The sequence below is a fragment of the Leguminivora glycinivorella genome, chromosome 24, assembly GCF_023078275.1.
Source record: "Leguminivora glycinivorella isolate SPB_JAAS2020 chromosome 24, LegGlyc_1.1, whole genome shotgun sequence".
NCBI lineage: Eukaryota > Metazoa > Arthropoda > Insecta > Lepidoptera > Tortricidae > Leguminivora > Leguminivora glycinivorella.
The window spans coordinates 10,481,177-10,542,124 of NC_062994.1; the positions used below are offsets into that span (position 1 = coordinate 10,481,177).

The 60,948-nt window shown below is 39.3% G+C and overlaps 2 protein-coding genes across 3 annotated transcripts; one reads left to right on the forward strand and one right to left on the reverse strand.

Annotated features, from left to right (window-relative positions):
* Positions 1–27,754: 27,754 nt before the first annotated feature.
* Positions 27,755–49,603, forward strand: LOC125238857. 2 transcript variants are annotated; one of them, XM_048146320.1, is made up of 10 exons: positions 27,755–28,032; positions 28,632–28,756; positions 30,477–30,624; positions 31,707–31,942; positions 32,280–32,363; positions 32,918–33,142; positions 35,240–35,474; positions 39,155–39,288; positions 47,593–47,709; positions 49,228–49,603. In XM_048146320.1, exons 2-10 carry the CDS (start codon positions 28,739–28,741, stop codon positions 49,264–49,266), a joined length of 1,236 nt encoding a protein of 411 aa, XP_048002277.1. In that variant the 5' UTR covers positions 27,755–28,032; positions 28,632–28,738; the 3' UTR covers positions 49,267–49,603. The 2 variants fall into 2 exon arrangements, with proteins under 2 accessions (XP_048002277.1, XP_048002278.1); XM_048146321.1 differs by having other exon boundaries at positions 31,725–31,942.
* Positions 49,604–54,179: 4,576 nt separating this feature from the next.
* On the reverse strand, positions 54,180–57,162 carry LOC125238874 (zinc finger protein 492-like). The gene is made up of 3 exons (XM_048146348.1): positions 57,030–57,162; positions 55,586–55,692; positions 54,180–54,961 (listed from the first exon to the last, which is right to left on the reverse strand). Exons 2-3 carry the CDS (start codon positions 55,677–55,679, stop codon positions 54,459–54,461), a joined length of 597 nt encoding a protein of 198 aa, XP_048002305.1. The 5' UTR covers positions 55,680–55,692; positions 57,030–57,162; the 3' UTR covers positions 54,180–54,458.
* Between the last annotated feature and the right edge of the window lie 3,786 nt (positions 57,163–60,948).

The window sequence follows — 60,948 nt, forward strand, 5'->3', positions numbered from 1 at the left end:
ACAATACGGATTACAGATTTTATAAATCTGGCGGGTTTTACCGCAAGCAAAAATAGTATTACGTATGTTGCCATTTTATCCTGCTGGGATAACATTGTTTCAAGTTCATAATATCATTAGGTAAATCGTAACTCGTGTCGATTTGAAACACTCCCTTCGGTCGTGTTTTAATTTTATCGCCACTGCTTTAGAATTTCCTCTTTTTCACACTTATAATGTACAATTTTAAGTATAAGCCTAATTTAGTGTGCTTTGCCTTTTGGCCTTTTCCCAGTAGTGGTCCTCCTTCTTCCAATCAACCCTGTTATTTGTATTGTACATACTCTGGACCTAGCCGAAATCCAAAAAAAAAAGAAAATAAATAACTAAATAATAAATAAATATTGGGGACACCTTACACAGATCAACTTAGCCCCAAACTAAGCAAAGCTTGTACTATGGGTGCTAGGCGACGATATAAATACTTATATAGATAAATACATATGTAATAAGCTGACATTCTGATACCTAAATAAAGTATTTTCATTTTCATATACATAGAAAACATCCATGACTCAGGAACAAATATCTGTCATCACACAAAATAAATGCCCTTAACGGGATTCGAACCAGGACCACGGCTTAGCAGGCAGGGCCACTACCGACTGAGCCAGACCGGAATATGAACGTAAGTATAAGTTTATAGGATCTTGTCTCTTGGAGACCGTATACATCTCTAAGGATAAATACCTATTTAGAATTTATTATGTAATTTTTTGACGATCATGATGAGAAGATAAACATAGTTTTGACATGTAGCAAATTTATAGTGTAATTTTTATCATGATATAAAAAAAAATATTTATTTATTGCACAAAAATACACAATAATGTACAAATGGCGAACTTAATGCCAAAAGCCATTCTCTACCAGTCAAACATAGGGCCAAACAGAGATTCAATACAAATGGTGCAGAGAGAAAACAAAAAGGTGATGTACTAAGAAGAAAAGCAAACTATATGTATAGACTACACATACTTTTACACAAATAGATATTTATAATAATAATAATAATAAATAACTTTATTTCGAACCATCAAGTCCATAGGGTTAGTAAATACAACAACCTATACATCTATTGTTAGTAACAAGAAAAGATACAATCATTAAACAAAACAGATACAAGGACGGAAACAAACAAAAACCTAATATATTTACAAGTTTCGCGGCAGCACAGCTACAGGTGAGTGTAGCTGCACATACCGCTTGACTAGGGGCGAGTCACACCGCTGCGCCAATGTACTTAGGATGCCGTTTGTGCTGCCTCGACTGCGTGTGAGAAGTGCCGCGATACGCTTCCTCATGATTGCGTAAAAACAGTCTGTTCTAGCCTCTGCAAACATTGCTGAGGCGCTACAATACCGCGGCAGCCTAAACAGCATCCTAAATGCATTGTTGTATTGGACTCTTAGAGCGCTATATGCCCGCTGCGTAAAGTTAGCCCACAGACCGCACGTGTAGAAAGTTTGACAAAAAGCTTTAAACAGCACGAGCTTCACTTCTTTACTAGCACGTGCAAACCTGCGGGCCAACATGTTACAGCGGACACAAAGGGCCCTGCGTTCCCTCTCGATGTCCTCGACGTCAGACAGTGTGTCTGTGACCCAGTGGCCCAGGTACTTAAATTTATCCACTCTCTTTAATGGAGTTCCACACAGCTTAACCTCCTGCATAATGTAGCTTTTGTTACCTGCTTTAAATTGCAGGAGCTCGCTCTTCGAGGCATTGTACCTGAGCCCATGGGCCCCAGCATACGTTTCGCAAATGCTTAACAATTTCATTAGACCACCCATCGAGGGGCTCAGCAACACCATGTCATCAGCATAGCTTAAATTATTAACACATATGTTTTCTACGTGACAGCCGACATAAGCGCTGCTGAGCTCCTCGATGAGGCCGTTCATATAAACATTAAACAATAACGGAGAGCTCAAACCACCCTGTCTGACCCCGCACTGCATCACGTATTCCTCGGACAAGGCGCCCGCCCACTTGACACAATTTTTTTGGTTCCCATACCAATGCCGAAGCAATGAGATGATAACACGGGGGACCGTCGTGTCCTTAAGTAGTTTCCGCCATAGTAGGTCGTACGACACCGTGTCAAACGCTTTTGACAGATCCAGAAAACAGGCAAATATCGGCGTCTCACGTGACGTATAGTAATGGACGGTCTGCTTAAGACATAGGATTGCGCTTTCAGTTGATAAACCCGGCCTAAATCCGAATTGAGCGTCATTTAGTTTTGTATTTTGAACCAAAATGTCGTCCAGCAAACCGTCCAATACCTTTGCCACAACAGTGGCGAGCGATATAGGCCTGTAATTGGAAATGTCAGAAGCATCCCCGGTTTTATTTTTTATGACAGGCACAACTATTGTTTTCATGAGTTCATCAGGTAAGTAATTGTGACTAATACATAAATTATAAAACATTGACAAAACTATTGGAAGATGCTCACCTGCATACTTGAGATGCTCAATACTGAGGCCGTCATATCCCGGCGATTTACCCTTATGCCTCTTACTAATTTTAGAAGCAACTTGCTTATAAATATTTTAAATATTACACATAATACATACAATGAAATACGTATAATTAGATTAAGTAAATCCTGGTAAGGGCATTTATTTGTGTGATGAGCACAGATATTTTGTTCCTGAGTCATGGATGTTTTCTATGTATATAAGTACGTATTTATCTATTTAAGTATGTATATCGTCGCTTAGCACCCAGCTTTGCTTAGTTTGGGGCTAAGTTGATCTGTGTAAGGTGTAGGTACTTTACTGTAAATGACCATTTGCCAGGTCAGTCTGTCGCAACATCGTACGCATCCCCGTGATCGCACGCAATCGGCTGTGACGTCATAATTGGTATTGTAACAAATGAGAGAAAACGTGTGAGACTACTTGATACTTTGTTCTTTTTAACCCCCGACGCAAAAACGACGGGGTGTTATAAGTTTGACGTGTCTGTCTGTCTGTCTGTCTGTGTGTGGGTCTGTCTGTGGCATCGTAGCTCCCGAATTAATGAACCGATTTAGATTTTTTTTTGTCTGAAAGCTGAGTTAGTCGGGAATGTTCTTAGCCATGTTTCATGAAAATCGGTCTACTATATGTCACTTTCGGGGGTTTTTCAAAATTTTAATTCTGTGGTTAGGTTAGTTTATTTCACTAGTAAAACTGTCCTGAATTATAACAATCAAGAATAACATTCATCGCGATCCGATCACAAACTCTCGACTCTTGGGAGCCATTGCGAAACGGGGCGTCAAGATAAATTGATAAATATTATAGGACATTCTTACACAGATTGACTGAGTTCCACGGTAAATCCAAGAAGGTTTGTGTCGTGGGTACAGACAACGATATATAGTTTATTATTATACATAGAAGATGTCCATGAATCAAGAACAAATATCTGTGCTCATAAACACTAATAAATGCCCTTACCGGCATTTGAACCCAGGACCACGGCTTAGCAAGCAGATTCACTTAACACTAGGCCGGTCCCAAAAAAGTGGAGCAACGATCAAGACTATCTCATCGCGCTACTTTTCGCATCTTGTGGGAACTTTTGCGCTTGCGCAGTGACCTTGACGCTCCATACCGCATAGCTTTTACTGCAAGGACAGAAGGGCTATTTTGGCTCATCCATACTAATCCATACTAATATTATAAATGGGAAAGTGTGTGTCTGTTTGTCCGTCTTTCACGGCAAAACGGAGCGACGAATTGACGTGATTTTTTTAGGTGGAGATAGTTGAAGGGATGGACACATAAGCTACTTTTCGTCTCTTTCTAACGCGAGCGGAGCCGTGGGCAAAAGCTTGTATTATAAAATTGAAACTGTGTGTGTCTGTTTGTCCGTCTTTCATGGCAAAACAGAGCGACGAATTGACGTGATATTTTAAGTGGAGATAGTTAAAGTGATGGAGAGTGACATAGGCTGCTTTTTGTCTCTTTCTGACCCCCCCATTTCCCTAAAATGGGGGGGGGTGGAAGTTTGTATGGAACATTGCGTAATTTTCGAATTTAGAAATTGATTTAAACTGTACAAAATGAATTTTAGACTGTATTTTAAAAGAGTTAGAAGCCGCGGGCTAAAGCTAGTTACCTATCTCATATTTTAATCTCAATTTAGGTGTCTAGAAGTTAAGAAATTGATTTAAACTGTACAAAATGAATTTTAGACTGTATTTTAAAAGAGTTAGAGATGATATTTGGTTGATTTTTTCTGTCTTTTTCTTTTTAGAACTTGTTCAATTTTTTTTTCATTTGTACAAAATGACTTAAGTTCCTACTAAAAAGGAGGCGCTTAAGACCGTTTATAAATTGACTGAGCAAAATTTTATTCAAATCGGTCCAAAAAAAGGTGTCTGTTGACGAAAACATAGAATTTGTGCCACCGAAGGCCCAAATCTGAAGTCCATTTTGCTCTATCTCTTATCGTTTCCGAGATATATACGTAAAGTCTTGAAAGTGCGAAACGTTAACTTTGCCATTATAGTCGTTCAGGCGCTCATGAGTTCTTTGTATGGAAAAGTCGAAAACCGACTCGCACTTGACCAATGTTCATAGAACGTTGTGGTTTTTTTTTATTAGCATAAATGACTTAAGCGCCTTCAGAAGTGCAGGTGCTTAAGACCGTTTGTAAGTTAAAGTTAGCTGTGATGGCTCAACGAAGAAAGAAGATTTCAATATCCTACTTATACATATTTTATTAATTTAACTATACAGTTTTTATTACTCAAGCCAAGCGTTACGTTAGCTATTGCTATTGAAAGGAAAACTTGTGTATAAAGCTTGAAACAAATTATGGGACGCGTCTGACGACCGCGACTGATAAGCCGATGGCTTGCGTGGGCGACGGTCGCGCGACGGCGATGCGACGCATACGAAATCAAACCTTATCGATATGGAAGTAGACGATGCGATGAGACGTGACGGCGACGGTCGCGCGACCGTCGCCCACGCAAGACACGGCGTAAGTGTGCACGCCAATTGCTTGCATTTGAAATTGAACTTTAATTACTAAGAAATAACGTTGTTTTTGTAAAAAAATGAAAGTAGTTTTTACTACATTGCGAAGTTTTCGTTTGTCAACTAGACGCACACATTTGCAACTAAGCGATCGGACTGTAGGTGACAGTGTAGATATCTACTCTAGCCTCGTGGCGCCGAATGTACTTTCTAAAGTACATAATGGTTTCAATGGAATTTTAACTCTCATGTAAACAAATAAAATATAATTTCTTTTGTTTCTAAAATGTTTCGAATAACTGAAATTGAATTCAATCTCAAGTACAATAAGAATCAAAATTCCCTAGCAAAAATTTTGTATGGTGGGCGCCACGAGGCTAGGGAAGTTTAAATCGATGTTATCGCATCGATCTACTGAGGGGGGCGGTGCCTACAGCAGGCCCCGTAGCCGAATGGCATTTCTCCGACGCCAAACGAAAGCGATACGCCGCTGGCTCTGTCGCGCCAATACGCAAGCGCGATAGAGATAGATATCTACTAGCGCCAGGGGCGGCTCACTCCGCGATCCTTTCGCCGCGCTACAAGTACATGCCGGCGGCCGCGAGTTCGCGGCCCATTCAGTGGCGACGACCTTCGCGCGGCGCAATAGAATTCAATGTCGTCTGCACACGTGCGGTCTGTTTGTTAATGTAGGTAAGAATTTAGAATGGCGGCGTTTTGTGAACATCAAAGGAGTGAGCCTTCTGTACTTGTACTATTATATATTCTGTGCTAGCGCTTCGTTTCGTGAGCGTTTCGTGAGCGTTTGTGCCATTCGGCTAGCCACCCAGTTGTAGTTGTATGCATACCTAGCTCACGCACACGCTACGTGAAGTAACATGGTAAATTAAAAATTATCATTAGATACTTATTTGCGGAGGTGTAAACAATTTCCTTCGTTTTGCCATATATCAATAATTACTTATCTATATTAAATTCATTAATCCGTATACATTACATTTTTACAATTAAGTGTATTAATTATACTCATAGCTGGGCACCGTTAATCAAATAGTTAACTTCGATAATCGCTAATCCGTTACTATAAAAGTTAACTTCGTTAATCGTTAAAGCGATACATTTCAACAAATTTAACGGAAGTTAAAGTTAATCGATAATCCGTTAATCATGATAAAAAATAATTTTACTGTAGCTAGTTGCATCAGTTATCAACTATTAATTTTTTGGGTAAGTTTATTATGTTACTGTAAAAGACCGAAGTTCGCCAAAATCTCTTGAAAAATCCCAGCTGCCAATTGGTAATAGCGAAATGTTAATAAATATTGTTCTCTTTGGACTTACACCGACGCTGGTTCGGTAAATCCTAAATACAACAATAGATAATGTATTTACTAAATAATATTTATTTAGTAATTTCCCGCTAGAAACTTGCGTTATACTATTCTGTATACTTTTTCAGCTACCATAAACCAAATTTGGATTAGATTAAAAAAACCTTTAAGTAAAACTTAGAACCTTTCAGATTGTTTTACTCACCCTTTCTGATGTTTACCATACTTACTTACCCCGTTATTCATAAACGTACACTAAAGTTATCAAGCCGATAAATTTCGTTTGTCCCTTTCCGACGTATTGGTGTGATAGAAAGGGACAATAGTTATTTGTTATACAAGGGGGCAAAGTTGTATTTTAACTCCGAGTGTGGAATTGAAAAACGAGCAAGTGAAAGGATTCTATAGTTGAACCACGAGCGAAGCGAGTGGTTCGAGAATAGAATCCTGAACTTGCGAGTGTTTTTAATACACGAGAAGTAAAATACATTTGCACCCGAGTGTAACACAAAACTTTTCCCCTCACTATAGCGAGGAAACTACAACGCAAAAAATGCGTTTATCACTACTTCCAGTAGTTCCACAGGTGGTAAATCATCTTTATTACTAGATTCACCTACTTTTATCAATTTTAATGCAGTTAATTTGACTTTATTCAAGGTCAAATTACTTTACTCACTAGTGGATAAAATGCGTTTTTACCCGCTGGTATTAAAGGACAAAACATGTGTTTCCGAACTAGTGAGGGGAAAACGAACTTTATCGGCTGGATACTTTAGTGTACGTTTATGAATAAGGGTGTTGAAATTTATAGCTACGAAATTTTACATAAAACACCTACTTTAAAATAAAATAAAAATGTTGAATTTGGTTAACATTATAAAAGACCTCACGCAAGCTGTGCTAATTAGTTCGCGAATTCGTCGAGAGGTGGCGCTAAACACAATTATGCTCATTAGAGAACCTATACTTCTAGCCTAGCCCAGTCTTTAGAATTATGTGAGTAACATAAAAGTTTTGTAGGTACGGAACCCTCTGTGGGCGAGTCCGACTCGCACTTGGCCGGTTTTTCTGTGTAGTTGTGGTAATTATTTTGATTGTTTGTAAGTCACGAGTTGTTGGTCCATTTTTCTTAATTTGTGGAAAATACAATTGATGGGTGGTCTAAGATTTACCTTACGTTTATCTTTCATAATGTTTAAGTACCTACATAATTATACTCTGTCAAACAAGTCTGCCAGTAAATAAGAACAAAGAAAACTATAGGTATCCTTTTCTCTGACACCCTAAAGAAAAGGATGCATATAGTTTTCTTTGTTCTTATTTACTGACAGACTTGTTTGACAGAGTACAACAATCACAATCATATGGACGTAGTTACGCAATAACGTTCAATCCACATGAAATTGTCATTAAGTTTTAGACCTTGTATGAAAAACAAAAGTCTTTCATTTCAATGACAATTTCAGATGGATTGGAACGTTATTGCGTAACTACGTCCAATATGTATAGGACTAGCTTTTCCCCGCGGCTTCGCTCGCATTGGAAAGAGACAAAAAGTAGCCTATGTCACTCTCCATCCCTTCTACTATCTCTACTTAAAAAATCACGTCAATTCATCGCTCCATTTTGCCGTGAAAGACGGACAAACAAACAGACACTCATTTCCCATTTATAATATTAGTATGTATTTACAATCTTCATACGCGGAATTGAATGAACGAGATCCGCGGCGCCCCACCCCGCACCCCACGCCCCGCGCCCCGCGACCACGGCGCCGCGCGCCGGCGACCTTGAGTTGAGAGGCCCCAGCCCCCGACCAAAGGATGCATTGATTTGTTAAAATTTAAAGCACTCGAAAGCAGGCGCGTAGTTACTTAGAAATATAGAAATGAATATTATTACATTTCATCCTTAAGACGATACAGGAGGAGTTAATTCTCCATACAAACGCTCTTGACTATTTATAAGTACCTAGGTAGTACTTAGTTGCTGACGGCGTCGCGTCGAGGTCTTGGCCCACTCCGCCGCAGATCGGCGACCGAGCGCGCATTCGTGTGCGTTCGGAAATCCTAGCCAGTCGGCAATCGTCGCGTCTCATACTTCCATATCGATAAGGTTTGATTTCGCATGCATCGCATCGGTCGTGCATGTGGCAAATGTCGGAAGGATTTCAAAGGCAAAAATCAAAGATGGCGGCTTCAGTGTATGGGATATCGGTCCTACATCCGATATCGGATCGGATAATGTGAAAACGCACTAACGGTGAATGCTTAGGCCGTTTTCACATTATCCGATCCGATATCGGGTGTCAGATCGACATCCTACATCCGATAAACGCTTCCGATAGTGTCGGATGTAGGTCCGATAAAAAGCGTTGTTCCAAATCAATGAAGTATGATTTTGTATCAAAAAGTATTTAAAAAATGTTTTATATTTAATAATTATAAAGCACTATATTCCAAATATTATATTGTAAAATTAAAATAACGGCATAAAAAAATACTCAAGAGTGTCAGGCAAAATAAATAATTTTACATTCAATTATATCTACTAAAAGATGATAAAACTAGTATCCGCAATTCGGACCGATGCATTACAAACTTTTTTTTCAATGGAAATTGTTCAACTAATTTGAATTTCGATCATTGGCAGCTGTTTAATAGACGACATTTTTGTCACGCACACTACTACAAACGTATACCTACATTATTAACGCACACAAACAAATATTATCGGCCGACACGACAGCTGAATATTCTACGAACACGCGAGCGGGAGCGAGGCTTCCGCGATTTTGGTGACGCAATCATAGACTAAAAAGTTAACCACGCAGATGTGCCATTTTCATTGTTCCTACTAATGTGTTTCACCTCTAATAGATTTGCGAAATATATTTATTTCAATTTGGAAAATTATTAGGTAACTACTTACTACTTTATGAATTATGTTACTATAATATAAAAAAAAGTTAATTTGTTTATTGATTGTTAATAGTTATTGAGTAAAATTGTATTTTTAGCACGCTCACTTTTTGCTGTTTTCTTTGGCCTGGTCATGAAAAAAGAGAACAATGGATACGCTTTGTCCAAAAAAACTGACCGCACTATATATATATTATCTATATAATATAAAGCTACAACCCGACTGACATTTTTCCAAAAATGGGCAGAAGGGGGATTTGAAGGTGGCAGTGTTTGGTGTGGTCGTATAGAGTTTGGTCCTGCGACCCCGGATAGATCAGACCGTCGGTCTACCGGTTCCGGGTAAAAAAATGTTGGACGGCCTGGCCAAACGGCTGGAGTTAGCCGGGGAGTGTTCGACCAAATGTCATAGAGGACCCTGGGCAGTTTTTGACGCCACCATTTTTTTTTTCAAAATGGCCGACTTTTTTTTTTGACGATTTTTCAAGTTTGTCGTAGAGAGCTCAAATTTTGGTCATAGAATCTCCAAGTGGCCTCGATTCGAATGAAATAAAAAAAAATTGAAAAGTGCTACAAATGTGGGAAAACTGGCCACTTTTATTTTGTATGGCAACTTTTAAACCGTAAGAGATAGCCGGGGGTGCTCGACCAAATGTCATACAGGTATCCGAGTAGAAAAAAGTTGCATTAAAAAAAATTCAAAATGGCCGACCTTTTTTTTTTGAAAAATTTCAAAATGGGCCTAGCGCGCTGAGATTTGGCATACGGCTGGAAGGTCGCCCCAAGATTTATAATCAAAAAGAAAATTTTGAAAAATTCAAAATGGCGGCCTTTGAGGGCCAATTGAAATTTGAGTGGAGGTTTTTCTTTTAATTACCATAGCTCCGTAACGGTACAAAGAAGTGAAAAGTGCTCAAACAAATGTTATACAGTCACCCGAGGTCCATCGAATGGCATTAAAAAAAAATCAAAATGGCCGACTTTTTTTTTTTGAAAAATTTCAAAATGGTCCGAGCGCGCTGAAATTTTGCACACGGGTAGACAGCCACCCCAAGATTAGTATACAAAAAGAAAATTTTGAAAAATTCAAAATGGCGCCCTTTGAAGGCCAATTGAAATTTGTATGGAGGTCCTTTTTTTAAATCCCCATAGCTCCGTAACGGTAGGGAAAAGGTTAATAGTGCTTGAACTAATGTTGTACAGTTATCTGAGGTTCATCGAATGGCATTTACAAAATTTCAAAATGGCCGACTTTGAAATTTTTTTTTTTATTTTCGGTCCGAGCGCGTTCAAATTTGGCACGTGGTAAGAACGGGGGCCAAAAATAGAAATGAGAAAAAAAAAATTTGGAAAAGTCTAAAACGGTGGCGAGAGGGGACAAAGTCAAATTTCCCTACCAGTTTGTATGGAGGTCCTTTTTTTTAATCCCCATAGCTCCGTAACGGTAGGATAAAGGTTAAATGTGCTTGAACTAATGTTGTACAGTTATCTGAGGTCCATCGAATGGCATTTACAAAATTTCAAAATGGCGGACTTTGAAATTTTTTTTTTTTTATTTTCGGTCCGAGCGCGTTCAAATTTGGCACGTGGAAAGAACGGGGGCCAAAAATAGAAATGAGAAAAAAAATATTTTGGAAAAGTCAAAAACGGCGGCGAGAGGGGACAAAGTCAAATTTCCCTACCAGACTGAGGGAGCGTTCCACAGCCCAACGGTCATTGTTCCGGTCCAAGTTCCGAGCTGCGTACAGACAGTGCTCCCAAGCAAGAAAATATAAGTAAAAGTGTCTAAAAAGCGACGCGGCGGGCCGGAGGCCGCAGGCCGATCATCCTACAATCCCCACAGTAACTACGCGGAGGGCCGAAGGCCCGGAGCGTGTCTGACAGGCTCCCAAGTACGCGAAGGCCGCAGGCCGAGCTGCGGGCAGAGTGCTCCCAAGCACGCGAAGGCCGCAGGCCGAGCTGCGTGCAGACTGTGCTCCCAAGAAAACAATAACAAAAAGTATCTAAATAAGCGAAGCGGCGGGCCAAAGGCCCGACGCGTAGCTTCGAAACCCAGCGAAGGCCGAAGGCCGAGCTCCGCGTAGGGCCGAAGGCCCGGAGCGTCCCTGATCGACTCGCCGGCGGACCGGGAAGTTGGAGCTTAAACACGACCCAATAGTAAAAGTGTCTTAGAGAAGCGAAACGACGGGCCGGAGGCCGCAGGCCGTAGGCCCGTCGTGAGCTTCTCAAGACACTTTTACTATTGGGTCGTGTTTAAGCTCCAACTTCCCTACAACCCCCACAGTAACTACGCGGAGGGCCGAAGGCCCGGAGCGTGTCTGAGAGGCTCCCAAGGACGCGAAGGCCGCAGGCCGAGCCGCGGGTCGAGTGCTCCCAAGCACGCGAAGGCCGCAGGCCGAGCTGCGTACAGACTGTGCTCCCAAGCAAAACAATGACAAAAAGAATCTTAACAAGCGAAGCGGCGGGCCGAAGGCCCGACGCGGAGCTTCGAAACCCAGCGAAGGCCGAAGGCCGAGCTCCGCGTAGGGCCGAAGGCCCGGAGCGTCCCTGATCGACTCGCCGGCGGACCGGGAAGTTGGAGCTTAAACACGACCCAATAGTAAAAGTGTCTTAGAGAAGCGAAACGACGGGCCGGAGGCCGCAGGCCGTAGGCCCGTCGTGAGCTTCTCAAGACACTTTTACTATTGGGTCGTGTTTAAGCTCCAACTTCCCTACAATCCCCACAGTAACTACGCGGAGGGCCGAAGGCCGGAGCGTGTCTGAGAGGCTCCCAAGGACGCGAAGGCCGCAGGCCGAGCCGCGGGTCGAGTGCTCCCAAGCACGCGAAGGCCGCAGGCCGAGCTGCGTACAGACTGTGCTCCCAAGCAAAACAATGACAAAAAGAATCTTAACAAGCGAAGCGGCGGGCCGAAGGCCCGACGCGGAGCTTCGAAACCCAGCGAAGGCCGAAGGCCGAGCTCCGCGTAGGGCCGAAGGCCCGGAGCGTCCCTGATCGGCTCGCCGGCGGACCGGGAAGTTGGAGCTTAAACACGACCCAATAGTAAAAGTGCGCTGAGATTAGGCACACGGGTGGACGGTCGCGCTAAGATTAGTATTCAAAAAGAAAATTTTGAAAAATTCAAAATGGCGGCCTTTGAGGGCCAATTGAAATTTGAATGGAGGTTTTTTTTTAATTACCATAGCTCCGTAACGGTACAAAGAAGTGAAAAGTGCTCAAACAAATGTTATACAGTCACCCGAGGTCCATCGAATGGCATTAAAAAAAAATCAAAATGGCCGACTTTTTTTTTTGAAAAATTTCAAAATGGTCCGAGCGCGCTGAAATTTTGCACACAGGTAGACAGCCACCCCAAGATTAGTATACAAAAAGAAAATTTTGAAAAATTCAAAATGGCGCCCTTTGAAGGCCAATTGAAATTTGTATGGAGGTCCTTTTTTTAAATCCCCATAGCTCCGTAACGGTAGGGAAAAGGTTAATAGTGCTTGAACTAATGTTGTACAGTTATCTGAGGTCCATCGAATGGCATTTACAAAATTTCAAAATGGCCGACTTTGAAAATTTTTTTTTTTTATTTTCGGTCCGAGCGCGTTCAAATTTGGCACGTGGTAAGAACGGGGGCCAAAAATAGAAATGAGAAAAAAAAATTTGGAAAAGTCAAAAACGGTGGCGAGAGGGGACAAAGTCAAATTTCCCTACCAGTTTGTATGGAGGTTTTTTTTTAAATCCCCATAGCTCCGTAACGGTAGAAAAAAGGTTAATAGTGCTTAAACTAATGTTGTACAGTTATCTGAGGTCCATCGAATGGCATTTACAAAATTTCAAAATGGCCGACTTTGAAATTTTTTTTTTTATTTTCGGTCCGAGCGCGTTCAAATTTGGCACGTGGTAAGAGCGGGGGCCAAAAATAGAAATGAGAAAAAAAAATTTTGGAAAAGTCAAAAACGGCGGCGAGAGGGGACAAAGTCAAATTTCCCTACCAGCCTGAGGGAGCGTTCTACAGCCCGACGGTCATTGCTCCGGTCCAAGTTCCGAGCTGCGTACAGACAGTGCTCCCAAGCAAGAAAATATAAGTAAAAGTGTCTAAAAAGCGACGCGGCGGGCCGGAGGCCGCAGGCCGGAGGTCCAACTTCCCTACCAATCCTACAATCCCCACAGTAACTACGCGGAGGGCCGAAGGCCCGGAGCGTGTCTGACAGGCTCCCAAGTATGCGAAGGCCGCAGGCCGAGCTGCGGGCAGAGTGCTCCCAAGCACGCGAAGGCCGCAGGCCGAGCTGCGTGCAGACTGTGCTCCCAAGAAAACAATAACAAAAAGTATCTAAATAAGCGAAGCGGCGGGCCAAAGGCCCGACGCGGAGCTTCGAAACCCAGCGAAGGCCGAAGGCCGAGCTCCGCGTAGGGCCGAAGGCCCGGAGCGTCCCTGATCGGCTCGCCGGCGGTCCGGGAAGTTGGAGCTTAAACACGACCCAATAGTAAAAGTGTCGTAGAGAAGCGAAACGACGGGCCGGAGGCCGCAGGCCGCAGGCCCGTCGTGAGCTTCTCAAGACACTTTTACTGTTGGGTCGTGTTTAAGCTCCAACTTCCCTACAACCCCCACAGTAACTACGCGGAGGGCCGAAGGCCCGGAGCGTGTCTGACAGGCTCCCAAGCACGCGAGGCCGCAGGCCGAGCTGCGGGCAGAGAGTGCTCCCAAGCACGCAAAGGCTAAAGCAAAAAAGCAAACAAGCAAAGCAATAAATCAAACAAGCAAAGCACAAAAACAAAAAGCAAAAGCATAAGCAAAGCACAAAAACAAAAAGCAAAAGCATAAGCAAAGCACAAAAAGCAAAGCACAAAAGAACACCGCGGGGCCCTCGGGCCCCGCGCACCTTTAAAAAACTAGTCTATCTATCTATATAATATAAAGCTACAACCCGACTGACATTTTTCAAAAAATAGCCAGAAGGGGGATTTGAAGGTGGCAGTGTTTGGTGTGGTCGTATAGAGTTTGGTCCTGCGACTCCGGATAGATCAGACCGTCGGTCTACCGGTTCCGGGTAAAAAAATGTTGGACGGCCTGGCCAAACGGCTGGAGTTAGCCGGGGAGTGTTCGACCAAATGTCATAGAGGACCCTGGGTAGTTTTTGACGCCGCCATTTTTTTTTCAAAATGGCCGACTTTTTTTTTTGACGATTTTTCAAGTTTGTCGTAGAGAGCTCAAATTTTGGTCATAGAATCTCCAAGCGGCCTCGATTCGAATGAAATAAAAAAAAAATTGAAAAGTGCTACAAATGTGGGAAAACTGGCCACTTTTATTTTGTATGGCAACTTTTAAACCGTAAGAGATAGCCGGGGGGTGCTCGACCAAATGTCATACAGGTATCCGAGTAGAAAAAAGTTGCATTAAAAAAAATTCAAAATGGCCGACTTTTTTTTTTGAAAAATTTCAAAATGGTCCTAGCGCGCTGAGATTTGGCACACGGGTGGAAGGTGGCCCCAAGATTTATATTCAAAAAGAAAATTTTGAAAAATTCAAAATGGCGGCCTTTGAGGGCCAATTGAAATTTGCATGGAGATTTTTTTTTTAATCGCCATGGCTCCGTAACGGTACAAGGAAGTGAAAAGTGCTCAAACAAATGTTATAGAGTCACCCGAGCTCCATCGAATGGCGTTAAAAAAAATTCAAAATGGCCGACTTTTTTTTTTGAAAAATTTCAAAATGGTCCGAGCGCGCTGAAATTTTGCACACGGGTGGACAGCCACCCTAAGATTAGTATACAAAAAGAAAATTTTGAAAAATTCAAAATGGCGCCCTTTGAAGGCCAATTGAAATTTGTATGGAGGTCTTTTTTTTAAATCCCCCTAGCTCCGTAACGGTAGGGAAAAGGTTAAAAGTGCTTGAACTAATGTTGTACAGTTATCTGAGGTCCATCGAATGGCATTTACAAAATTTCAAAATGGCCGACTTTGAAATTTTTTTTTTTATTTTCGGTCCGAGCGCGTTCAAATTTGGCACGTGGTAAGAACGGGGGCCAAAAATAGAAATGAAAAAAAAATTTGGAAAAGTCAAAAACGGTGGCGAGAGGGGACAAAGTCAAATTTCCCTACCAGTTTGTATGGAGGTTTTTTTTAAATCCCCATAGCTCCGTAACGGTAGGAGAAAGGTTAATAGTGCTTAAACTAATGTTGTACAGTTATTTGTAGTCCATCGAATGGCATTTACAAAATTTCAAAATGGCCGACTTTGAAATTTTTTTTTTTTATTTTCGGTCCGAGCGCGTTCCAATTTGGGACTTGGTAAGAACGGGGGCCAAAAATAGAAATGAGAAAAAAATTTTTTTGGAAAAGTCAAAAACGGCGGCGAGAGGGGACAAAGTCAAATTTCCCTATCAGCCTGAGGGAGCGTTCCACAGCCCAACGGTCATTGCTCCGGTCCAAGTTCCGAGCTGCGTACAGACAGTGCTCCCAAGCAAGAAAATATAAGTAAAAGTGTCTAAAAAGCGACGCGGCGGGCCGGAGGTCCAACTTCCCTACAAATCCTACAATCCCCACAGTAACTACGCGGAGGGCCGAAGGCCCGGAGCGTGTCTGACAGGCTCCCAAGTACGCGAAGGCCGCAGGCCGAGCTGCGGGCAGAGTGCTCCCAAGCACGCGAAGGCCGCAGGCCGAGCTGCGTGCAGACTGTGCTCCCAAGAAAACAATAACAAAAAGTATCTAAATAAGCGAAGCGGCGGGCCAAAGGCCCGACGCGGAGCTTCGAAACCCAGCGAAGGCCGAAGGCCGAGCTCCGCGTAGGGCCGAAGGCCCGGAGCGTCCCTGATCGGCTCGCCGGCGGACCGGGAAGTTGGAGCTTAAACACGACCCAATAGTAAAAGTGTCTTAGAGAAGCGAAACGACGGGCCGGAGGCCGCAGGCCTTAGGCCCGTCGTGAGCTTCTCAAGACACTTTTACTATTGGGTCGTGTTTAAGCTCCAACTTCCCTACAACCCCCACAGTAACTACGCGGAGGGCCGAAGGCCCGGAGCGTGTCTGAGAGGCTCCCAAGCACGCGAAGGCCGCAGGCCGAGCTGCGGGCAGAGTGCTCCCAAGCACGCGAAGGCCGCAGGCCGAGCTGCGTACAGACTGTGCTCCCAAGCAAAACAATAAAAAAAGTATCTTAACAAGCGAAGCGGCGGGCCGAAGGCCCGACGCGGAGCTTCGAAACCCAGCGAAGGCCGAAGGCCGAGCTCCGCGTAGGGCCGAAGGCCCGGAGCGTCCCTGATCGGCTCGCCGGCGGACCGGGAAGTTGGAGCTTAAACACGACCCAATAGTAAAAGTGTCTTAGAGAAGCGAAACGACGGGCCGGAGGCCGCAGGCCGCAGGCCCGTCGTGAGCTTCTCAAGACACTTTTACTATTGGGTCGTGTTTAAGCTCCAACTTCCCTACAACCCCCACAGTAACTACGCGGAGGGCCGAAGGCCCGGAGCGTGTCTGACAGGCTCCCAAGCACGCGAGGCTGCAGGCCGAGCTGCGGGCAGAGAGTGCTCCCAAGCACGCAAAGGCTAAAGCAAAAAAGCAAACAAGCAAAGCAATAAATCAAACAAGCAAAGCACAAAAACAAAAAGCAAAAGCATAAGCAAAGCACAAAAACAAAAAGCAAAAGCATAAGCAAAGCACAAAATCCCAAAAAGAACACCGCGGGGCCCTCGGGCCCCGCGCACCTTTAAAAAACTAGTTATATATATATAAGTATATATTTGTATTTTAAAGAAGAAGATAAATCTTCAAGAAAAGAGCGTACACCCATCTTAAAGGCCGGCAACGCACCTCCAACACCCCTGGTGTTTCGGGTGTCCATGGGCGGCAGTGATCGCTTACTTTGTATTTTTTAAGTTGTAAATAAATAAATAAATAATTTTGACAGGCGGAATATAATAATGTGTCACATCTGATGGTGGACTTACTACTCTACGCGTAAATTACCGCTTCGCGCACTCCGCGCATCTGTCAGCTTGTGCAGAGTTTCCGTCTGGCAACGTCGCCTATAGTACGTAGTACATATAACTCAATGAACGGAACGCACACAATCGCACCGTTTCGTTGGCAGTATACTGTAGATAGTGGCAGCTCCATCTAGTGACAATATGCAATAAAATTTAGGTAGCTCGATACTGTCGCGCGCAGGTTGTTCACGTTGTTGCGTCATAGTCAGTAGCAATATATTACGTGATATTATTTCTTTGAAAATTTCTAAAATAATGCATTAAATTTGTGTTGTCATCGATGTTTGTATTTAATTTATAATGTACTTAATTTATGACGCTTCAAATACCTTTAAATCTAGTTGATAAAAAAATAATAATCGTCAATCGTGACACTTAGCGCCATCTATGACTTCTATTTGGAAATAATTTTGCACTGTTCCGGATGAGACCCCATGCTTCATACTAAGAATCGTACCTCGATTTTTTAGCGCCACCTATTAAATACTATCATAACTACACTGATGATGCCTACAATTTTTTTTTTTTCAAAATCTGTATTGACGTGATATCATGTAATTAAAATAAAGAAATATGTCATTTGATCTTATAAAAAACAAAAACACGCAAAAATATTTCGGGAAAATATGATTTTGGCCACTTCCAGGCTGCGAACAGCGCCATCTCGCCGTGTCTTGCGTGGGCGACGGTCGCGCGACCGTCGCCGTCGCGTCTCATACTTCCATATCGATAAGGTTTGATTTCGTATGCGTCGCATCGCCGTCGCGCGACCATCGCGCGACCGTCGCCCACGCAAGCCACGGCGTTAAAATCGAGGTTCCGCTCGCGACTGTTTCCTCCTTCAAAACTTAACCAATCGTAACTAAATTTGAGAATCTGAACAACAATAGATAATCTGTTTAGTTTTTGTGGCTAATTGTTACCAATTTTGAATACCACACTTTTTTTACGCCATAATCAATAAGGCCGTTTTTGGAAATTTTTGATGGGCTCTAGCGTCTTTAAAAATATGAATATCAAAAAAATCAAAACTTTCCAACACAGATAAACATTATAATAATCTGTGTTGAAAAAATCATTGCTCTGTCTTCAAAAACCAGGGAGGAAATAGTCTAGAGCGTTTGTATGGAGAATTGACACCTCCTGTATCGTCTTAAAGATGATGCTGTTAATATTATACTTAGGCTTTAGAAACTATTATTATAGGCCTTAGATACTATTGTAATACCAATGGATTCAAATCAAAGGTCATCGGCGTAGGGAATCCCCTTAAGTGCATTTTCTTTCTCATTATCCGATCCGGTATCGGATGTAGGAAGGATATCAAAGGTAATAATCAGACATGACGGCTTGTATGTATGGGATATCGGTACTACATCCGATATCGGATCGGATAATGTGAAAACGCACTAAGACTTTCAGAAACTATGCTTTTTTAACCTACTACGCCTTAAGATGCTGACCTATTGTCTAATGATCAGTTCATATAAAGAAATTAACTAATCAATGATTCGATTTAATGATTCAATGATTATATTTCTTTTCCCACGATGTTATCCTAGATGTACTATCAGTAATTATGGTTATTAATTACTTTTTGTTGTAGTTCAAACGGATTTGACTTATCTGCCAAGGATAGAGTTGAAAGAATAGAAATAGGCTAGTTGACTCTTTTTTAAAGTTCGTCTTTTATTATTACTTAGGTACTGTCCAATCAACCGAAAAAAATATCACTAATTATATTTTATTATGACTTACAAACAGCAAAAAATATTTTTAAACAATACTTTTAAGTAATCAGGCAAAAACAGCATCAGCCATGTCATCTACATAGGGGGCGTCCATTAATCGCGTCATACGTTTTTGGCTTATTTTAGACCCCCCCCTCCCCCATGGTGATCTTTGGTGATATTTTCAGGACCCCCTCCCCCCCTGGCCAATATGACGTGTAATTTTTTGGCAACTTAAGTAAATTTTTTTCCAACCCACGAATCAACCAAATCTTGGCGCGAAATTCAAATTTTCTATGAGAATTAAACCTTTAAGGTTCCGTACCTCAAAAAGGAAACCACTGAACCGAAACAACTGAACCGATTAACTTGTTTGGCACACATATGTAAACTTGTGACCCAAAGACGGGCATGTAATTTAAATAAAATAAAAAAACAACTATATGTATTAGGGACCACTTTTGGGGGGTAAAAGTGAAAATTAGAAATCAAAGTTTTTTGAAATAGTTTTTTAGCGTGTTACATATCAAATGAAAGAGCGTTAATTGGGCCATTTTTTTAGGGTTCCGTACCTCAAAAGGAAAAAACGGAACCCTTATAGGATCACTTTGTTGTCCGTCTGTCCGTCCGTCCGTCCGTCTGTCAAGACCCTTTTTCCCAGGAACGCGTGGAGGTATGAAGCTGAAATTTATATCAATTACTCAGGTCTACTGTCCCTTGAAGCTGTGAAAAAATCAAACTTCTAAGCCAACGCAATCAAAAGATACAGCCGTTTATGCCGCAAATTTTCGACACTTGCAAGGGAATCAAAACCTACAGGGTGCTTCCCGTGAACTCAGAATCTTGAAATTTGGTACGAAGCAACGTCTTATAGCATAGATAAAGGAAAAATTACGAAAAACCATAAATTTTTAGTTACATCACATAATATATTTTTTTTTAATAATTTTAACCTTACTACCCATTTCCTCATAAACGCGTAGAGGTATTAAATTGAAATTCATACCAAATACTCAGGTCTATAATACCTTTAAGCTGTAACAAAATCAAACTTCTATGTCAACGCAATCAAAAGAAACAGCAATATAAGCTGCATATTTTGAAACTCGCAAGTACTCGCAAGGGAATCAAAACCTAAAGGGTACTTCCAGTCGACCTAGAATCTTGAAATTTGGCATGAAGCAACGTTTTATAGCACACATAAAGGAAAAATTCCGAAAACTTTAAATTTTTAGTTACATTACAAAATATATATTTTTAGGGTTTTTAATAAATATAAACTTATTACTTTTTTCCTCATGAACGCGTAGAGCTATCAAGTTGAAATTCATACGTTTGTACGGAACCCTCGGTGCGCGAGTCCGACTCGCACTTGGCCGGTTTTTTCAAAGTTGTCTACCCCACTTTTTTTTATTTGGAATTTTTTATGTGCTTTCCACTCAGAATCGCGAGCTCTTTCAATCCTAATAGGAGTAAAAAAGTGTCCCAAGGTTTTTCTCTATTCCGTTACCATATTTTCATACATTTTGTATGGCGGTAACGGAATGGAAGGTCTAAAAAAAATATGGAAATCTTGGGACATTTTTTTCTCCTATCATGATCAAAAGACCTCGCGATTCTGAATATGAATCGCGTAAAAAATACCCATGTTCCAAAAAAAGTGGGGTGGACAACTTTGAAAAAAATGGCCCTTATACGTATTTCAAAGATATATGTTTTTAATAATTTTCAGTCAAGTAATTTTCAAGTAATTTAAGAAAACAGGCAAAAATGACCATTCCCTTATCTCGTAAACTAATTAGCATAAAATTTTCAAAAAAATACCCGAGATAGCCTTTAATGTATAGATTACAATAAAACCTATTAGAAATATATAGTCAAGACTAAATTGGACTTAAAAGAAAAAACTCAAATTACGAATTTCTATGATTCCGCCAACGTCAAGGTTTAGGAAGGCACGCGTTTTTTGAAGACAGTTGGCCGGTGAGCTCTACATTTGTCAAATTTGCCGCCTTTTTTCAGTGCGATTATTAGGTTGACCGTCTATAACAGACTGTCCGTGTACACGTGATGAGGGCAAACTAAAAAAATCTTTGAGAATTAAACATAACTGACTGCACACAGCTCTTTTTTTCTCACTTGATGGTCTCATCGGATGATCAGCGCTGGAAGTCACCAGCAACACGCTGAGATGAGGCCATTTCGTGGCACTTCATTCCTTTCTGTTTGTGTTGTAATGTGTAATTAATCTTGACTGTTCACGAATAAATTATATTCTATTCTATTCTGTTCTCTTTGCACTGCACAACGCAAGTTCTGACTGTAAAAGTTGATATAAAATAGCTCAGAAATATGATTTTTTCTTTACGTTAGTGTAACAAAAAAAATACACGTGATATGTTCCTAACCCCCCCAACCCCCATGGTGATATTTGGTGATTTTTTCATGACCCCCTCCCCCCCCTATGCAGTATGACGCGATTAATGGACGCCCCCATACCTATATTCTGTGAATGAAGTCATTCAGTGCGAAAACAACTGTTTCTGACACTTTAAGTACGAGGCATAAAGGTCATTATGGTAGTGAATCTTTTGACATGAATTCTATGACGACCGACAGCGTTTTCGGTGGCCAAAATTTAAAAAAATTATTCACATTTTTTGATTAAAAATACGTAGTCATCGTACACATTTAATACCCAAAATCATTAAATATTGGTTTCTTATGTAAAATATTACTGAAGACTATCATTTATTGTGCCAAATTATATTATATGAGTCTAGTGGCCTATTGACTGCTTGTATGTATGTACAGTCAGAATCAATTGTAGGTAATGCATGAAACAATGCACTAAAAGTATCAGTGTGCGAAACCGAATGCACAAACGATCACGAAACGTTTACGATGATAATATACAGAGTGTAACAAAAATGGTGGTGATCCGTTTAAGGGCGTACTCAGTATCGTATTCTTATCAGGATGGCTAGCCGAATGGCACAATCGCTCACGAAACGCTCACGAAACGAAGCGCTAGTAGATATCTATCTCTATCGCGCTTGCGTATTGGCGCGACAGAGCCAGCGGCGTATCGCTTTCGTTTGGCGTCGGAGAAATGCCATTCGGCTACGGGGCCAGGAAAAAGTAGAAGAAAATTTTTTTTTCGCTAAAAAAATTTTCACTTTTGTATGAGCCGAGCCGCGCGAATCGGTCGAATCTCCATACAAAGATAAAAAATTTTTTTGCAAAAAAAAAATTATTATCCTACTTTTTCCTGATGAGAATACGATACTGAATACGCCCTTAAACGGATCACCACCATTTTTGTTACACCCTGTATCTCTAATATCGTAGCCATCTATCTCTATCGCTCTTGCGTATTGGCGCGACAGAGCCAGACTACCTTTCTGTGGCATTTCGATTTCGTTTCTCGTCGCAGAAATACCATTCGACATCCAGAACTTTCCTAAATATAGATACCTACCTAAACTAGCTTACGCCCGCGGTTTCACTCGCGTTAAATATCGAAAATTCCGGAATGCTCCATACAAACTTCCACCCCCATTTTAGGGAAGTGGGGGGTTAGAAAGAGATAAAAAGTAGCCTATGTCACTCTCCATCCCTTCAACTATCTCCACTTAAAAAATCACGTCAATTCGTCTGCGAAAGACGGACAAACTTGCAGACACACTTACTTTCCCATTTATAATATTAAGTAAGTATGGCTTTGACATACATACATACATATAATCACGCCTGTATCCCACATCTCAAATCTTTAACTGTGTACAAATAAATGTAATTGAGAACTGAGGAAGAGCGGGGCTTCCTGTCACAGGTATTATACCTCTATAAATACTTATTTACTAGGAAGTCTCAACCTGCGAGTGTTATGTTGTAAATTAGTTTATGAAATAAATGCTTTTTGATTTTTTGATTTTTGATTTTGATCCCATAAAGGGGTAGGCCGAGCACATGAACTACTAAGTTTTAGTGCCACTCTTGGCAAAAAGGGGTTGAAAGAAATCCAAATTGTGACATTGCAGTGACAGGTTGCCAGCCTCTCGCCTACGCCACAATTTAACCCATATCCCACAGTCGACTTCTACGACACCCACGGAAAGAAAGGGGGTGGTGAAATTCTTAACCCGTCACCACACGGGCACACCTCGGACACTGGCGATAAAATATATGAAAGAGGCGCGTTCCTATCACACAGTCTAAGCTCGTGTAGGTGAACGCGTACCATGCTTGTATGAGTGACATATGACAGGTCGACTGTTCGCGTTTCTGACAGGCGGTAACTGTGAGGTAACCGAGAGGGGGTAGGCGGCACTTTCAGCGGGGAGCGGGAGTGGCCATACTGTACGATAGTACTCTTTATTATACTGTGACACGGGTAATGGATTTAACGCAGTAATAAAAGACACTAGTGCGGATAATAAGTGAACTAACAGGAAAGCAATCCATACTTAATCGGCAGCCACTGAACTAATTAATTTGTACTATTGACTATTGTTTCTGAACACGCGAACCATACCAAGAAAAAATGTCACGTTTGTCTATAAGCATTATGCGTGGTCGTAGATCGTTTAATAGATGTAGCATTTTTATACCAAGGAGAATAGGCTACTTGCCTCCTAGTCAAATCAGCTTTTTTTTAAGAAATGTCAAAACGAATTTGAACGACTTGCTAATATGGAATTAATATGAAATCGAATTGAGTGACGTCACGGTCAATTCAGTTACTTTATATATTTCTACCTGACTTATTAAATAGAAATTTGATTTAAAAATAACTTCTGTCCATGTTTTCTTATTATTATCTGATGCTTTATTTCGTGCATGATATAAAATATTTTATTTTAAGAATAGTCAAGTTCTAAGTGTTTTTATGGAATTCCGTTAACTTCGGCATATAGTTAGGTCTATTATAGGAAACAGAATGGCATTGTTAGTTTTCTTAAATTCGTATTTTTTTTCTAAAAAAAACCATACACCTGCGATAGATGTACATTACATCAATTGCTGTTGAGAAACGGGCTTTACAATTAACTCACACTAAGTGTCAAAATTATGACATGTCAATCGCATATCGAACACACAAAGCCCGTTTCTTAACAGCAATTGATATACACATACATTTATCGCAGGTGTATGGTGTTTTTCAGAAAAAAGTTATGAATTAAAAAACTAACTATGCTATTCTGTTTCCTGTAACGGACCTAACTATATGCCGAAGTTAACAGAATTCAATAAAACACAGTGTATAGAAAATTGCTTATTTTTTATTAAGCAGCAACAGCAAAGCAACGTCTGGGAACGCTATAGCGAAGAATGCACCTTATAGGTAAATGTCGCTAATGTCGCTATACGCCACCATAGGCGTTTATCAATGAGGAGGCACGGCACACTGACATTTTATCCCACCAGGCGGCGCCTGTGCAAGTGTCTAGGCATGTCACTGTCATTCATATGTGAGAGAGAGAAAAAAAACCATATTGTCGCTCTCACGTGTGAAATTCTTTATCTGTGCAATGGATTAATAGGGTGGCGCCATGTGTCATAACCTTTTGCAAGGCATGGAAAAGTTTTCACACATTACAATCACACATCCAGCATGAATCTGTGGCTAAGCTGGTCATATCGACCATATAGGGACTGGAGGGCGATTTTTGAATCTCGCATACGGGATTTTGACACTAAAATACCGGTTGAAAACGGTGACTTGCTTATTATTTTCAGTGACAATTTTCTGAATTCGAACGCGTGAGACTCAAAAATCGGCCCGCTGCTCCGAGAAAACAGACTACATAACGCCACGTGGGATTTTTTTTAATTTATTTAAATAAATGAAAAAATGAAATAACTGAAAAAATGAAATAAATGAAAAAATGAAATAAATGAAAAAGATTAAATAAATGAAAAAATAAATAAATATTATAGGCCATTATTACACAGGTTGACTGAGCCACACGGTAAGCTCAAGAAGGCTTGTGTTATGGGTACTCAGAAAACGATATATATTACAAGAAAGAAACAACCCGGCAAACTTCAAATCAAGAGTGAACAGGCATCTTCTGGGCGAGCTCACTCCATCGTAGGCCACGTCTTTGACTTGGGCTAGCCTGTGGCCAAGAGTAAGCCCATTTATAAAAATAAAAAAAGAATTACGGTCTTTTACAAAAATATATAAGTAAGTACATAGTATTTTTAAATCTAAACCTGGAGTTTCATTTATGTTTTAAATATAATGGAGTACAAAACAGTGAGTAACAAATTTTACCTTATAAATCTATTACACTAAGATAACAATAACTTTAGTGATGCTTATGCAATTCATTTATCTAGAATAAATGTGCTTAAAGGAAAATCAGTAGCTTGAAGGAATCCGTACTAATATTATAAATGGGAAAGTGTGTGTGTCTGTTTGTTTATCCGTCTTTCACGGCAAAATGGAGCGACGAATTGACGTGATTTTTTTAAGTGGAGATAGTTGAAGGGATGGAGAGCGACATAGGCTACTTTTTTGTCTCTTTCTAACACGAGCGAAGTCGCAGGTAAACAGCTAGTAGCATATAAGTAAATTAATTTAAATAATATCATCTGAAAGCACGTTTAATGGAGACAACATTACAATTGAATACTTATATCAATTGCTTGAAGTTTTACATTATTGTTAAATAGTCATCAATTTTGTTTTATAAGGTGTGATATTGGTAGTGTCTATCGGAGGAAATCTATGTACCCGGCTATTTTCATGTTTGCCCTTGTCACAAAACTCAGCTCTAACAGTTTGTAAATAAGGCTTTTATTACTATTTTTTTCATTTAGATTGTATTACGTGTTTATTACACACAAATTGAAATAATGTACAATGTATAGTACCTAATGATCGGAACCGCCGAATGAAGCATTTCAGTATAACTGTCGGTTGACGAGTTATTGAATAATTAATATTTATTGGATATCTGCACGATTGGTGTATTGCCGCCCAATGTACAATCGGAGGGCGATTGTTGAATCTCGCATACGGGATTTTGTCACAAAAATACCGGTTGAAAACGGTGACTTGCCTATTATTTTCAGTGACAATTTTCTGAATTCGAACGCGTGAAACTCAAAAATCGACCCGCAGATGTACATTTGGTTGCAATGTAATTTCTACTTTCATGTAAACAAATAAATTAAAATTTCTTTTGTTTCTTCAATTTTTCGAACAAATGAAACTCAACTTAATTTCAAGTAGGTTTTAATACCTAGAATAAATGAATGAATGAATGAGACTTGAATGAATGAATGAGACTTTATTCGAAACACATTTAAAACAACATCAAAGTAGGCTTAAATCTAGGAAAATGAATGAAGTTACAGTGCTGAGGATGGTTTCGGAAAAGGATAACATTCAGCATTTGTCGCGGCACATTGATAGTGTTACGACGCTGATTTTCAGTGTACCCAGTGAAACTTAGAACAAACACATAACAACAACACAAAACGTAAAAAGCAGAGCAAAACAGAATCAAAAACCCTTAGCAAAAATTTTGTATGGCGGGCGTTACGAGGTTACATAGTGTCTATCACAAAGACGTGTGTCTTTATTCGTATGGTCATGTTAGTGAAGGCGTTTTGCGCGTCAACGCGAATGACACACTTACGTACGTAATATTGTGAAGAATGTGTGCTGTGTTGCCGGAATTATGTCATTTTTCACAATTTTTAGCGGTTGATAGAATTCGTCTCACATTTATTAAAGTAAATAAGGTAATCTGTCGATTTAAGCAACTAGCTTTTGCCCGCGGCTTCGCTCGCGTTAAATTCGAAAATTGCTGAGTGCTCCATACAAATCCCCCCCCCCCCCATTTAAGGAAAGTGGGGGGTTAGAAAAAAAACAAAAAGTAGCCTATGTCACTCTCCATCCCTTTAACTATCTCCACCTACAAAATCACGATCATCATCATCATACAATCATACAATCACGCCTGTATCCCATATAGGGGTAGGCAGAACACATGAAACTACTTAAGTTTCAGTGCCACTCTTGGCAAATAAGGGGTTGAAAGAAAACGAAACTGTGACATTGCAGTGACAGGTTACCAGCTTCTCGGCTACGCCACAATTTAACCCATATCCCATAGTCGCCTTCTACGACACCCACGGGAAGAAAGGGGGTGGTGAAATTCTTAACCCGTCACCACACAGGCAAAATCACGATGTAGTGAAAAATGCTGTGTTTCACTCAATGGCAAAATGTGTTTAACTTTCGTGCCTTGAAATCTATGTAGGTACGCGGTAAATTCCACTTTATGAACCACTCGCTACGCACCTTATTGGAATCTTTCGCTTGCTTGGGCATTAACGAGTACAACGAATATAAACAGTAACTTTGCAACTACAAGGCTTTACAAAAAACAATAAATTTTCGGCATTTTTTTCCGCCCTTTTCTTCAAATGCAAAAACTAGCAATAGCGCCATCTACAATAATACTGTGGAAACAGATGGAGGTTATTGACCTCTTTGACAATGTCAGTTTTGACATTAGTATAGTACGTTCGAAACTTATCGTCTGGACACTAAATCTCCCCCATTAAAAAATAAGTATTGTAATTAAATATCCAAAAAGAACAATTTTAATGTACAAAACAGAGTTTTTATCTTATAGAATTACAATTTAGGTAAAAAATTCTAATTGTAAGTTTATTTAAAATATTAAATCGTTGTGTAGCGCGATTATGTTTATGGTTTCTGAACGTACCGTAATCGAATATTTTGCTTTTACTAAACATTGTGATGTTTTCGCCGTTTAGATAATCAAAACTCAGTAATTCAATTGTTTTTATTAGTAGTAATTATTTGTGTACAGTGTTTCATGAGTTGTGTTATAAGTCAGAACCAAGCCGCTCCATACGAAATGCAGGATTTTATTGACTACATTACTCGTATACTTAATATTTTTGTATAGAGGACATCGGTGTATGTCATAATCATACAAAGTTAAACGCAATATTAAGGTCATATTAAGATAAACAATATGTAAAGAAGATTGAATAATAAGTAAGAGTCAAGTAGGTAAGTACCAGGGTATTTTTCTTAGTTATAGAAAACATCTAGCGTAAAATAATTTTATTAACATGTCGAATACTTTCTTAGAACTTTCGTGAGTTATATTTATAATATTTGTTAAGCGCTGCTCAGTACTCACAATTTATTTTGATCTTTTATTGACTAAACAAAAGGTTCAAAAGCAAAACAAATACTTAATAAAATATACTAAAGATGCTTACTTTTTTTGAGTTGCAATGGAAGGTCAAATTGGCAGTGACAGTCAGCTGTTTACATAGTTGTTTTTTGACGACCACTCTGGCATAGTTGGTAGTGCACTGCAAGCCGATGGTCCTGGGTTCGAATCCCAGTAAGGGTAAAACAAATATCTGTGTTCATCATACAAAGGGTGTGTATGATGAACACAGATATTTGTTTTCGAATCATGGATGTTTTCTATGTATTTAAATATTTGTATATTATGTATAAGTTTAGGTATATCATTGTCTGGGCATCCATAACAAGCCTTGAGCTTACCGTGGGGCTCAGTCAATCTATGTAAGAATGTCCTATAATGTTTATTTATTTATAATTTAATTTAAAAACTTAACTTTTTTAAATAACAGGTTTTCCGAGAAACCTATACTCAGAAAGCATGGTGACATAAAGAAGTAAAACACTCGGAAAAACACATACATACATAACAATAAATTGATAATAATTGCAGAAGAAAATGGCAGCAACTCAAGATGTAAGTAAATTAAAAGGTCCTCTGTAGCATAAACTAATTATAGTTATTTGTTTTACACGGGGGCAAAGTTGTTGTTTAACAGCACATGCCAATATTGATACCCGAGCAAGCTAAAGATTCCAATATTATCTAGCATAGTGAGGGGGTCTGAATTTGGAATCTTGAGCGATACAAGGGCTTCAAGGCACATAGGTTAACCGAATTTTGCCACCGAGAGAAACACAAAATTAATCACCGCACCAAAACAAGGAAAATAAAACATGAATCTAAATCAAATTCATCAATTTATTTAACATTTATATTTAAAATTCAATTCTAAAATAGCCAGCTTTGGGCTATCAAGTTGAAATTTGTATAAAATTACTTTGCACTCTTGTGGAAAAAAATATTTACCAGTTTGTGTGATGAAAAATATTTAAGTAAATACTCTCTTGCTCTTAGCATTAATAGCATGCTCATACCAATGAGTTTTTCGGAACATACGTGCGAAATGTCATTTGATATTTGCAAGTTAAACACTATAAGTTCCCACATTTATTTAGTTAAAACAAGAATACATGTACAAAAATTACACTTCCAACCTTAAAATAAAACAGTACTTAACACTACTCCCATGCGAAAATTCATCCGCAACGCAGGCTTCGTCATGTGGCCACAAATCCAAATCAACAACATGCTTCGTCAAACAAACCAATGATGAAATCCGCAACAGGCTTCGTCACACATAAAATAATAACTTTAAGCTAAATGAAACCGTCCCGAATCGTACCCGGTTCAAATGTCCCCATCACACCGGCAGCGTTACCACGCTGAATAGCCAATGAGATCTGTTGGACCAGGTACGATCCGGACCGAGGGTCACATCCATTGCCCCTTAGCCGCCGGCCCAAATCCCTTATGAACTCCTTCGCCTCCAGAGCCCAAGGTCCCGCAGTTTCGACTGCGACTGGCACAAAGTCGTACATTGGTTCCAGGGCAGAGTATTTGGCATGCTTCATTTTGGCCGCATACTCCGCGGCTGACCCTGCAGACCTAACCGTAAGGTTCAAGTGGGACGGCGCAAACGTGCTGACGCACGTCGCGTCCCATAAGAGACACCGACCCGTATTTGCAAGTCGCTTTTCGGTAAAGGAAAACATCGTGAGGAAATCGGACCAATTCCAATAACCCTTCGGGTTGGAAGGTCAGATGGCAGTCGCTTTCGTAAAAACTAGTGCCTATGCCAAATCTTGGGATTAGTTGTCAAAGCGGACCCCAGGCTACCATGAGCCGTAGCAAATGCCGGGATAACGCAAGGAGGATGATTACTTGCTCTTCCTATTTTTGTGCTATTACATAAAAAACCCTACTCATAGTGTTGTGTTCCTGCTGGTGAGGAGTAAGGCTGCCAGAGCTCAACGAGAGTGCGGAGTGCTGATGACGGGAGGACTTACGGAACTAAATTGTTCCGTCTATTGTCCTTTGAGTCGTCGGCAACCCGAACCCTCCTTAGAACTTGTACATTCCGTTTTGCTGTGTACTTAACACAGCAAAAGGGAGTGTACAAGTATCTAATAGGGTGGCAACGCGCATGTGACACTGTTTGAGTTGCAGGCGTCCATAGGTTACGGTGACCGCTTTACATCACCAGGCCGTATGCTTGTTTGCCACCGACGTAGTATAAAAAAAAAACACTTTGCTTTGAAAGTAGCTTATTTATTTTAACAATACGTTTTTTCAGGTTTCAACCGACTACCAATACACAATAGTAGACATGCTCAACGCAGACTGTTGGCGCGAAATCCTTGGCTACATACCGGTTGAAGAAATAATCAGATCTGAGCGCGTTAGTCGAAGATGGCGGGATCGAATGATTGAGTATATGCAAGGTATCTTGATTTTGATGTTGAATATGTGTATAATTATGTATATAGAACAATATGGGATAACAACTTAAACAAAGGATACTATAGACTAGACAGCCAAATAATAATACCACTACCGAACGAGATGGTCACATACAAATTATAATAAGAGTGACAGAGAGCAAAATGTTATTGTTTGTCTTTGTCATAGTTTCACTTTTCCGCCGCTGCCACAAACGAGTTTGTGGCAAACAATAACCCTTTACCGCATATTGTTCCACATTTGGCCGTTATAAATTCTACTCTACTGACAACTGTTATAGTTCAAATTTGAACAAATATTGTATACGTCACATGCGGTAAGGGATATGTACGTGACGTCAAGCTTATTATCCGCCCATATTACGTAGGTTGTTTATGGTAAACTGTCAGCCATTTTTAAAGTAGTTCTTAATTTCGCTCCATTATTCTATATCTGTCCCTTACGGGTGTACGCTTACGTCAAATCTATAGTATTCTTCATCTGAGGATAACAATTATGGGATATGGGTTAAATTGTGGCGTAGGCAAGAGGCTGGCAACCTGTCACTGCAATGTCACAGTTTCGTTTTCTTTCAACCCCTTATATGCCAAGAGTGGCACTGAAGCTTAAGTAGTTTTATGTACTCTGCCTACCCCTTTATGGGATACAGGCGTGATCGTATGTATGTATAGAACAATATTTTGCCCGTGGCTTTGCTCACGTTATATTCAAAAATTGCGGAATACAAATTTCCAACCCCATTTTAGGGAAGTGGGGGGTTAGAAAGACACAGAAAGCGTATGTCACTCTCCATCCTACTATCTCTACTTAAAAAAAAAATCACGCTCCATTTTGCCGTGAAAGACAGACAAACAGACACACACACTCTCTCATTTATAATATTAGTAATATCATCATCATCATTGGCCTTAACGTCTGTTGCAAACGATTTATAGTGTAATATTAGTAATATAAACTTGAGTAGTTTCATGTGCTCTGCCTACCCCTTCATGGGATACAGGCGTGATTGTATGTATGTATGTATGTATAAGACTACACTAAATCTCTAAAATTAAACTTTCAGGTGTGAATCTCTCCGTAGAATACCTAAGACCCTGCATCATCAACATCCTAAGCTGGGACCGGCACCCGAACAGCAGGCACCTAACCCTGGACCGGGAAGACCAAGCCGGGAAGACCTGGTTCGAAGCGATGCTGAGCAAACTCGGTGCAAATATCGTTTTCATTGGTTCGGACAGGCTTGTGGACTATGACATAGCTAGCATTGTGTGGCACTGCCCTAATTTGGAGATACTTTTGGTAAGTTTTTGTAATTTAAAAATCTGAGTTTGCAATATTCTTACGCCCCGAGTTACACACAATGGTATTTTTCTCAAAAACTACTGAACCTTCAAGTTCAAAATAATTTTCCTAGAAACAATGTTTTTCATCACACTTGCAAAATGTATTATGAAACATAAAATATATGTAGAAAGATAAAAAAGTTGATTATAGTACTAGATATATTTCATAAGTCCCTAAGGAGATCTTGTACAACTTCTGCTCCGCCTGCTTATTTACTGTGGAAGTGTGCTGAAAAGTAAATGTATTCCTCCAGTTTAAGTAGCACTTATAATAAAGTAATCTTTTTTTTCAGCTATGCAGCATAGAATACTATCTTCCCTTGGACCAGTTGAGATGTTGCAAACGGCTAAAACGGATATCATTGCACACATGCACGGTAAATCAACAAACAAATATACTATTACTATCTATAGCCTGTGTGGTGACGGGTTAAGAATTTCACCACCCCCTTTCTTCCCGTGGGTATCGTAGAAGGCGACTGTGGGATATGGGTTAAATTGTGGCGTAGGCGAGAGGCTGGCAACCTGTCACTGCAATGTCACAGTTTCGTTTTCTTTCAACCCCTTATTTGCCAAGAGTGGCACTGAAGCTTTAGTAGTTTCATGTGTTCTGCTTACCCCTTTATGGGATACAGGCGTGATTGTATATAAATATACTATCTATTTAATTTTAACTAAGTCTGCGGGCCGATTTTTGAGTCTCACGCGTTCGAATTCAGAAAATTGTCACTGAAAATAATAAGCAAGTCACCGTTTTCAACCGGTATTTTAGTGACAAAATCCCGTATGCGAGATTCAAAAACCGCCCTCCTGAACTTAAAATCTAGGATATATCTAAAATAGGCCTGTTGTTGTCTCAGTTTCTATATGTAAAGTTCATGTAAATAAATGATTTTTTTTTATTTAACTGTCACTAAAAACTTATTTTCAGATACCAGACGAATATATATGCCAGCTATTAAGCGTTGTCCCCATCGAGGAATTAGTGATAAACAATGCTAGTTATGTATCTGGTATGTTCCTATCTGAGCCCAAAACGACTAAACTGAAGTCTCTGACCATATCGGCTTGCTATCTGCTGATGACGGATTTCTTTAGGACCGCTGTAGATTTGGAGGAATTGACGAAGTTAGAGTTGACTCTTAATAGTGTTGAGGTGAGTATTAAAATTGGAAAATTTAATGTTTTTTAAAGACACACCTTCACCACACCTCGGACACTGGTGATCAAATATATGAAAGAGGCGCGTTCCTAGCACACAGTCTAAGCTCATGTACGTGAACGCGTACTATGCTTGTATGAGTGAAATATGACAGGTCGACTGTTCGCGTTTTTGACAGGCGGTAACTGAGGTAACTGAGAGGGGGTGGGTGGCACTATCAGCGGGGAGCGGGAGTGGCCATACTGTACGATAGTACTCTTTATTATACTGTGCCTTCACCTTTTATCAAAGAGGATCGAGTATTATAGAGAGTTACTGTCAAAGTAAAATGTGTAATCACAGTTCATAGACTGCCATCTCTCGACACAGGCTTATAACTTTTGAACCTCAGTTTTGACAATTTGGCCAAAATCCAAACCAAAGCGTTCCCTAAAGGTGTATCGCCATCTTGGTTACCGTACCTTTCTCTTTATGGTTTTGAGGCACGTTTTTTTCTTAGACTTTATCTGTCTATACGGAGTTACATAATTATGTCTTTGCCTTTTATACAACGTTTCGGCCAGGTTGCACTAGCCACATCTCGGTCACTGGCGATCAAATATATGAAAGAGGCGCGTTCCTAGCACACATTCTAAGCTCGTGTAGGTGAACGCGTACCATGCTTGTGTGAGTGAGATATTACAGGTTGACTGTTCGCGTTTTTGACATGCGGTAACTGTGAGGTAACCGAGAGGGGGTGGGCGGCACTTTCAACGGGGAGCGGTAGTGGCCATACTGTACGATAGTACTCTTTATTATACTGTGCACTAGCCGTGGTCGTGGAACACTGACGCCCCAGCGAAATGTCAATCTAAGCGCACGGCAGTGCGTAGGCCAAGTTCCAGCAACAGGCCGCGCGCATTCCGTACACTATTTACACGAACCGGTTAGACCCACTTTTGACCCCCCTGTTTTTTTACAAGCTTTTATTCAACTTGCCTTGTTAGTATGTTAGTGTGCGTCAAAACGTAGAAGCAAACGTTGAAATTTTGCACACATATGTAAATCACATGACAAATTGACAATGCAATATTATGGTATCATGGAGCTGATCTGATGATGGAGCAGAAAGGTGGTCATAGGAACTTTGTTACGAAACGTCGTATCCCCATCGAGTGAGGGGTTTTTAGAAACGTCTCGGAGAGCAGTAGATGACTGTTGAAAGAAAGGTACAGTCGGCGATAAAAGCTTGTGCCAAAAATGAAATTTTTGCAAAAAACTTATTTCTTAGAAATAAAACTATGGAAACGGATTAAATCGCGTATAATGAATTTAAAATACATCCCGACGTTGAGATCAAGAAATATCCAAACATTAATAAAGAAGATGGCTTTACTTTACCACCGGCTTGGGATCCAGTAGTACATCTGATAATGGAACAAGCACGACGAAGGCTGTGAGGCATTTGTGTTGTATGGTGTTGGACATTTGCAGTTTGTTCTTTGTCAATTTTGTGTAGATTAATTGGTTACCTAATTATTATTTTTTTTTTTAAACATAGTAATGGTAAATTTTTTGAATATTGTATTTAACTAGCTTTATTAATAGTGTGTAAACCTGCCTTAAAAATCTATATTATTTGTGGTCATGGTTCGTTAATATTTCTTGTATGTGGGTAGCTTTTGCACATTGTAATTTTTTCCTCAGTCGCCCGTTGACCACGAACGCTGTAAAATCGCCGTCAATAGAAATTGTCAACAATGTAAATAAACTATTGTATAAAATATCAATATTTTAGCACAATTTTATTATTTTAAAGGTTGAAAATCATAATGTGAGATGAATTGATTAAATAACACATGGATTAAGCCAGTATCTGATGAGTTAGAATGGAAATTAAAGACATTTTGACTACAAGGTCTATTGACGGCGACTTTAAAGAGTTTGAAACGTCGGGATGTATTTTAAATTCATTATACGCGATTTAATCCGTTTCCATAGTTTTATTTCATGAGTAACTATCGCGGTAACCGAAGACAATATTATTAGACTTCTGCCTAAGGAGCTCGGTGTTACATACCTATCTTTGCTACTACTAAATTCCTTTTCCAGGTATACAGAAACGTCCATCTCCTTCTCCGGAACACGCCAAACTTAGAAAATCTAAAACTAGTGTCTTTCGACAAAAAAATCAACGTAGGCAGTGAGTTTTCAAACGCCCTCAGTGGTTTGAGTAAATTGAAGCATTTCTATGGGAGGTATATAAATAACTCGCACGAAGGTTGGCTGGAAGATGTCGCTGTTGGTTGCAAGGAGTTAATAAGTTTGGATGTTGGGAACTGTACAGGTAAGAACAAGCACAAGCAAAATACTTTTTGACGTCCGGTCTGGCCTAGCGCGTAGTGACCCTGCCTGCTAAGCCGCGGTCCTGGGTTCGAATCCCGTTAAGGGCATTATTTGTGTGATGAGCACAGATATTTGTTCCTGACTGTTCCTGACTCATGGATGTTTTCTATGTATATATGTAAGTATGTGTATCGTCGCTTAGCACCCATTGTACAAGCATTGCTTAGCTAATAAGCGACTTAACTAACACATTTCTTGGACCATTTGATGTCTGAATTAAATAAATTAATTAATTAGCTTGGGGCTAAGTTGGTCTGTGTAAGGTGTCCCCAATATTTACTTTTAAAATGAAAAAAAAAACCGCAGTCTAGAACTTTGAGATGTATATTATACCTAAAGTAGGTATTAGAGATGGGCGCTGACGGGTAAATACCGGGAAAATACCCATATCTACCCAATCTACCCGGTATTTACCCGTATCTACCCAAATGAGCGGGTATAAAAAATATTCTATGAAATTAAAGATTATTCTTAATTTACATGACTGAAATATATTTTTCTATTAAAATAAATATATATATTTGACTAACTAATATTAAAATGTTAACAGAGATTCCAAATATTCCATATATCATGTGTTATTTACCACATTCAATTAAAAAGTTGTATTCCCCAGATGTTTTAGGCCCACTAAGTATTCAAATAACTTACTTAACTTAAACACGGTGGACAGACAAATTCAAATTCATTAGCCAATGAGGTCACAGCTTTGCAAAACGCCAGGTAGTTGCATCCGTATTTAAAGGGTGCAATAAGTCACTTGACCGGTCAGTTACTTTTTTTTATTTTTATTTATGGGATACTTATACTTTAGTTTGTACTTAGTTAAACAAGCGCCACGTCCATGTGTGATTTTAATTAACACTTGCTTTGAATTCGGACTGTAATAATGCCTTCTATGTGACTTCGGCTAGATAGTAGGCTTTACCAAACAAACAGCAAGTAACATTTTAGTGCTATAATTCTGGTTTTCGACGCTAAAAGCTACTATAGATGTCGTATAAAGGTTTTCGCGTGACCGCCTGTCGTATAAAAGCCTCCAGTAACACCTTTTAGCTATATAAGCTTGTACCGCTAAAAGGTGTTATTAGGAAGTGATGTAAACGTTTATATCACCATTTTATAGAGCCGCTATAGGCCTGGTCTATAACAGGATCAAATATGACTACTATAGGTCTATATTATTGTATAATAGTGTTAGGAATCACTGCTATGCAAGCAATTTGCGCTACTAAGGTTCCCGACAAGCCGCTATAGTTGTTGCGTTATACAGCTAAAAGGTGTTATTAGGAAGTGATGTAAACGTTTATATCACCATTTTATAGAGCCGCTATAGGCCTGGTCTATAACAGGATCAAATATGACTATTATAGAACAATATTACTGTATAATGGTGTTAGAAATCACTGTTATGCAATCAATTTGCGCTATTAAGGTTACCAACAAGCCGCTTATAGTATTTTTAGTAGTTGTGTTTTAACAGATTTAAAACCTAACTATACCACTATTTTGGGATATAGTGGCTTTGGAAAACACTGCTATAGTATTTAACACTGTATAGTAGTGATATGAATACCATTATAGAGCTATTTTTATAATGAAGTTTTCAGGATACGTTTATATAGCTTTGAAAAGGTTATAGTCGTTTTCTAATGCCTTTTATATCTCATCGCCGTATACGCCACAATGACTCTTTAAATATCACAGACCTGTTGAATAATGATTTCGGTATCTCTTTTAAAACACAATAGCGTTATAGCTGAGTTTACTATATGTTTTATAAACCAAATCAGATATATAAGAGTAGAAAACGATTACTTTTAAATGACAATTTTGACCTTAAAAGGCTGCTTTATGGTGTTTATACATCGTAATTATGAAATCAGGCCAAAGATGCGGTATCTGGTTCCGTACAGTGTTTTTCTAGAAATTAACTTTAAAAATAGGTACACATAGCGACCAATTGTAGTTTAGATTTGTCATACTAAAAAGAAAACAACATTTATTATTACTGTTTAAAAGATCTTTCTATAGTAAAACATTGAAAACAAGTATTGTTTTCTATATAAAGAACTTATAAGTTAAACTGGATCATAGTTAAATTCTCATGCAACCCTAATTGAATCCACAATGGCAGGCTTATGGCAGTGAATGCGTATGATAAGTGATATAGTCGAACTATAAAAGCGTATGTTTTACTTCTTGGATCCATAGTAGAAACTATGGTGCCAATAATTTTATTGTATTAAATTATATTTATTTATTTTATTCAAAACATGTATAAATCGAGGGCGCATTTAAAATACTCCATTAAACTAATATTCTTTTAACGGTAAAATTTCCATCGCATACCTTTTTGCAGTAATGATGGAAGTATATGAAATCCAAATTATGTTAATTGACACTAAACTTCACAAGTTCACACGCCACTTTTCGTTAAGTTCCTCGTTTAGAACAGTTTTTGTTAAATATTACACACATTAAATTATTTTAGAAATTTCGCATTAAAAGGGACGGCAACTGCTATTATAGAACAAAATAACCTGTATAACGGAATCTCAAATGCTACTATAGCATACATTGATACTATAATAGCGTTACTGTGTCCTCTATGTCAACAAATTAGCACAATAGTCATCATTACATCACCATTATAGACCTTAAACGTCACGGATGATACTGCTATAGGCCTATTATATCACTAAATGGCTGCATAATTGCGCCAAATCGGCTCTACAGTACCAATATAGACTATTTATAGGACCATTTAGTGTGATTTAATTTGGTGTCCTCGACCACTATAGGACCAGAAATTGTTACTTGAGAGGAACTATAATAAGCACACAAAATTTCATCCCCATCGGTTCAGCCGTTTAGGAGGAGGAGGTAACAAACACACAAGCATGTCAATGATATTTAACAAATTCCTTATTCAATACAAATACTTCGATATATGTTTATAGAACTATATTAATAAAATATAAATATATTATACAATACCAAGAAAACATTTTTTCACGATTAAATTCAATTTATGACCCATTTTATTACAATATTTATTTATACCCACCTATTAGGGTAGAAAAGGTAAATATCGGGTAGATTGGGTAAATACCCGGTAAATACCCGATATCTACCCCGGGTATTTTCCCGCCGCCCATCTCTAGTAGGTATAGAAAACATCCATGAGTCCAACATTTTATCAGTGACCAACTCTCCATCAGGCATTTTTTGTGACGCTATCTTTCTGTGGTGTAGTGTATGCGCATTCTTAGGCGGTCACATTTTAATGTATGGGAATGGTATGATCTTATATTTCATCAATCATACAATCACGCCTGTATCCCATAAAGGGGTAGCTGGGGTAGGCAGAACACATGAAACTACTAAAGCTTCAGTGCCACTCTTGGCAAATAAGGGGTTGAAAGAAAACGAAACTGTGACATTGCAGTGACAGGTTGTCAGCCTCTCGCCTACGCCACAATTTAACCCATATCCCACAGTCGCCTTCTATGACACCCACGGGAAGAAAGGGGGTGGTGAAATTCTTAACCTGTCACCACACAGGGACTTCTTGTATTTAATCTATGGTATTGGTTTATTCTGCTATATTTTTGACAGGTGTCACGGCAAGCAGCGTGATCGCTCTGTGCCGGTCCGCGGGGCCAAATCTAACAGAGCTCGGGGTCGCTTGGAACACTGAGCTTACTGACAGCGATCTGGCGACTTGTTTAAAATACTGCCCTAATTTAGAGGTAAGAAAAACAAGGCTTACTTTGCTATTCGAAAACAGATAGCAAAATTGCAATTTATCCACAAGAAGGCAAAGTAATTTCATGCAAATTTTAACTTGATGTCTTAAGCTCAGCGGATAGAATTTCCTTATAAATGATGATTTTGAATCATAAATATTGAATAAATCGGTATATTTCATTTAGTTTGATGTTTTATAGTCAGTATTTTGTTCATGTTGGTGTGGTGAAAAAGTTTGTTTCACTCGGTGGCAAAGTTTGTTTAACCTTCGTGCGTTGAAACCCTCGCAACGCTCAAGATTCCACTTTTTGAACTTTCGCTTGCTCGGGTATCAATATTGGCACGTGCGGTTAAACAACTACTTTGCCCCCTTGTAAAAAAAATAACTATTTAGATACTAAGATTAATAAGAGAACATAAATCTAAAATAAAACAGAAATGTCATGTTAATCTTAAGGCTTTAACGGACTTAAATTTTTAACCATTTGTATTTTTTTTAAATTGCGCAATAAAGTTTAAATAAATAAATAAATCTTAGACACATTCAATCAATCTGACCAAAAAAAGTAGAAATTAAAAAATGGCAACGTCGTACTGTCGTCCCGTTTTCTCACACATATTGATTTGAAAGGGAGGACAATAATGTTGTCACTTTTTAATTTCTAATCTTTTTGGTCAGACTGTAGGTAAGCACAATACATATCCATTCATACTAATATTATAAATGGGAAAGTGTGTGTGTCTGTTTGTTTGTCCGTCGTTCACAAAACGGAGCGACGAATTGACGTGATTTTTAACACGCTTTTATTAGGTCGTCGTGTATGTAACTAACTATGTAATGGAATCTGCGGAGGCTAATTTAACCATCTTCCAAGGATCGTAGCGTAATGAAAATTGGCAGCTATATGTAGTTCCGATGACAATACAATAATATGGTACTGTTGAGCTGATCTGATGATGGAGTCGGAAGATATGAACTGGAACTACATGATGGAACATCGTATCATAGCCGTTTTTGGGTTTCTTAGAAAAGTCTTGTTATGAACTTTGACTACAATTAGGTTTCAAGGTCTGATGATGAAGCCGAAAGATATGAACTGGAACTACATGATGGAACATCGTATCATAACTGTTTTTGGGCTTCTTAGAAAAGTCTTGTAATGAACTTTGACTACGATAAGGTTTCGAGGTCTGATGATGGAGCCGGAAGATATGAACTGGAACTACATGATGGAACATCGTATCATAGCTGTTTTTGGGCTTCTTAGGAAAGTCTTGTAATGAACTTTGACTACGATAAGGTTTCAAGGTCTGATGATGGAGCCGGAGGATATGAACTGGAACTACATGATGGAACATCGTATCATAGCTGTTTTTGGGCTTCTTAGAAAAGTCTTGTAATGAACTTTGACTACGATAAGGTTTCAAGGTCTGATGATGGAGCCAGAAGATATGAACTGGAACTACATGATGGAACATAAAGCTTAAAGCCCCCCGCATAAAAGAAAGATTAACGTAGTATTTAAAATAAGTTGAGTTAGCGTTTTCTTGTGACCTTTCAGAGCAAACAAAGGGGGGCTCGGGGGGGGAAGCCCCCCGCATAAAACAAAGAATAACGTAGTATTTAAAATAAGTTGGGTTAGCGTTTTCTTGTGACCTTTCAGAGCAAACAAAGGGGGGCTCAGCCCCCCGCATAAAAGAAAGATCAACGTTGTATTTAAAATAAGTTGGGTTAAGGTTTTCTTGTGATCCTTAAGAGTAACGAAAAGGGGGGCTCGGGGGGCGAAGCCCCCGCATGAAAGAAAGATCAACGTAGTATTTAAGATAAGTTGGGTTAGCGTTTTCTTGTGACCTTTAAGAGCAAACAAAGGGGGGCTCGGGGGGCGAAGCCCCCGCATAAAAGAAAGATAAACGTTGTATTTAAAATAAGTTGGGTTAAGGTTTTCTTGTGATCCTTAAGAGTAAAGAAAAGGGGGGCTCGGGGGGCGAAGCCCCCGCATGAAAGAAAGGTCAACGTTGTATTTAGAATAAGTTGGGTTAGCGTTTTCTTGTGACCTTTAAGAACAAAGGGGGGCTCGGGGGGCGAAGCCCCCCGCATGAAAGAAAGATCAACGTAATATTTAAGATAAGTTGGGTTAGCGTTTTCTTGTGACCTTTAAGAGCAAACAAAGGGGGACTCGGGGGGCGAAGCCCCCCGCATAAAAGAAAGATCAACGTAGTATTAAAAATAAGTTTGGTTAGGGTTTTCTTGTGACCCTTAAGAGTAACGAAAACCCCCGCATAAAAGAAAGATTAACGTAGTATTTAAAATAAGTTGGGTTAGCGTTTTCTTATGACCTTTCAGAGCAAACAAAGGGGGCTCGGGGGCGAAGCCCCCGCATAAAAGAAAGATCAACGTAGTATTTAAGATAAGTTGGGTTAGCGTTTTCTTGTGACCTTTCAGAGCAAACAAAGGGGGGCTCGGGGGGCGAAGCCCCCCGCATGAAAGAAAGATCAACGTAGTATTTAAGATAAGTTGGGTAAGCGTTTTCTTGTGACCTTTAAGGGCAAACAAAGGGGGGCTCGGGGGGCGAAGCCCCCGCATAAAAGAAAGATAAACGTTGTATTTAAAATAAGTTGGGTTAAGGTTTTCTTGTGATCCTTAAGAGTAAAGAAAAGGGGGCTCGGGGGCGAAGCCCCCCGCATGAAAGAAAGGTCAACGTAGTATTTAGAATAAGTTGGGTTAGCGTTTTCTTGTGACCATTAAGAGCAAACAAAGGGGGGCTCGGGGGGCGAAGCCCCCCGCATGAAAGGAAGATCAACGTAGTATTTAAGATAAGTTGGGTTAGCGTTTTCTTGTGACCTTTAAGAGCAAACAAGGGGGGCTCGGGGGGCGAAGCCCCCCGCATAAAAGAAAGATAAACGTTGCATTTAAAATAAGTTGGGTTAAGGTTTTCTTGTGATCCTTAAGAGTAAAGAAAAGGGGGGCTCGGGGGCGAAGCCCCCGCATGGAAGAAAGATCAACGTAGTATTTAGAATAAGTTGGGTTAGCGTTTTCTTGTGACCTTTAAGGGCAAACAAAGGGGGCTCGGGGGCGAAGCCCCCGCATAAAAGAAAGATAAACGTTGTATTTAAAATAAGTTTGGTTAAGGTTTTCTTGTGATCCTTAAGAGTAAAGAAAAGGGGGCTCGGGGGCGAAGCCCCCCGCATGAAAGAAAGGTCAACGTAGTTTTTAGAATAAGTTGGGTTAGCGTTTTCTGTGACCTTTAAGATCAAACAAGGGGGGGCTCGGGGGGCGAAGCCCCCCGCATAAAAGAAAGATAAACGTTGTATTTAAAATAAGTTGGGTTAAGGTTTTCTTGTGATCCTTAAGAGTCAAGAAAAGGGGGGCTCGGGGGGCGAAGCCCTCCGCATGAAAGAAAGATCAACGTAGTATTTAGAATAAGTTGGGTTAGCGTTTTCTTGTGACCTTTAAGAGCAAACAAAGGGGGCTCGGGGGGCGAAGCCCCCCGCATAAAAGAAAGATAAACGTTGTATTTAAAATAAGTTGGGTTAAGGTTTTCTTGTGATCCTTAAGAGTAAAGAAAAGGGGGGCTCGGGGGCGAAGCCCCCCGCATGAAAGAAAGATCAACTTAGTATATAAGATAAGTTGGGTTAGCGTTTTCTTGTGACCTTTAAGAGCACACAAAGGGGGGCGAAGCCCCCTGCATAAAAGAAAGATCAACGTAGTATTTAAAATAAGTTTGGTTAGGGTTTTCTTGTGACCCTTAAGAGTAACGAAAAGGGGGCTCGGGGGGCGAAGCCCCCCGCATAAAAGAAAGATTAACGTAGTATTTAAAATAAGTTGGGTTAGCGTTTTCTTGTGACCTTTCAGAGCAAACAGAGGGGGTTCGGGGGGCGAAGCCCCCGGCATAAAAGAAAGATGAACGTTGTATTTAAAATAAGTTGGGTAATGGTTTTCCTGTGACCCTTAAGAGCAAATAAAGGGGGCTCGGCAAAAAAGAAATACTTAAATTTTGTTTGAATTAGTTGAAATGTGACAATATTTTCTAATCGAGTCAAACAAAATCCCACTAGCTGAGAGCTTCAAAACAATGTATGGCGAAAGTATGTCTCTCTAATGTCTTCAAAAAGTCCGCGATGGCACATATCTATATTGTCTATCTTTTACGGATAACTTACTAGGTATAAACATTTTTATGATAATACCGTAATAAGAAGGTAGACTCTACTTATTATTAAGTAGCAATTAGCAATAAGTACACGTTAAGCCACAAATGACATGTAAAATCCGCCTACTTGAAATAAATTTATGTATAAATGTTAAAAGTATTATTTGATTATTAATGACTAAAAAGTATAAAATAAATTAATAGTTTAAAAAACTATAAAACACGCTTTTATAAATGCACGTAAAAGCCAAAAATAAATTATGGATCGTTCAAGTTGTCTCTATTTGTGAGCTGAAGTTTAAAAACTATGTGCTTTTAATTATAATATTTGATTGTAAAAGCGTGGGGCGCTGGAACAGGAAAGACTTTCTTGTAAACAAATACTAATCCGAACTTCCTAGCGAATGAAGTTGCATAAGAACATAACGTTTACATATGCCGCCTAAGGGTTACCAAAGAGAACCAAAGATATCTCGTCCACGAACAAGAACTCTGCATCCTGTCACTGTAGACACTTTCCCCTTTTGTACTTTGATTACCGGGAAAAAGCGGCGTTCTAAGTGTCGGTGACTGTCGACTCTCCTCGCTACTAGCGCATATTTTGTCTGAGTTCGACAAACTGGTACCTACTTTGAACACTGACTTTTAATTGATTTGACTGTTTAATGTAGAACCTACTAGTAATGCTGCAACTCCAGTTAGCGCGTCAATCTGTGTAACCTCCTTCCCGTAACATAGCATAATTTGATTTATCAGCAAGTTATACAAATATTCTTTCCTGTTCCAGCGCCCCACGCTTTTACAATCAAATATTATAATTAAAAGCACATAGTTTTTAAACTTCAGCTCACAAATAGAGACAACTTGAACGATCCATAATTTATTTTTGGCTTTTACGTGCATTTATAAAAGCGTGTTTTATAGTTTTTTAAACTATTAATTTATTTAAGTGGAGATAGTTGAAGGGATGGAGAGTGACATAGGCTACTTTTTGTTTCGTTCTAACGCGAGCGAAGCCGCGGGCAAAAGCTAGTCTTTAATAAAATTAACATATTTTTTTTATTTTTTATTTATTCTATATTAAAAATCTTACATTTGTTCATATACCAGAATGCCATGAAACCCTATCAGGTTTGTGTTGACACTCGATTCGTGGATACATTTTACACTTAATTTATTGTGATACATAGGATAAATTAAAATTACAAATCAATAACTTACACCACAAAATTAGCGGGTAAAAATGAAATAGCACCCACTCAAGTAGATACACAACCGACCGTGCATTGCACAGAGATGGGCAAAATGTAATCGACTAACGATTAACGATTAAAATTACAAGATTTAATTGCGACTGACGATTGAAAACCACGAATGATCAATCTTAGTTGTATAGAGCGCGACTAATTTAGTTGCAACTAAATTAGTTGCCGATTGATTTCGGACAACTAAATTTTGTAATCGACTAATTAGTTAGACTTATTTCTCGCAACTAATGTTGACAGACTGATTAGGACATCTTAACGAATGTTTAAACATATCATCATGTATTACCTACTTAAGATATTTTAACCATTTCTAAGGAGTTAGATCGGTGTTCTAACTATTATTTTGCTACTACAGTCACTTTGAAATTGGATTAAATTTCTCTTATCTAAGGGTAAATAAAAAATGGGTACTTTGTTTGTGCATTAGTAAAATAACATTAAAAAAACACAATAAAAGTACCCGGTTGACTGGTTTAAATACATTTCCAAAAAAAAATGTTTGATTTATTTTTTGAATAATTCTACAACCGTAAGAGTTAAGTCGCTAGTTTTTTAGAGCAATTCATTGTATTTGACCTACGGAACCTTCCCTTAAAATTAACGGAATTCAATAAAAACATGGTGTATAGTATGTACCAAATATCGTGAAATTCGTTGTTGCCATTATATAAATTTGAATGTAGAATGCCGCAAGGAAGATGAACAATAATTAACGCTGAGAGTTCTTTTACATTACAAAGAGGTTTAAATATTTTAATGACAACAAAATAGTGCGCGTAGATAATAGATAAACAATATGCAGATGTTTGATTCAATAGAACGTCTTATTTTTAGAAGATGCGTCGGCCCTTGCACCAAAATGAAATTATTTCCAGGTAAGTAGGATTAGTCATTTAGCCCAATGTTTTGTCACCACGTGCCACTAAAAAGAGTTTTACTATCGACAGAGACAGCAAAATACTGGTAATTTCTATGTCTAAGATTTACTCAGTATCGTATAATTTAAAGTATTGCAATAACATACTTAATTGTTTTGTTTGCTACTTGTGAACACTGCAGTTTTTCGCTATTTTTCGTTACCGATATATCGTTATAATATTGCATTGTCATTCAAGCATTACAAATTAAACGTGTATACGTAATTTTAGCTCAATCGGTCGAATATATCTACTTCAAAATAATCCACAAAATTCTCCTGTGCATTCTCCAATGTTATATACATACCTACTTGTAGTTACAAATAAGATATAAATGCAAAAACGGCCGACTGTGTAGTTTTAATGATTTATTCGTGGAATTTAGTCGATTGAAACTAAAACTAATTTAGTTGTTAGTCGAACATTCCCACAACTAATTTAATCGCAACTAAATCAATCGCGATTGAATAATGACGATTGATATTTTTAGTCGATTGATTAGTTAACTAAAAAATCAATCGATTGATGCCCATCTCTGGCATTGCATTCCTTATCTCACTGCATCGTGCGCGTCAAGAAGGACTTAAGCGGCTAAGGTTTTCCGTAAGCGTATCGCGTTAGTTAAGTAGACGTTAATTAGAATAGATCGGACGAGTTTGCGTAGGCACTGAGTGGGGCGAGTGGCGGATACAGGATGATTTTCTTAGCTACCAGCCAATAATTGATCCAAGAATAATTAGTTAATATATATGCATTAGCTATTAAGCTTAATTAGTTGTAGGTGTTTAATTATTTCTTATTTAATATCTTTGTAAATGTGTATATATTATATATAATTAATAATTTTAACATAATATGTTAGAAATTATGTAGAGATGCAATCAAAAAAGTATTTTTTAAGTAAGTTCTTTTTATTTTTCTCGTTTATAGTTTCTTTTAGGTTTAAGGGTATCTCGTTAAATAGTCTTGGTGCTATATACGCTATTGTTCTTTCGCCATATTTGTTGATACTGTTAATAATTCTTACTTTCTTTTGAGAAATCTTTCTTAGGTTTATTTTTAGTTCGAGAGGTTTCATGATTTCTTTGTTATGAATTTTTTCCAATAAAATTAGGTATTGTAATTTAGAATGAATGGGCATCACCTTACAGAATTTGAACAGTTTGCTATAGTCGTCTCTAAATTGTTTTTTTATGTTTTTGGGAACTATAAGCTTTAGTAGTCTAAGTTGAAGGTTGTATATTTTGTCTAAGTAACTTTTAAACGTTCTACCATAGCTTGTAAGCCCATATGTTATGATTGATTCAGCTAGTGAATTGTACATGTTGATTAATATTTTGTAAGGTATTTTATATCTGATAATTGAGAACTTTGAAAGTATTGCTCGCAATTTATCGCACACAACATCAATGTGTGGACCCCAATTAAAGCGTTCGTCAATGATGATCCCGAGGTATGCGGCTTGATTAGTCTGTTGTATTGTTGGACATGAGCATCTAGACAAGTTGTTGTCGGTTGTTACATGAAGACAGTTATTATTGATACTAGCACCAAGCATATAAGTAAAGATTTCTCTTATTTGTCAGACTTATGATACAGACAGGCGGTAACTGTGAGGTAATCAAGCAGGGAGTGGCCACACTATACGATACCGCTCTTTATTGTACTGTGTTATAGTTAAGCTAGGAACATTCTACGCGGACGTCCGCGGTCGTGCGACCGCGACCGATCAGTGTGCACGGTCTTCGGGACGTGGCTTCGGCTGACCAAAACTTCCAGGGAGCCAGATTTCGATCGGACGTCCGTGCGCTCAAGGCCACGTCCACGACCGACGACCGATAGTTTGCACGGTTAAGTGTATATTCATTGTCTAGATCCGCGTCCGCGAAGGCAGACGTCCGCGTAATATGTTCCTAGCTTTAACTTAAAAGGAATGTTAAACCTAATAAACTTTTTTTATTAATTGTCAGGTCCTAGACGTACAAGGTTGTGTGCAAGTGTCAACGCAGCTAGTGGAATGTGCAATAAAACGGGCTCGGCCGTTGCGACTGCGGCTCCGGAGAACAAAAGTACCATACGATATGAGGGTATGTCACATATGTATTTTTCTCAATAGGTACCATAGCATCCAAGTGTCAACGGACTGGCGGAGTGTGATGTCGGAGAAAAAAGTACCTACAATGTGAGGGTATGTCACGTCTTTGTGAAGTTATCTTTAGTGTTATTTAGTTTTGACAACCGGTCTTGCTCAGTCGGTAGTGACCCTGCCTGCTGCGCCGCGGTCCAGGGTTCGAATCCCGGTAAGGGCATTTATTTCTGTGTTGTATGTTTTCTATGTATATAAGTATTTATATATTATGTATATCATTGTATGAGTACCCACAACACAAGCCTTCTTGAGCTTACCGTGGGCCTCAGTCAATCTGTGTAAGAATGTCCTATAATATAATATTGTCAATAGTTACCGTTCAATTGTCAACAGATTGGTGACGCGTTCTGTCGAACAAAAATCTCGTGCGTAACGACGGTATGTCACATATGTATTTATTGTCAATAGGTGCCGTCCATGTGTCAACGGACTAGCGGAGTGCGTTGTCGGACAAAACAGAAAGGTACCTTACGGCCCAGCCACGACATTGGTCTAAGCGCGGCAGCGGTGAGCGGCAGCCATACGTGCGAATGAAAAGTCCTATCGCTGTGTCTCGCTTCAATGTATGGCCGCCGCTCACCGCTGTCGCGCTTAGACCATTGTCGTGGCTGAGCCATAAGATGGAAAGATTAAAATAAAGATTATAGGACATTCTTATACAGATTTCCTGAGTCCCACGGTAACTCAAGAAGGCTTGTATTTATTTAAAAATATATTTTAAGCGGGTTACTCTCGTATTAAGTCGATATAGCATTCGACATGTTTCGATCCGATTTTCGTATGCGTCGCTCTCTCGACATGTAAAGGCGGGGTCGCTACTCTTGAGAAAGATCCTCGAAAATTGGATCGAAACATGTCGAACGCTATATCGACTTAATACGTGAGTAACCCGCTTAAAATATTTTTATTAAATATGTGTATCTCACGGGAGTTTTATAGTTAAAAAAAAGCTTGTATTGTGGTTACTCAGACAACAATATATTTAATATGATTGAAGGGTTTTTCTTACGGGCTAAGATAGAAAGCCCAGGACATATTTCATCTTATTCCTCGAGAAAAACCCTACAATCTTCCCCCACCTTACCTACCTACGATGTGGTCAAGCAGTTTTGTATTTATTTCGTATCAATGGATACTGTCCTAGTGTCAACGGGCTGGCTGAGTGTGCTGTCGAACTAGAAAGAAAGGTAAGATGGAAGTCTTTTTGCAGGGTAAGATATAATTCTGCGCATAGTGTTTATATGGAACATATCTCATCGAATGCAGTTTTATTTCTTTAAAAAATAGAAGAATCTCTCCCTTAAGTAAAATGAGCCAGCTGAAAGATTTGAGGTAGATTCCCTCCAGGGCCTGACTTATTCATTCCACACTGTATAAGCTACTCGTTTCGAATTACCCCTTTTCGTATATGTATAGCTATTCCTTTATATTTTCCTAATTTTAACTTTTTTTGCAGTCAAAATCTCCATGGGTGGATCTCGACTTCGAATACTAAGATTACTAAGTAATCAGATCAGAAGACTTACAGCGTCAAGAAAATATGTACTCCCATCTTAAACGCCGGCAGTGTACGCAGAGTTTTAAGTAATAGTTTGACGAGGGCAAGAACAAAATAATGAAATCAGAATAGAAAAATAAACTTATTTTGTACTTACGATAAATCTTTACTAGAATGTTGAATACTTACTTCCATTTCAAATACAAAGCCTCGATAGTACCTACTTGAAACCAAAGAGGATTGAGTTTCTAGAGAGTTACTGCCAAAGAAAAATGTGTAGTCACAGTGCATAGACTGCCATATCGATCACAGGCTTTAAACTTTTGAACCTCAGTTTTGACAATTTGGCCCATATTCTTAGCTTGATAATTACATACAATCACGCCCGCATCCCACGAAGGGGTAGGCAGAGCACATGAAACCACTCAAGCTTCAGTGCCACTCTTGGCAAATAAGGGGTTGACAGAAAACGAAACTGTGACATTGCAGTGACAGGTTGCCAGCCTCTCGCCTACGCCACAATTTAACCCATATCCCACAATCGCCTTCTACGACACCTACGGGAAGAAAGGGGGTGGTGAAATTCTTAACCCGTCACCACGGAAAAGAGCTTGATAATTATGTGTTAAAATATCAAATATCATTATTAGCGCCATCTAGGAGAGACTCCACCAAAGTTGTATCGCCATCTAGCCCACCGTACCTTTTTCTCTATGGTTCCAAGGTACGTTTTTTTCTTAGACTTTATATGTCTATACGGAGTTACATATGTCTTTGTTGAAACTTAACAAAAGGGCTTATAATGTTGTCCTTTGTTATTTCTTTAGGGGCACTTCAGATGAGGAGGCACACTGACATTTTATCCCGCGAGGCGGCGCCTGTGCAAGTGTCTAGGCATGTCACTGTCATTCATATGTGATAGAGATAAAACAAATATCTTCTCGCTCTCACGTATGAAATTCTTTATTTTTTTAATTATAAATGAGCTTACTCTTGGCCACAGACTAGCCAAAGGAAAAGAGCCTATGATGGAGTGAGCTCGCGCAGAAGATGCCTGTTCACTCTTGATTTGAAGGTTGCCGGGGTATTTTTTCCTCCTTGCGTTATCCCGGCATTTGCCACGGCTCATGGGAGCCTGGGGTCCGCTTTGACAACTAATCCCAAGATTTGGCGTAGGCTGTAGTTCTTACGAAAGCGACTGCCATCCGACCTTCCAACCCGAAGGGTAACTAGGCCTTATTGGAATTAGTCCGGTTTCCTCACGATGTTTTCCTTCACCGAAAAGCGACTGGCAAATATCAAATGACATTTCGCACATGGTTGCCGGGGTATATGAGCTCGAAAATATAGCCGCCGGCAAGGAATCTGTGCAATGGACTAATGAGGTGGCGCCATCTGTCGTAACCTTTGAGTGTGCCTCTTCATTGGCACACGCCGGTGCAAACTGCATAAAACTAAAGCGGAAGTGCGTTTAAAAAATACGACACTGAAAAGGGTCTTTCCAGTTGCCGAAGCCGAATGGCATTTCTGCGACGCGAAACGAAAACGAAACGCCGCGAAAGTTAAGTCTGGCTCTGTCGCGCAAATACGCAAGAGCGATAGAGATAGATATCTACGAGCGTTTCGTTTCGTGAGCGTTTGTGCCATTCGGCTACGTACAATGGTATAATATATATTCTCAAGTGCTATCGGGTCTTCGTATTTAAAATAAAGTAGTAACTAGAATTACATAAGGTACAGCGGGACAATTTCGACTGGGGGGGGCAAATGCAACGAATCCATTTTTTCCATGTTTTATAATGTTAGCATTATTAATTAGATTGTACACTGGTTATACAGAGTGGGGCCTGTAACAAAGGCGAAGAATTGAACTGTAGGCTCTTCTCCTTATACTGATCAACATTTGTTCAGTGACTTTTAAAAATTATGAAGTCTTTAAATTTTTAATTTTTCATACAAAATAAATATTAGCTTCAATGTACGCCATTATTGTTGTCATTGACGTTGTCTGTCACACTTTAGACTTAACAGAATTCGCAATACATTACCTCTTAGAAAAAACTTTCAAGGGTGATAAAAATCAAAATACAAGTTATTTTTAAAGTCGTCGAACAAATGTTGATCAGTATCAGGAGAATAGCCTACAGTTCAATTATTCGCCTTTGTTACAGGCCCCACTCTGTATATGACACGCGTGTTCAGTGAATACATGTGGAACTCAACTTAATAGTGTAATAATTGAAAAATGGATCAGTTACAATTGCCCCCAAGTCGGGATTTACCCCGCTGTACCTTACGTAAAAGTGTTAATTCTAATACAAATTTCACAACTAATTATATAACACAAAGGAAAGAAATTCACCGACTAATAGTACATATTATTACAGTTAAAAATAATAGATTTTACCTCAGTTTAAGAGCCGTAGTAGAAACGCAGATTTTCTTGTATTGTTTTAATAATATCTCTTTTCGCCTAGCATCATAGATTAAATATAAGATCATACCATCCCATACATTAAAATGCGACCGCGTAAGAACGCGCATACACTACACCACACATAGATGGCGCCACAAAAATGCCTTGTTGATGCCATCGACTATTTGTAAATTGGCGTTAAGTGTCGCTTTCGAGCTATAAACCTATGTTAAAAGTGACACAACGCCATCTACAAGTATAATCGAAAGCTACAAGACATTTTGTGGCGCCATCTATGTGTGGTGTAGTGTATGCGCGTTCTTAGGCGGTCGCATTTTAATGTATGGGATGATATGATCTTGTATTTAATCTATGATTATATCCATGTCTAGTGTCAGTATGTGTAATTATGTATAGATTTATTTAAGCTTGAAAAAATCAAATTTTGTCAAATCTGACGTAAATTATTCTATTGATGTTCCGAAATAAATGTTAGGTACAATTTTTCTTGTTTCTTTTACATCAAAGTCAACCTGCCTGCGGATGGTCCTGGGTTCGAGTCCCGGTAAGGGCATTTGTTTGTGTGATGAGCACAGACATTTGTTCCTGTGTCATGGATGTTTTCTATGCATATAAGTATTTATTATTATTTAGAGCTTAATGTGTCCCACTGCTGGGCAAAGGCCTCCCCCCTCTTTTTCCACTCATCCCTGTTTGGAGCAACATCTGGCCAATCTTTCAAAAAGGAGTCCAAGTTATTCCGCCATCGCCGACGTGGTCTGCCGGATCCCCGGTTTGGCTCGTGGGGCTCCCCTTCCGTGGTTATCTTGGCCCACAAGTCGTCCGGCATTCGGCAGACATGACCAGCCCAATCCCATTTTAGCCATTTTATTTTTTATTTTATAAATATTTGTATTTTAATATCGTTGTCTGAGTACCCACAACACAAGCCTTCTTGAGCTCACCGTGGGACTCAGTCAATCTGTGTAAGAATGTCCTATAATATTTATTTATTCAACAAGTCTTTGGTAGAGATGGGCTCTGACGAAAATTATAAATTACAACTTTTTTTTTTCAACATTGTATTTAAGATTCTCATATAATTCAGTACGAAATAACACAAATATTAACTTAATCATCAGTTCTTACACACAAAATCAACTGCTTCTCGAAATTTTCACAGGAAGCATTTATTTTTATACTTTGGTGGCAAACAAGCCTATCGACAAATTCTATTCTGAGTTATTTAAAATCTTGACTAGTTTTATTTTCATTTTAAGATTTGTACGAAATAGTACATTTCGATACAAGTGCGTAAAAGAGGAAGTTCGAAACGAGTGGCGATAAATTAAAACACGACCGAAGGGAGTGTTTTAAATCGACACGAGTTACGAATTTCCTTTTCGCACGTGTATCGTACGACGTTTTTCAGTACAGATGGCCGTCGGAAGTTTCGACCTGACATATAATGAACCACTTCTCGCACTAGTGCGTAAAAAAAACACCATCTGTACTGAAAAATATTTTTCAAAGTGTTATACAATCTAAACATGACGAACGTAGAGGCGTAGCCATGGCAACAATACATGAAATCATAGACTAAATATAAGATCATACCATCCCATACATTAAAATGCGACCGCCTAAGAACGCGCTTACACTACACATAGATGGCGCCACAAAAAAAATGTAGCTTTCGGTTATACTTGTAGATGGCATTAAATGTCACCTTTGACATATATTTATGGCTCGAAAGTAACATAACACTTAACGCCATTCGGTCGCCAACGGTCGCATTTTAATGTATGGGATGGTATGATTTTCTTATATTTAATCTATGAAAGTATGCAAAATAATAGAAAATTTTGGCACCATTTTTTGTCTCTCGTTTTTAGGGTTCCGTAGTCAACTAGGAACCCTTATAGTTTCGCCATGTCTGTCTGTCCGTCCGTCCGTCCGTCCGTCCGTCCGTCCGCAAATAATCTCAGTAACTGTTAGCACTAGAAAGCTGAAATTTGGTACCAATATGTATATCAATCACGCCAACAAAGTGCAAAAATAAAAAATGGAAAAAAATGTTTTATTAGGGTACCCCCTACATGTAAAGTGGGGGCTGATATTTTTTTTCATTCCAACCCCAATGTGTGATATATTGTTGGATAGGTATTTAAAAATTATTAAGGGTTTACTAAGATTCTTTTTAGATAATATTCATATTTTCGGAAATAATCGCTCCTAAAGGAAAAAATAGTGCGTCCCCCCCCCTCTAACTTTTGAACCATATGTTTAAAAAATATGAAAAAAATCACAAAAGTAGAACTTTATAAAGACTTTCTAGGAAAATTGTTTTGATCTTGATAAGTTCAGTAGTTTTTGAGAAAAATACGGAAAACTACGGAACCCTACACTGAGCGTGGCGCGACACGCTCTTGGCCGGTTTTTTATCCTAGCCGCGTAGCGCCCACCATACAAATTTTTGCTAGGGAATTTTGATTCTTATTGTACTTGAGATTGAATTCAATTTCATTAGTTCAAAAAATTTTAGAAACAAAAGAAATTATATTTTATTTGTTTACATGAAAATTAAAATTCCATTGAAACCATTATGTACTTTAGAAATTACATTGGGCCCCACGAGGCTAGATCGAAATGGCTCGTGATTCTGAGTAGGAAAAATATAAAATTTACCTACTTTAAAAAACTTTTTTTTTGGTGATTCTTCTACCGAAAATTCCCTGGTCCTATTTCAGCCTATATAAAAATATCCACATCGTCAAAATTCGTCCTTCTCCTTCTTAAACCTTTGAACGAGCGGCATAGGCCTACCAACCCCCCTTTTCTCAGGCTCCATCCCCTTGTGAATCAGTCTGTGTTTCTTCAAAGCAGTTAAATTCCTACACTTCCTATGACATATGTCACAACTGTGCCCCTCTTCGTGACTATGCCGTTTCCTATGTGAAATCAAAGAACTTGCCTGTACAAACTTTTTCTTACATACTCCGCAGCGATATCGTTTCTCACCGGTGTGTATGTATAAGTGTTCCTTTAGATTACTCGAAGTTGTAAACGCTTTTTTACATATAACGCACGAGTGAGGTTTTTCACCTGTGTGAACGTATTCGTGGACTGTTAGGTTGGATTTTCTGTTGAATACTTTCGGGCACAGTAGACAGGGATATTTCTTGTATCCGCTTGTGGGGGTTCTGTGTTTGTTCGGTTTCCTGGTAGTTTCTTCGGAGGACATTGTTGATTCATTCTCACTAGCATTCAATGATACTGAAACAACAGTAAATAGAGTTTTGAATGATTCAAGGTTATTTTCATTACGACTTAAGATGTGGGCGATCGAGCTTCGCTCGGTTCTATTTTATTATATCACGTCTTTAGATCAAAAAACCCTGACACCTGCGATGTGCCTGCTAACATTAGACCAACCTCTTACGGCTGAGCTACGGCCAGCCGATGCGCGGTTGGCGAAATTAACGACCATATTTGAGCATTTCTTTTTTTTTTGCCACTTTTATGAAGTGTGATATTTTTGAAAAAAAATGCTATTTCTACTCAGAATTACTAGCCTTTTCAATCCTAGTAGTTAAAAAATTGTCCCATACGATTTTTTCTTATTTTGTTACCATTTTCCGTACATCTTGTATGGGGTAACAAAAGAGGAAAGTAAAAAAAATGTATGGAAATTCTGGGACAACTTTTGTCTCCCAGTGAGATTGAATGTACTCGTGATTCTGAGTACAATTGACCTATAATTCCCTAAAAGAATTTTAAAAAAAATATTGGCAAAAAAAAAAGAAATGCTCATTTTGTGTTTACTAACGCAAAAGAAAAACGCATGAAAACTTGAAAATTCGCGCCTAAAATTAATGGTGTTCAGTGTAAATCCCTCACCTGGATCATCACGCTCCTGTTTTAGGATAATGTCATGAGTTTCCTTATCGCCAATTAATGGTAAACGCTCAAGCTGCACCCAGCACTCTTTCATCTTAGCGGGAAACCTATAACAATAAGGTTAATTCAGTTTGACTCTATTAAATTAAATAAATCATCACCCTAGTTTACAATCATGTTAATTATGTGGAATAAATGGTCATAATATTTTCAGTACAGTACAGATGTTGTTTTTTTTTTTTACTTTGTAACTCATGTCGATTTAAAACACTATTCGGTTGTGTTTTAATTTATCTCCACTTGTTTTGAACTTACTTTTATTCACACTAGTATTGTAATGTACTATTATAGGTTTGATTTATACAGTGAGGTACTTATTACAGCATAATTTTTGCCATAATTACTACAGTAATGAAATATTTTAGGACATTTTTACACAGATTGACCGAGTCCCATGATAAGCTCAAGGCTTGTGTTGTGGGTACTCAGACAACAATATCCATACTAATATTATAAATGGGAAAGAGTGTGTCTGTTTGTTTGTCCGTCTTTTACGGCAAAATTGAGCGACGAATTGACGTGATTTTTTAAGTGGAGATAGTTGAAGGGATGGAGAGTGACATAGGCTATTTTTTGTCTCTTTCTAACGCGAGCGAAGCCACGGGTAAAAGTTAGTATAATAATAAACCAATACATAGAAAATATCAATGACTCGGGAACAAATATCTGCAATTATCACACAAATAAATGACCATACCAGGAATCAAACCCTGGGCGCTTAGCAGCACCTAGACCACACTGACATTATTGCGAACTAGAGTTAAAAATATACAAAAGTATTATTTTAAAAAGCTTACTAAATAATGGAGCAATACGGAGGCTTGTTATCATAATTGAAGTCTGTTGTCTGTGAAATAGGCAGTGCCTGGGAGTTGGTTGATGGAAACACTGTAGTCAGTTCTGGTGTATAGGTGTAATATCTTCTACCTATCTCCTAACACCCCTCTTATACTCAAGTACAGTTCCTTATATCTACTTAATCTACGTGACAGAGGCAATCCCTTATCGTATGGAGAGGTGGTTTATCTGTATTCCATCACTACTACGTTGTCTACGTGATCAACGTGTAGGAATGTCTACTAGCCTATCACATCTGAATGTTTACCACCATCTCTCAAAGGTTTGTAAAGTTTACAGAAAATTTTCTAATTAGAGATAGGCCAGATTTGATACTCACCATTGACCTACTGTCACTTGGCCTGTTAATTACTACGTCTACACAAACTACAACGAATAGCACATTTTGGTGACCAATGTTGATTGAAATGACATGTAAATGCTATATTTACTTTCCGAACAGTCAACCAGTCCCTAGCTGACCAAAACAACTTCGCAGCGACTGCTTACTGTTAAAATATAAGGTATTTATCTAAAGAAATCTTACCACGCTCAGTAAAACTTCCATGATAAGAATGAATGGCGCGAAATGTTCTTACACTCTTTCCTACGATTTATCCTGTGACGTTTAACAACAGTTTATTACGTTTCTACAAACCACAGGTTACGTAAAAACCAGCATTATGTACCTTGCCAAACACATAACGTCTCTTTAATGAAGAACGCATATGTTATATCCCTTAAAATACTTAAAACATACCTCTTTCTCTATGGTTACCGTGTTTTTTCTCTATGGTCCAGCTGGGATGCCCGCTCGCGCTTGGCTGAAGCGAGCTGTCATCCTGACGGTTGACGTCTGTCACTTCATAGCGTATGTTTTCCCTCCAAAGTGTAAGTCACGTTTTTCCGTGAAAACAAGAAAAGTGAACGAAAAAGCTGAAAATGAGCTCCAAAGACGACGGGAAGGGTGCGGAACCCGACCCGCAGAACGGCAAACGTTGTTCCCTGAGCTCAGAATCCTCGGACGGATCGTCCTCATCCTCGGAGGGTGAGACGCCGCCTCCGAACAAGCGACCTCGGAAAACTCGCGGAGAGTTCCCACAGGTCATGTACGACCCAAGGGTCGACACGCTTACTAGTCAGGTGAGTTACATTTCGAACTACCTAATACAATCGCAGACTACTGATGGCGTCGATGGCGAGGTTCCATCACGGGACGAAGATTCATCGTCTTTAGTACCGCCACGCCTCAACAAAAGAACGATTGATATAGGAGAGATAAGTACGGAGATTAAAGAAGGGACTGTGGTTCAGACAGCAGATCCAGTTAACTTAAAAGCTTTAGAAAAATTGCAAAAGTTCAACTCTCCGGCCTGGCAGGCAGTTCGATATAAGAATTCTTTAAAGACGATGTTAGCTAAACCCGGATTTGTGGAGCTAGGAATCAATGAAGAATTGATGCATTTTAATAAAGGCAAGGATTATTTGGCATCTACAGAAAATGTCCTAGCAGGACTATCAAATGCGGTGTTAACCAATAGATGTATCTTAAAACGAAGCTTACAGGAGTTGGCTGACTGGAGTACCAACAGCCAAGAACTAAATTCAGAAACCTTGTATGAAAAGGTGTCCTCAATTTTCGGATCAGGTTCAGAGATATACAAAAATTATGAAACAACATTACAAATAATTGCTGGGAAACGAACAGAATGTATAGAAATTAGGCGGAACCGAATACTGAATGAAGTTACAAATCCAAACCTGAAAGCTAGCTTAAAGAATCTCCCGCCAAGTAATGAACATCTGTTTAGTAGAGAAGCAATGGCACCGCTGATACAGTCTCTCGGAGGGACACAAGTATGGCTAAATACTCCAAATTATATTAAGGAAAAGAAGATACCATCAGCTAACACAAATAAACAACCAGAAAAAGTGAAAGAATATGACAATAGTTCAGATGTGAAGCAGCGGACCCAATCAGAAACTCAAAGCTCTCAGACACATAACAATAACAAACATGACAGAAAACACAAAAAACAGAGCTACAGACACAATAAAACCATTCATTCTAACAAGAAGAAGTAACAATCAATTGTTTCAAGATAGTTGTCTAAAATTGTTTGAGGACAATTGGAGGCATAATGGAGGAAACCAATTTATTTTAAAAACAATAGCGGGATGAAGGATTCCTTCCAAATCAAAAGCCCTACTTACATATCCAATAGTTCCAATACTAAATCAACAGTGATGATTCTCAACAAGAGTATCCCCAGAGATGACCGAGGTGATAGAGGAGGTAAAAAGTTTGAAGATTTTGGAACGCGCCCACCCTTCAAGAACCCCGGTTTCATCTCAAAGATGTTCTTTGGTAAAAAAGACAGACAGTGGGGTTCAACCAATCTTTAACCTGAGAGGTCTGAACCAGTATATCTCAACCAATGAGTTCTCAGACTGATATCTCAGGCTTTAGTGGCAGAAATTTTACAACGGGGAACTGCTTCAACTAACTTCACTAGCCTTCGGCCTCTCCTCAGCACTTCGATCCTTAGCAGCCTTTCAAGCTGGACAGCGGAAGTCTTGCGGGCAAAGGCCTTCGAGTTCTAGTATATCTCAACGACTACCTGTTAGCAAACTAGAGCTGTTCAGAGTTGAAGTCTCCAGCCACGGAGGTTGTGACTCTTCTCGAGCATCTCAGCTGGAAAATAAATTACTCAAAGTCTAATTGGCCTTGTGTTGGAACATTCTAGAAAGTACAAAGTCCTTATCACAAAAAAAGGTACAAAAGATTCAGGACAAGAGAGCTTGTCTGGTGAAGCGAGGCAGATGTTGTCTTCAAGAAAACAGACTTCTCGGCCATTTGAATTTTGCCAATAGTTATGCACAGGGGTTAGCTGAAATGCAGAAGGATGCAGAGATACCTCAGACAGTTCTGTCAGAACAGACCTCGACGAAAGGAAATAATCCCGACAGGTGTCCTAGCCGAGCTTTCGTTAGTGAAAGGATGCTTTGCACTGCACTATGCTTCAATGCCCCTACGGAGCAAGGACATAACTCATTTCTAAACCACGACGCGGCGGACGCGGGATGGGGAGCCCAGTTAAATGGGATTCATCTGTCAGGAACGTGGAACAAGAAACAGAAGTTATGGCACTTATTTGTAAAGGAGATGTATGCAGTATGTGCTGCAATACGGAGTCAGATGAGTCAGATGGACCACCTCGGAGGTGCTCACAGATTAGTCCAGACAGACTATCAGACTCTCGTTGCTTATATCAGAAAAAAAGGGGGCAAGAGGTCCCTAGCACTACTGACTCTTACAACCAGACTGCTGACACTGACCGACCAGCTGAAAGTTTCACTGTCGGCTTGTTACCTCCCGGGGAGGTACAACAATATTGCAGGCCGATTATCAAGTGCAAATCCACTTCTGGAGTGACGTTTACTTCCACAGGCTACGGAAGCCATATTCAAGAAGCGGGGAGTGCCAGAAATCGTGGTGTGTACATCGGCAGAGACAGTGCCAAGGTATGTAACTCTAGACTCAAATCAGCAAGCGGAGTTCTGCAATGCATTCAGTTGTACCTGGAAATTCCAACTAGCTTGAATTTCTCCATATCCCAATTCAATTCCACAGGTGCTTTGTCATCTAAACTAAAGGTATGTTAATACTAGTAGCTCCAATCCAGAGCAGCGAGAAATTCACAGCGGTGTACCTCAAGGATCAGTCCTTGGACCTGTGCTTTATATAATATACACATTCGACCTGCCTCATAATGTCCAATGTAGCGTCAGTATTTTTGCCGACGACACGAAGTTATTTTCTAACCCTCTACATGATTTCGACCAACTTCAAAAGGATCTAGACGAGATAGCAAAATGGTCAAAGGAATGGCTCATAAGTTTGAATGCTGAAAAATGTACAGTGCTACAAGTTGGTAACTGCAATCCACATCTTGCTTATACCCTGGAAGGAACGAAACTTACACCAGTTAAAGTGCAAACAGACTTGGGAGTCAAAATTACCGAAAACCTCAAGTGGGAAGAACATCTAACAAGTATCACCAAAAGAGCTAAATCTTTAATATACCTCGCTAGAAAAGCCTTTGGGATACTAACGCCTGAACTCATGCTTAAGATATACAAGACATATGTTAGACCCATCTTAGAGTACGCTTTCCAAGTCTGGAACCCTTATTTCGCCAAAGATGTTGAGATGCTTGAGAAAGTGCAACGTAGTTTCACAAAAATACCCAAACAACTAAAAAAAATGTCTTACGAAGAACGACTTAAAGTGCTGAAGCTAACAACGCTAAAAGAACGCCGAGAGCGTGGAGACCTCATTGAAACGTTCAAGATTTTAACGGGGCACTATGACATAGACCAGTTTCAAGACCTGTACAAGCGCAATAATAACACCCGTCTGCGAGGCCACCAGTACAAACTAATATCTGAACTGTCTAAAAACA

What these genes read in the sequence shown, in the direction of transcription:
- LOC125238857 (XM_048146320.1), top strand. An exon ending in TATCATTGCACACATGCACG is followed by an intron (nt 32,364 to 32,917) that starts GTAAATCAACAA and finishes ACTTATTTTCAG; the next exon opens with ATACCAGACGAATATATATG. An exon ending in AATACTGCCCTAATTTAGAG is followed by an intron (nt 39,289 to 47,592) that starts GTAAGAAAAACA and finishes ATTAATTGTCAG; the next exon opens with GTCCTAGACGTACAAGGTTG.
- LOC125238874 (XM_048146348.1), bottom strand. Translation starts at nt 55,679, where the DNA reads ATGAAAGAGTGCTGGGTGCAGCTTGAGCGTTTACCATTAATTGGCGAT. An exon ending in ACAGGAGCGTGATGATCCAG is followed by an intron (nt 54,962 to 55,585) that starts GTGAGGGATTTA and finishes CTGTTGTTTCAG; the next exon opens with TATCATTGAATGCTAGTGAG.